Source organism: Pseudopipra pipra, chromosome 15 (assembly GCF_036250125.1).
Source record: "Pseudopipra pipra isolate bDixPip1 chromosome 15, bDixPip1.hap1, whole genome shotgun sequence".
Lineage (NCBI taxonomy): Eukaryota > Metazoa > Chordata > Aves > Passeriformes > Pipridae > Pseudopipra > Pseudopipra pipra.
Window position 1 is genome coordinate 18,765,795 of NC_087563.1, and position 51,399 is coordinate 18,817,193.

General features: G+C 40.4%; 1 protein-coding gene and 1 long non-coding RNA gene across 4 annotated transcripts; one reads left to right on the forward strand and one right to left on the reverse strand.

The window, feature by feature from the left end:
• Nucleotides 1-5,499: 5,499 nt before the first annotated feature.
• On the forward strand, nt 5,500-26,185 carry GABRA6 (gamma-aminobutyric acid type A receptor subunit alpha6). 3 transcript variants are annotated; one of them, XM_064672308.1, is made up of 10 exons: nt 5,500-5,662; nt 5,781-5,899; nt 6,236-6,303; nt 7,505-7,725; nt 7,826-7,908; nt 8,484-8,627; nt 9,054-9,206; nt 12,972-13,231; nt 21,211-21,471; nt 24,812-26,185. In XM_064672308.1, exons 1-10 carry the CDS (start codon nt 5,610-5,612, stop codon nt 24,860-24,862), a joined length of 1,413 nt encoding a protein of 470 aa, XP_064528378.1. In that variant the 5' UTR covers nt 5,500-5,609; the 3' UTR covers nt 24,863-26,185. The 3 variants fall into 3 exon arrangements, with proteins under 3 accessions (XP_064528378.1, XP_064528377.1, XP_064528380.1); XM_064672307.1 differs by lacking the exon at nt 9,054-9,206 and adding an exon at nt 9,287-9,439; XM_064672310.1 differs by lacking the exon at nt 24,812-26,185 and having other exon boundaries at nt 21,211-21,483.
• Nucleotides 13,393-18,822, reverse strand: LOC135422798 (uncharacterized). The gene is made up of 2 exons (XR_010434594.1): nt 18,677-18,822; nt 13,393-13,729 (listed from the first exon to the last, which is right to left on the reverse strand). It is a non-coding gene; the product is annotated as an uncharacterized LOC135422798 (long non-coding RNA).
• Nucleotides 26,186-51,399: the final 25,214 nt, after the last annotated feature.

The window sequence follows — 51,399 nt, forward strand, 5'->3', positions numbered from 1 at the left end:
TGCTAGAAACACATCCAAACAATCACAGGACCAGCGTGTCCTGGGCTGACAGTCACACATGGAGAACTTGCTTCTGCTGGGTTAGGACTTGGACACTTGCCAGTGCAGTCAAGATAGCAAAGTTTATGTAAGATTCAGAAAAACAGAGAATATGCAGTAGAACCTGCTACTCCCCTACTATAACTGTCTGTCCTGAGATAAATATTATTCCTGATAAATTAACATCTTTAGTTGTGAATGGCTCTGTAAAGATTACTTAAATTGAAATAATAGTGGATGATTTACACCAAGTAGAGTTAACATAACCTAGTGAATTAGATTTTTGTTGTCTGTATCTTAACTCCTGAGATATGAGAGAACATCCTCTTTTAGAACAGGTCTGTCTCTGAAACACATACTTCTGACACATCATAAGAAAATTGGGAACCTGACTACATAGGTGAGATCATCTGGAGAGCCAGCAAGGTTTCAAAAAGTAAGGCATTCCTTCTCTTATTCACTTACAGAATGACTTGCTGTTGGTGAAGGTGCTTATAAAAAGGTGACAAACATGTAGAAGGACATGATGACACAGCCTGTTAAATAGCATTACTGTCACTCCCTGATTCCTTCCCTCTGCAGTTCAGAAGAGGAAAACTGTTGCTTCCCTCTGTCAGTCACTATTGAAAGGTGGCTGGAATGGCAGGGGGCAAAAATGCCAGTAAAATAAAAGGTCTTTGCAGTGCTGGGGCAAGGGGCAGTTACACAGCTTACTCCTCTGTGGTTCCTACCAGCTTTGGTTGGTGCTGTTTCCCCCCTGCACAGCCAGGAAGGAGCCTTTTGGCTTCAGTTTGGTTTAGGTTATTTGTAGATGCCTCAACAAGCATCTAGAGAGAGCCCTCAGCTTTCACAGAAAGATTCACAGATGATTTCCCAGAAAGCTTTAATCCTTATGACACACATAGAAAGCACTGAGAAAAACAACAAACCACACAATACTTGTATCGATCCGTACACGTGAGCTCAGCCAGTTCCACTGTACTTGGAAATGGTATTTATATGCCTGCAGGTAGGTAGGAACAAGTACTAACAACTGAACAGCAGTCTGTCCCATATCCTTCAAAAATGTTTAATATAGAATGTTTCATTTTCTGCCCAGTAGAGCTGCCCAAATCAAGCTTCTGTCCATTACTGATGTGTTTATGCTAGACTGCACACTGAATAATGTGTAAGAATCAACCTGACATTTGAAATGTTATGCTTTCTGTCCGTTCGGACCTTTGGTTTTCTTGGACATAAAAGCAAACTTGGGCTCAATCTCCTGTGCATACAGGCTTAAATGGTTAGGCCTTTACTGTGAAAAATCAGAATGTATGTTTGGATATGTGTTTGCAGGTGCATAACTCCAACTTGTACGTATCCATTAGAAAACACTCCTTCCCTGTGCCCAGCTCTGGTCAGGAACGAATGAGCAGCACAAAAGCATCTTTGCAGAGTGTGTTCCCTCAGTCTGAGCTGCCCTGTGCCAGCTGCCTGTGCTGCCAGGTACCAACAGGACAATCTGGGAGCAGATGACTCATCCCCACTCGGAATTCTCAGTGGCAGGGGGGAGCAGCATAGGCAGCAATATGTGCATCCAGTCCCCTGAAGATTTTGGAAGGCAGAGGAAATACACTGAAAGGGTAAACAGGGTAACCACTGTCCTTTGACAGAAAGATGAGCATGAAGGAATAGCAATCTGGCATGCATTTCTTTTAGACAGAATTGTACAATGATCAAACTATTTTACTTATATCTTTGCCATATATCACCTACAAAATGAATTAATTCATTGGGAAATAAAGCAATTTAAAATAAAAAGCAAATAAAACCTTGAAATCCAATTTTTTTCCCACAAATTAAAGGCAGCTTTAAAAGTAAGTTTCTTTATGATCCTTCAATTAATTTAGTAATCACATCCACACTGTAAGGGCTTATTTCTTCTTTTCTAGTAGGTAGATGCTGAAGAAAAAGAAATGGGGGACACATTCTCTGTCAGGGGCTGAACAGATAGTAGGTATCAGATTAACTTCAAGTATTAGAGACTCAATTGCAGTCCTGTAGCCTTTGTACCAAATTTGTCATATTTCAACTGTAGCAAGTTGTCACAGAAACTTCAGACTATTTTAATTTCAAAATTCAAGAAGAAAACAAACACATTTTTCAAGATATTTTCAGCAGTTGCAAAACATCTAATTTTCAGCAATGGTATTCCTAAGTGAATGAGAAATATCATCTTTCATCCCAGTGCTAATGACATCCTACAAGGTGATGACATTAACAGCTGGAAAGTGTAATCTTGCCACCACACTTCTCAATTTGCCATTCACTTATTTCAAGCCTGTTGTCCAGTTCATGCCACTTTCTCAGCAAATTTCCAAACTGTTTGTTTGCTTAAATGCCCAAAGCATATGTTGCTGACAAGCCTTTTATAAGGTAAACATGTTCATTATTCTCATGAGAGCTTTGTCTCCCAAGAAACTTCTCTTCTTGTCTTGTGATCACTATCCCTTTTTAAAGTTTGCTCAGATCACTTATAAAATTATGTTTTCCAGCTAATTTTCTCAGCTGTGTTTATTTTCAAACTGTCTTGGTAACCACAGACTCATTAGAATTTGATGGTTTGATCTTGATAGAGAAATTTGTGTATTTGATAGTGTGAGCATTTCACTTCATAAATAGAAAACAAATACAAGAGTACACAACTCCTTGGTGCAAAGAATTTCAAAACTGCTGAGAAAGGGAGTATCTCTGTTTCACTCTTGAAGGTTTCAAATCCACAGAAAGAAAACATTTACTGAAATTTCAAGATAAATTAGATTTAACAATCTGTCCAAAGCCTATTTCAGCTCATGAAACCATCTAGCTCTGTGACAGACAGCGAAGCCCCTTCTTTACCATGCAAAGGCTACTTTGAGCATTTTGGAAGGCAGGCTCCATCATTTGAATGGCTTAGAGATTTATTTTTTTTACCTGTCTCTGACTCTTCCTGCAAATTCTTTAAAAAGAATTTGATCATGTCATTTTCCTGCAGGGAAATCCCAGGCTGAAATCATGGGACTTGTTCAAAGCCTGCAGTCCTGCCCAGGTTTCCTGCTCTGCCATCACAGGTCTGTGCTGCTGTGCCAGGATTGCTGGGCTGGACTCAGGTGAGATCATAAGGGACAGCCAAGGGGGTGCAGAGATCATCCCAGAACAGCTGCTGCTCTTCACATCCAACAGGCTCCAAAAGCAAATGTATTCATCTCCCCCAATTTCCAAAGGAGGGGGGGAGGCAAATTCTATTTCTCTGCCTCATCCCAGTCTCTTAGTTGAACAAGACAGATTGTCTTGTTCATCTTTTTACACAACAGGAGTCTATCTTGGAACAGGGTGCTGTTGGACAAAAGGCAGTTGTCAATTATATGATCAACAACAAAAAATGTGACTTCTCTAATTCACAACAAAGAGAAGTGAAGTAAAAGAAATGACTGGGTGGCTCCCTGTAGCACTGGCCTTTTAATACTCAGGAGATGCTTACTAAAAGAAGCTGCTAAAATAAACCTTTTAAAAGAAGACAAATTGGATGTGTGCTATTCAGCTGGGGGATGCTGATGGGACACAGAATATGCTTAATATTATAAAATTAGCTCCTCTTGCACATTTTATGAAGGAAATTCAAATAGTCTTCCTAATATTTTGCCAAGACTTCTTTTTCCTTTCATTCAAAAAGGAAAAGGACATTATTCCAGGAGGGCATATAAAGTAAGACACAGAACACAGAACCCAATAATTAGTGATCCAGTGGGAAAAAAATCCCTAAACTTTGAAATGCACTTACATATTTAACAATAATGGAAGCATATTTACAAAAATGGGTCTGACTGGTGTTTACACAGTAAGTACAGTTTTAATATTCTGAGAAGAGTGATGCATAGAAAAGACTCGAACATGTCAGTAAGATCAAACATATTTGAAAATTGGGGTAAAGTTTCAAACTGGTAGATTTTAATCAGTACCAGAGCAGCAACATAACCCTCAGAAGGTTCTGATTTGTTGAATTCCCTTTTCTTCTTTTCCCCGTTCCACCTAGTAGTTCATACAAGCCTTTGATTTTTCACAGATGCAGTAGTATTGTCTGTGAATAAATGAATGCAGATAAATGGTTCTGAGAAGCAGCAAAAAGCCTGAGCTACACTAGCCCTGATGGATTCACAGAGACCTGTGGTGCATTCACACAGCATTTCCAGGGCTTCTCAGGAATTCAGGTTCTCAACGTGCAAAGGCAGAGCCGGAGCTCTGGCGTGTGCAGCCAGCCATAAGTGGATTATATGACACTACTGCCCAGGACAACGGGGAAAGGGACTCAATCACAGAGGGGATCTTGTACTTTTAATTACATTCTTGTATTCTCTTGCTTTTGTAGCATCACAGTCTCTCTTAAACACAAAACTTGAGCACCAAACCCTAGTGTTGCTCTTAATCTAGTCTTACTGCTGAATAAATACATGGTTCTCTCAGTTTCATGCAAATCCTTGCATTGCATTTCCTGAAAATTAAATATATTTGCTTAGAAGCTGCTAATGCAAATGCAGTTTATGCAACAAAATTTTATGAAAACAGTTAATTTTTTTTGGTGTGTTTATTTGTTCATCTGTATTACCATGAGGAAAGAAAACCGACCCAATTTGTTTAGAGTGTATCTAGATGACCCAGGTGCTATGTCAGTCACTGGCTCTGTGAGAAGTAATAAGGCCCCAGAAAAAGCTGGAGCTGACTGAACTTTTTTTCCTTTAGGGCTGACTATGTTAACACACTTACTGAAGGAGGGGACAGTAATGATCCAGTCACTACTTATCAGGACAAAATTAGTAATGATATATAATCCCAGTGGTTTAAAAGTAAGGAGCTCCAGTTCCAACAAAAGTCCTAGTAATGCCTTGGTTTAAAGTCTGAGTGAAATCTGCGTCTATAACCCTTCAAAACAGCTTAGTATTAAAAAAAAAAAATCTAAAACCAATCCAGAAATCTGAACCAGGACCAACTTTTACTGTTCAGTCTTCAATGATTAATGTTTAGATACTCAAGACCTTTGTACAGTTCTGAAGAACTGATGAAGAGGAAAAGTGTTGAGAAAGGTTAAAAACCCCAGTATATTGTAGGCCTTCCCCCCCCCAAGTTTTAATGATGCAGAAGCTGCATAATAATCTCCCTGCGAACCATAAACATAATAAAAGCTGAGGCCATTTCTAACATAATCTCTATCAGCAAGATGCCAGCGCTTTTCCAGATTTCCTAACGGGTCCCTGCTAATTCCATGCCAAAACTAGCAGTGGATTTCTTCCTTTTAATCTCCCCTAATGCCTTATTCGATTATTGTCACTGCTCTCCGACCGCGCACCGTCCCTCCAAACCCTAATTCCCGCCCCGGAGCAGTGAGCGGAGCCCGCCCGGCGGGAAGGCACGGACAGCCCAGCCCAGCCCAGCCCGCACACAGCCGGGCACAGCCGGGCCGGCCCGGGGCTGAGCCACAGCCCGCCCGCTCCCGCAGGGACCATGAGCTCCAGCTGACGGGTCTGGGGCACCGGGGCGGCCCCGCACAGCCCTGCGGGATGGCTCGGCATGGCACGGCTCTGCTCATCGCCTGGGCTTGTGTCGCCGTCAGGTGAGTGACGCCGGCCCCGACGGCTCCCTCCGGCCGCGGGGAGCGGGACGGGCCGAGCCCCTGCCCTGCCCCGGGGCCCCACAGCGGGAGGGTGATGGGGACTCACCTCTTCCCGCAGCCTGGGGAAGGCGCTGGGGGACCAGGGCGACGGGGCGGACCTGTACTCGGAAAACATCACCCGGATCCTCGACAAGTTGTTGGACGGCTACGACAACAGGCTCCGGCCGGGATTCGGAGGTAGCAGGGCGCTGCCGTGCCCTGGGGGGCGGCTGCGGGGAAGGGCGGGCGGGAGCTCTGGGGCCCTCAGGAGGGGTTGGGAGGGGGGCGCTGGAACCCACAGAGCGGGCGGCGAAGGGCCCGTGCCCGGCCCCGGCTCTCGCGGGGCGGCTCCGGTGCTGCCCTCGCACCAAGGGGGCCCCGCCGGACCCGCACCCGTCGCCCCCGGCCCTGCTCCGTGTCCCAGCCCCGCTCCGTGTCCCAGCCCCGCTCCGTGTCCCAGCCCCGCTCCGTGTCCCAGCCCCGCTCCGTGTCCCAGCCCCGCTCCGTGTCCCAGCCCTGCTCTGTGTCCCACAGGCGCCGTGACCGAAGTGAAAACGGACATCTACGTGACCAGCTTCGGGCCCGTGTCCGACGTGGAGATGGTAAGGGGCCCCTCGCCGCCCCTGCTCTCTTTTCTCGGGATTCATTAGGGTGGCATCTGAGTTGACCGTCATTAAAGCAGATTACGAGGCTTAATCTCCTTGACAATCTCTAGGGCCCAGCACAGCAGTTTGGCTGGAGCCGCATCCAGCTATTTCCCGGCAGCGACAGCCTGGGCTGGGCACGGGGGGCACAGCCTCGGGTGAGGGCACGGGCCAGGGGTTAAAGACGCCTCGTTAACCCCGCTAAGAAGATTGTGAGCACCTGTGGCCCGGTACAGTTTTGCAGGAATGCTGCCTGGAAGGAGACGACCTTACGAGCAGCTGCAGGGGAGTGGTGCCACTTCATAGACAGCTGCCCCTTGCCATGCTGGGTGCCCCCAAATTCAGGGAGCTGCAGACTCCTGAGGATGGCATTGCTGTTCTCATTCTGGACTTGGGTTGCTGTTTTGCCCTTGTATACCCCCTCCAACAGCTGCTCGCCTAAGCCTGCAGTCCAGTTTGCAGGCAAGGAGTGTGGGCTCCAAGTACAACCAAAAGTTGTCCCGCAGCTCTTCATCCGTCAATCCAAGAGAAGGCACAACCTTGCATTCTCACAAAACTTGACCCCAGCAAAGGTTTAGCTCCATTTCCTAAGCAACTTCTGCAGGAACCTCCTTTCTGAAGGCTTGTGAAAATATTACTAAGAATTCTGGAAAAAAAATAACAGACTAATATTAACTTGACACCATAATCCTACTGTGAAGTGATTCGGTCAGATCAGTCTTTTCTGTGTGAATATCCAAAGGAAGCTGCAGAAGATTGACTGAGCAAGTCTTTTTGTTTCTGGCAATTAAACGTTGATAGTTTGGTTTTGCACTTTGAAAGGATACTAAATTAGACATTTGTATTTCCTTAGACCTCAGTCACTTTAAATTAAATCATTATCTCTGAGAGGACAATGAGGTCTTTTTCCTTACTCATATCGAATTACCTGCTCACTGATTCACTTCTACCTATCCTTCAAATAATAAGAAAATAGGATATGTTTTCATGGATGACTTTTTTTTAGTAACTACTTAATGGTAATAGGATTGGGTGTTTAAGCAGTAAATGAAGTGCCATTGGCATGTGTGTTAGGTTGTGTTATGGAGTTCCTGTTCATACAGGCACTCAGGACTGCTGACCCCCACACAGGAGTCAGCCACCTCTTTATTCTCCACAGGAATACACAATGGATGTCTTCTTTCGGCAGACATGGACTGATGAGAGGTTGAAGTTTAGTGGGCCAACTGAAATTTTGAGATTGAACAATTTAATGGTCAGTAAAATTTGGACACCAGACACATTTTTTAGAAATGGAAAAAAATCAATTGCTCATAATATGACAACTCCTAACAAACTTTTTAGAATTATGCAGAATGGAACTATTCTTTACACAATGAGGTGAGAGCCTATTTTTCTGATTTTGGTTGACCTTTATGTTTGATTCTATCAGCAGTTCCTGCACACCATTTTTTTCATTGTCACCTACTCTGTGTTCCAGACTAACCATTAATGCTGATTGTCCCATGCGGTTGGTGAACTTCCCTATGGATGGACATGCTTGTCCACTGAAGTTTGGGAGCTGTAAGTTTGTCTGCATCTCTCAGTTCATTATAGTAACACATTGGTCTACATGTATGTGAGAAGATCAGAAGTAAGATCCTAAGACATTACTTAATGACATAGCTGAAATTTTTTATATTTTTATACTGGAATTCTACTTTTTCCTCTGAGAATCAGACCATTCATAAGGACATGGGCTTATTCACCGAAGGGTGACTGTTGAAGTATATTTTATTGTTGATTATTTTAGACATCTAGTAGTCAAAGTTGGTCCCTCAAGAAGGAATTATATTACTTACAGTTTTGAAAATATGTAGTAGATCTGTGTTAATCAATTCTGAAAATATTTAGTTGAGCTGTGGTACTCAGTGTATGTGTTTTAGAGCAAATTAAGAAACCAAAGCTAGTGCATATCAGGTCCCACCTCAGCCATTCTCTTATTGTTGAGGGGTTTTCATTTTGTCATTAATAATGGTAGGAGCAGCATCCATGTTTTTTACAGTCATTTGGGCCACAAAAGGGATTATTCTACTTATTTTTTCAATTGCTTAGAAAATACATAATTAGTAATGGTAATTTTTCCCTCTGTAACTCAGATGCTTATCCAAAAAGTGAAATAATTTATACTTGGAAAAAAGGACCCCTGCATTCTGTAGAAGTACCACAGGAGTCTTCCAGTCTTCTCCAGTATGACCTCATAGGACAAACTGTATCTAGTGAAACAATTAAATCTAACACAGGTAAGATGGAGCCATGTGGGAACTACTGACATTATAAAACACATCTTGAAAATAAATTACAGGGTTTTTCTCATATTGAGCCAAATTAGTTTAACTATCTTTTGTTATTCTAAAAACTAAAGTCTTTGGATAGACTAACCATTGTCTCTTAAAAGATAGCTTTTCAATATGGCCTCTTTAAACTCTGGAAGAATTCCAAAGATTTGGAAGAATTCCACCTGCCTCCCTGCCCCAGTGAAAAAAAAAAATGAATGTTATTCTCCTTTGTTTCCATAAGGTCACTTTACCTTTTTTTAAGCAGCTTATTTTTATTATCCACTAGGAGGCCTGTAAGTGATTTCCTCGGAACATATTACGTTGGGTTTAAGCCAATAATGTTTACTCATATGTTGCCAAAATAATGCTGACATATTTGTCTCTTAACAGGTGAATATGTAATCATGACAGTTTATTTCCACTTGCAAAGGAAGATGGGCTACTTCATGATACAGATTTACACTCCATGCATTATGACAGTCATTCTTTCTCAGGTGTCTTTCTGGATTAACAAGGAGTCTGTTCCAGCCAGAACAGTTTTTGGTATGCTGCACTGAGGTCTTTGAACAGCTCAGCATCACATGTATCATTCATTCATTCCTTTCACTGCTTGTTTGTTTTAGGCGAATATTCCCTTCAACTGCTCTATTTCCATCTTCAAAGGAAAATAGGCTACTATCTCATTCAGACATACATTCCATGCATCATGACTGTAGTCCTGTCTCAAGTTGTGTTTTGGATCAACAAAGAATCTGTTCCAGCAAGAACCGTGGCTGGTATTTGTGTTTTGTTCCTTTATCATTCATTTCATTCACTGTATTGAATCCTTTGTGTCAGATACTGTAATCCAGTGAGGATTGGGAAACGCAGCTGGGAGGTTTCAGTGAACAAAAGTAAATACTAAAATTAAACTAAATAATATTCAATCTGTCCATGAGGGTCAAAATTCTTTAGTCAAAATGTTTGATCAGCCAGACTTGTTTGTGATACTTTTCAATATATTTTTTTATGCAGGAAGGGACAATTTCAGAGTAAACATCAACCTCTCCATTTTTTAAAAGGGAATTTTTGTCCTGTGGATCTGTCATTTTGTGAAACCAGTATGTGTTAAAACTTTAAAAGTAAAATCCCATGGAATGGAATGGTTCTCTCTGCCATAAGGTACCTCCTGGAGCAGACATTCTGGAGTGCTCTCTGCCCTTGGCTGCTCAGGTATCTGAGCAGCTGGAAGGGCTTTCCATGGGCACAGTTCAGTGGCACCAACAGCGGGCTTGTAAAGAGTCCATGGCAGAGCTCGAGTCTTTCCAGTGCTTTGAATTAAAGCTGGGAGTCTCCTTAATTTTTAGTGTGGGGCCTGCTATTAAATTTGACAGCCTCCCCCCCTTCAATACTGAGCTGCTCTGAAACTACAATTGTTGATAAGGGGCAGACTTTCACTCACAGCTGTTATTTCTATAAAAACAAAAATAAAAATACTAAGCAAAAATAATAAAACTTGTCAGAAACTTCATGAATCCACTACCCACATGTACATATTTTGCTATATACTATTAACCCAGTATTTCTATGCAAAAAGTCTCTTTGTGAGACTTGTCTTCAGTGACAAAAAGCATCAATAAGTTCTCTAAGCATAAATGATGCAAGTCTCATAATTCATAATGAGCCTATAATTGTACTTAGCAGGTTACAGGATTTGTATCAATTGATTTCAGTCAATTGGTGTTTCCTACCTGCATGAAATGATATCATAAAAGCATTGCAAACTGTTTGGAAAGCTAAGTGAACACAACTTCTTCAGGTGCCTCTGAAGGAAGATCAACACTTTTGTTCCTGAATTTCCCGTTGGGCATTGGGATGGAGTTTGGCATCATTAGGCACTTACAAGTATTATTTTCTGCCAATTGGGGATTTTTTTAAGTGCTTACAATGATAAAATATCGGGCAATAGATTTTCAAGGATATTTATTGCAACTGAAGCATAAAATACATATATAGGAGGTTTATGCACTGAACATGGTGCTACCTGATTTGGCTTTGTGTTGGCTTTGTTGTGCATCTCTGGACTCTACAGTTGCATTCTCTACATTTTGAGTAAAATATATTTGCCAGGTGCTGGGCAGTGGAAGTCAGTTCTATATGCTTGAACTAATGTGCAAATAAGTCTGTAGCTGATTTGGTAATTATTCCATAAAGACTCCAAACCCTGGAATAACAGTTTTTACATTTCATACTGAAGAGTAAATAAGTAAATATGGACTTAGAAAATATTTTATGAAAATAGTAAAATAGATACTTTCTCAGTATTGTGGAAAATAGTCATGTTGGCATTTTAAAAGAATAGTTGAATCCTTATTCCATTTGCAGTTCTCCCAGGCACACTGTGAATTTATAGTCCTTACTCATTCAGAATCCCATAGATTCTGAATACATTCATCTAAGGAAAAGAGGGCAAATTCCTTTTGACAAAAAAGACTTTCAGTCTTTTTCGGGGAAAAAAGGAAAAGTTTAAAATAGAGAAGGTTTAAAATGCATCATATTGCAGACAGTTGAATTACAAATTTTCATTTTTACTTGTAAGTTCCAAAACTGAGAGAAATTAATAGTAGAATAACAGTGATGTGCCCAAACCAGTTTCTCAGAACAAAATAATTTAGTGACTCTATTTACCTCTAAAATGGATGGCAGTTATCAGGTTTCAGTGTTTGCATTATGTAACAGATTCTTCAAAACTTACCAAGAAGTGTTCAGAGTGTGAAGACAAGGGTAAACAATCATCAGCTGCAGAGTTTACCAACAGTAATTTGGTATTCAGTTTGATAAAGTAGTTTTCCACAGTGCAGAGCCTGTCATCAATATTCAGTCCACAGCGAGCGAATTCTTATCTAGATCTGTAATAGAATAGGAGACCTATTCCTAAGTTAAATTCCTGCTGCAGTAAGTTTTATTCAGACACAGAGTATATAAATTTTATTGCTAACTAGCACATGGACAGATTCTAATCTAATCACACATCATATTGAAAAGTTCCCTCTGGACTTCTGAAATTGAAATACAGCTCAACACGCCTGTATTGATATTATAGAATGAGTCTGGCAGATTTGGGAGAAGTAGAAATCCTACTTGTTTTTATATCTCCTCTTGGTGTTTCATTAAAACATATTAAGTAATGGCATTGGGACATAGCTCACCTCAGACAGCTGACAAGCTGGATCATGTGAAAGAGTTGCAGAAAAACTCTGAAAATAGTAAGTAGGGATGCTGCAATATGCTATGACACTGCACCCTTCCACTGAGCATCATCCATAGCATATTGATTCATCAGCACAACATGACATTGTAGCATCTTTTACTTTCCCACCTACCCTTTCCCAACTGCAGAAAAGAGCAGAAGGGGATATTCTCCACCTTACAGTCTTTAAATACCCACTGTTTTCACATCCTAGCAGGCATAATTATGAGTAAATATGAGTCACAGAGGCTTGTATGTTAATGAATGAGTTTGTTGCATTTTTGCCTGTATCAGGCAGCAGTGGGAAGTAAGTATATTTCCTACATTATTAATGCTGTACACTCCAAAGCAGAAGGAATAAATTCATAAATTCCTGTGAAGAACTCCATGGGGCCCATGAGCTACATGACCAGATTTGTTGTGTGAAAATAGATAAGCAGCTCTAGAGAAGTAGCTTTTCTGTCCTTCCATATCTGTAACAACAGGGATTTCAAATCCTGATACTGTTAGTGAATCTTAAAAAACATATCCAATGATTAAAGCCAACAGCTCGGGGGACCAAACTCCTATTACTTGAAATATTTGGATCAGAGGCTCCAACTGTTTTTAATGCAGAATTTGATTGAGTCAGTGAGGGTTCTGTAAGCCATGATCTGTCTTGTACAACAACAGGAGAAGAGAGGATCGCTGCTGGGGAATGGTGGTGTGTGAATCTGCATTTCTGTGAAACATTCACTTACCCACCCCTCAAGGACAGCATCCTCCCTATTTTGAGCCTGAATTTTGTTATAACCACGTTTATCACAGTTCCAAGAAGCTGCACAGTGTAGAATGTCATTATCTTAACTTTCAGTCTGCTTGATGTATTAAGGAAGTTTGTCCAGAGCTTTCAGATACTGAAGCCAGTATGGATGAGTTATTTAGGAATACAAAATACTAACACTTGTTAGTTTGTTAGTACGTAGGATGACAGCTAAAACAAAAAAGGTATGGGGTTTTTTTTGCATATATATGAATTTAAGAGTAGCAGGGCTGAAGCAAAGTTCTAATGCCCCCAATTTTTTTCTCTTGTTTTCAAGGAATCACTACAGTTCTAACAATGACCACTCTCAGCATCAGCGCACGCCATTCTTTGCCCAAGGTGTCCTATGCCACCGCCATGGATTGGTTCATAGCCGTGTGTTTTGCCTTTGTTTTCTCTGCACTTATTGAGTTTGCAGCTGTCAACTACTTTACCAACCTTCAGGCTCAGAGAGCACTGAGGAAGGCAGCCAGGGCAGCAGCACTGGCAGCAGCACTATCGGCAGCGACTGTACCGGCAGAGGACGAGATTGTCTCGGTAATTGCTTGCTTTTCTGATAATAAGCATCATATAGGAAGAGGCAGCTGAAGTAGTGAATGCAAAACAATATTAAAGTGATCTTAACCTGAAACAGATTATGTAACCAGATCGTGTCTGATTATCACAGACATTGTTCTTATTCAAGAAAATGAAAAGTCTTAAGTTATTCATACTGTTTATTTCAATCTGCGATATGATTTACTAGAGATGTTTATTTGGTAAGATACTTAAGGAAAGTCATTAGACTGTTATCCATAATACTTCTCTTGAGCAATGCTGTAGGCAGTGTGTGTGGTCAGGCAAGTGTGGTTCTCAGAAAGTCTGCAGAATTTGTAGGAGAGTGTACAATGGAAGGAGCATGTGCCTTGGCCAGATGATTATGGGATCACTGTCAGACACAGTACATACCATAAGTGGGTCATCTGGAAGATGGGTAATTAGCTTTTACATAAACTTGGCATCTGTTACTTCTCTAAAAATCTGTGTTGGTGGAAGCTTGGGGAAAAAAAGCATAAATTAAGGATAGATTTTAGAACATGCGAAAGACAGGAAGTCTTTCTAGTATCAAAAAAAAGTATGTCAGAATTGCCTGTAAATATTATTCCTTACATCTCAGGCTAAGTAATGAATGCTGCTTCTCAACATATGTTAATATATTTATCACTATAGCCCTCCTGTTTCAAAATCAGTTTTACTACCACAACAATTTCCATTTTTAGAGGAATAACAGAATTGGAATGACCTTTTGCAAAACCTCTGAGTCTGTAACGAATAAGGAAGTCAATCTAAGAGGTGCCCATATCAGGACACCACCTTACCATATAGTCATGTTTCCACATTTTCTTATAAACAGCAGTTAAAGTACATTTAGGTACATTCAGACCATTAAACTCATAATTGATAAGTTCCATATAATAGCAAAACCAAAGCTCCACAGCATCTTGCTGCTGGTGCTCATTAGAACAAATGCTCTTCACTTCAACTGGGAAGCATTATGCTTGTAAGCCATGTTGTATTTTGCTTATAATGGTATTAATATTGAAAAGAAATTAAGACATTATAAGCCATAAGAAAGAAATTAATTTTATTTTCATTAAATATATAAATGCAAAAAGGAAAAAAGAAAATCTTTATATATTTTAATCAAAAATATTTCAAAATACTATGAAGCACCCTCCTTCCCCCTTCAGTCTAGTTAATTTTATTTAAAATATTGCTTTATTTGAACATACAGAATTTTTCACACAGTAGTCAAAAAGTCTGTACACTCAGGAAAGAAAGATGTCAGAAGCCCAAATTCTGCTCTCCTGTACTAATGGAAGCAGGAGCAGCTCTGGTGCACTGGCTGACCTGTGCTGGTTTGGAGGAGGGACAGTGGTCTGGCTGAGATCATCCAAGTGCTCCCAGCCCAGCAGGCCTGGGCTGGCTCCAGGAAAGCCTCCCTGTTGACCTCAGTTAATGAGCCAGGCTTTGGCTTGCTCTGCCCATCAGCTGCAGGCAAGGCATGTGTGAAACACAAACCTAGGGGTGTTCCACTGCACAACCCGATGGCAACAAGCTGAGGAGTCATCTGGCCCCTGACACAAGCCTGTGTTTATTCGGGTGGTGGCCAAGCTTGTTTCAGCATGTCAAACCCAAAGGTGTTATATATACACAGGTATAAAAACCACAGTTAGCTTTTTAATCCATTTCAAATGTAAATTTTCTGTATCAATCTTATTGTTTCATCACTATGGCTTTCTTTATGCGGGAAGATCCCAATACTGGAAGTTGCAGGAGAAGGGAATTGGTGACACTTTCTGGAGTGCACCATTTGGAGTAATGCTTTGTGAGGTGGTCAGGGAATACACCCCATGGATCAAAAGACATCCTTTCCATGTGAGAGACTACATTTAAAAGACAAAAGATTACCACCCTGTAACAGCTTGATTCCCAGTTATTTTCTGAAAGACCTCTTGTTTTAACAGAAAACAGCACAGAGCAGGGAAATCCCTCTGGGAGAGCTTCCTTCTCCCCACAGCCTTGTCCCTGTGCTTCAAAATAACATGGCTTGGGCAGAAAAGGATTCTCATTTTCTTTGAGAACCCTGGCCAACTGCAGAGCAGCCATATGTCACTGGTGTAGAGGATTTAGAATTCCTTAATTACATCAGAATATATTGAATATGTTTAATGAGTGTTCTAGTATAACTAAGGGAGAGAGCTTCTCTTTGGATTATCAAGCACCCTTTATGAGATCATCCTAGAAACAGCTACATGCATTAAAGTCTTGACTGAGAACATGGCATTTTCCATCAAATTAGGGAGACCTTCCTGCTCCTTCACAATTATCAGATCATCAGGTAGACTGTTAAAAACAAACAGCAACTTTCAATTATATTGACTTTTTGTCATCCCAACAAAAAAAGTAGATGCTGATTATTTGGTTCTGCCTGAGATAAATATTTGTCTGATTGACAAAGCCAGTGCAGAGCAGTAAGGAAGATTTAGAAGTAGCTGATATCACACTCCAAAACAGGAAAAAGAAAAGATTAACTTGATTTCAACATTTTTTTGTTCAACACTGAAGTCTAATCCCAGTACTTTTTTCCAGGGAAGCAGTGAGAGCACAATTAAGTAAGTTAAATTATGGAAAAAACCTCAAACAAACCTCTCTAGTGCTGTTTGTGTAATTCTGTCTCATTTAGACACTTGAAGCAGTTTCTCTATGCTGCAGAAATTTTGCAAAGTAAAGGTAGAGACAGGGATTGTTTTGGACAGACACTGATAGATTTAAGAGCCAAATGTGACTCTGAACATTTAAATCTGTTTCACAGAAAAATATATTGTGACAGCAGAGGGGCTCTGTAGCAGTGACATGATTTTTCCAGTATGCTACAAACGAATGTTAGGAAGAGACTCTGCCACAGCACATCCCACTGCAAAGAGGGGGACGATGGCTCCAGTCTCTGCTGTCCTTCCTGTGCACCTGCTTTACGGGGCAGCAATTTTAGTCCAATGGACAGGGGATATTTTTCAAAGTCATGTTTTCTGCCTCTGCTTTGCATGGAAAACCCCTAGATTTTCCATGCAAAGTAAAATAGCTTTGAAATAATAAAGTAACAGCCTCTCCCCCTAATCACCTTTACCTGGTGGTTAGGTTAGATTTTGAGAAAGATGAATTTCAGGCCCTGAAGGTTAAGAAAGAATTTGAACATGGTTTTCCCATGCTCCAAGAGAGTTATTTAACCTAAGTAATTTAACCCTTTAACTAAGGTAAAATATGATGAAAACCAATCTGCATGTTATTCCTCATAATATTTCTAGCAAAGGGAACCTAAATTTCCTAAAGAGATGCCTAAAGCTAGGGCTGTTAATGACTTCTAAACTATAGTCAGCTTTTAATTGTGCAGGACACTGTTTATAGATGTTTGCAATAGACATCTTTTGAATCAGATCCCACAGATGGGATATGCAAAGGAATGTCTAAATTAGGGGTTATAATGATTGTCAGGAGATGGATGCTGGACCTGCACAGGACTGTAAAGAATGAGGTACCTTCGGGCATGGCCAAAAGAAGATGTTACATAATGTGATGGACTTTCCTGCTGCAAGATGCTGCATGTGGATTGTTCAATAGCTGAGCAGTTTTTACAGATCCCACTGTTGGATGGAGGGGCTAATCCATGTTATCTCCCTCTTTGGGATCTGAGTCATTAGCATGTGCTGTCATGTGTGTCATACAAATGTTTGAAACTGCTCAAACTGTATCTACTGATGAGCAGAGACAAAGGATGTTATGTGTTTAATTTAGCATTCTGCCCTTTACAGGCATTGAGTTTTGGTTCTAGGTTGGGTTTTTTGTGTGTATGTTTTGTGACATTAGCAAAGTTCAATATCTTTAATCCAATAAATTATAAAGAAAAGGAAAATAAGCTATTATTTTTATCTAAATGTTTAGAGTATATTTTACTGCATTGCTGCCAGGAAAAAGAGATGTGAGTGAGTAAAAGAGAGACAAGTAAAGACATAGAGATATTAATTTGTTTAAAGTTAGCCAGTATCTGAATTGCATACTTAAGATACTGTTAGATCATAAACTAAACTGATAGTGAGAATATGTATTTGCAGTACAAAGCAACAGAGAAGAGCCGAGAATTCTACGAATATGAATTATAGAAATCTCTTGAGGGAAAGAAACATAAGAACAAAGTGCATTCATGAATCACAGTTACCATCCACATCAAAATCAGAGAAGGCAGACAAAGAATTCTGTTTACTCCTTGTTATATATGCTGTATTTTTTGAAATCTGGAAGCCAAGAAATTTGCTGAAAGCCTCCTGAGATATTCTGAGAGTAAGCAAGTTCTAATGGTATTGAGGAGAGTTGTGAGGGAGCAGCATCTTTATGGACAAGATGAGACTGCTTTGTGGGCTTTCCAGGGGATGGGATTGCTTGGCTGCAAAAGCTGAATAGAAGGCAGACTGTGCCTTACAGCCCACAGATATGCCAGGTTTGTCTAGCCCAGTGCTCTGGGGTCACACTAAACAAGGACCTGGCAATGTGTTCTGTGTCACTGGGTGGGCACAGACACTGGCAGGTTTCATTGCCCGATGGGACCAACGTTCCACAGGAGTGCCAAAGCACTGCTCTGCCTCGGGGTTCAGGGACTTCAGCAAAGCCAATATTTCATTATGACACTGTGCCACTCTTCAGGCTCCCTGGAACACACTCCTTACTTTCTGAGGGATTGGCTCTGGGAACTATGCAAAATAAGCTGTTCACTGCCATTTTCTCTGTGTTCTGTTAATGTTTCATGATGTTATTGTGGGTAATCTTTGTCAAAAGGAGAAGTTAAATCTAAATATAGTAGAAAAATTACTGTAGCTGGTGTTCAGAACTCAACTGTAGTGAATTCCAATGAAATATATGAGTTGTGGTCCTGGGGCAGCAAGTCTGCTCTACAGTCAGCTACCATACTGAGAAACATCTTCATTACATGTGGGAGAGAAATTTGGACTTAGAATTCCATATCCTTCATAGTGGTACACAAGAAAATACACTTGACCCTGAGTTGCTGTATGGGAACACAAGAGTGTTAAAGACAGTGTAAAGAACTACTTAGGGTTTTTCTTGGGATGGAATCACATTCAGATAATCCTCCTTTTATAGCAATCCTCCTTCTATAAGAATGGGATTTAATAAATATAAATAAAATACCAACCAGGATTACACTTTTTCAAGTGCCTGTTCAAATGATCACAAAGATTTTACTACCTCCACATTCTAAATATGCTCAGTACTGAACATCATCCACAGACCATATGCTACATCTGTTCTACTTACTATTAACTCCATCACTGATTCATGCTTGAATGACCCAGAGCAGAATTTGACCCTTTGACCCACCTTATACCACAATATTGTAGGACTAGAAGGGCTAAAATTCACCTTAACACTTACATTTTTTGGAACCACTTATTCTCCACAAAGGTGAAGTTATTCCCCAGTACAGTGAAAGCCAAGATACCTTCCAGCTTGTCCAGTTCAGCTCAAAGCAGGGCAGGCAGACAGGGCAGCAACTGGACTGGGAGCAGCCGGGCAGCTCAGTGTGTCTGTGTGAGAGAGGGATTATTGTTCTGATTAGTGCAAGTGGACATGGATAACCCTCTTTCTGTTCCTGTGACACATCTGGAGATCATCCCCCATTTAAATCGCTCTGTTTCTTGCTGTGTTACTGCAAAATACAACCCCAAACATCTGTGTTCCAGATAGGCACAGCCCCAGAGCAGGAATGCTGTTTAACACCATTCCAAACACAGCAACAACCATATCATGTTGGAAGTGGTGATGGGTTGTAGGGGAAGAAGAAGGGCAATAGGTAAGAGAGAGAAATACAGAAAAAGTACTTTTTTTTTTTTTTTCAAATAAAATGTTGTTCTCTTTTTATTCAGACTAAAATCATCTCTCCCTAATTTTAGTTGGATACCAGTCCATTCATCCATGAGCAGAGCTCATGTTGTAGCAACATCCCTTGTTCTGATTCTCTGACAGTAACACTGACTGCTGAAAGGATAATTCCTGTTATAACTATATTTTAAATCATCCAGGGGATACCAGGTGTGTTAGGCTAGTCTGTTATCTAGAAATTGTGGCCCAAGTACAAGGGTAGGCAATGTATTTCAGAAAATGCTGCTTTTCCCTTTAGTGACTCAGTCATTTATCTGATTGCCCAAAATCTGTTCCCATGCTTAGAAATCCTGCAAGATAAATCCCAGAAATGCTGACAGTGGAGTACATTTAAGTGAATGGTTGTCATTAAATCACTCCCAAAGAATGCCTTTGGACATTGCATATCTAACAGCACTTTTCTACCTTAAAACCATTCAAATGTTACCCTTCCATTTTACTATAGATGTCTGTGCTGTTACATTGCCAGTTATTTACATTGTCTAAGACTTCCCTCACCTGCTTCAGTCATCAAGTTCTGCTGACCAAAAAAGCTACTTATCTAACCCAAGAATATCTGTATGTTGTGCGATTTTTCATCAATAATCCAGGAAGTGATTTTTTTCAGTTCTTTATTAACAAAGATTTAGGCTCAAGCTCAACTAAACTGTTGTATGTTAGCTTTGCGTTTGAGAGCCTGAGCCATTTCTGTCGCTCTGGGTTAGAACCCCACAGCACCCCATCAAACAATACCTGTTAGAACCCCACAGCACCCCATCAAACAATACCTGTTAGAACAGCACAGCACCCCATCAAACAATACCTGTTAGAACAGCACAGCACCCCATCAAACAATACCTGTTAGAACCCCACAGCACCCCATCCAAACAAGAACTGTTAGAACAGCACAGCACCTCATTGAAACAATAAAAACCAACTCAACACTCTTGGCATTCATCTGTATTTTCTCAACCATCAGATGAATCTTTTGGCTACTTCCACACATCCACTAATGGCAGTCCTGGGATATGGCAGTAGGAGCAAGGTTTTTGAAATTTTTCTCCTATTTGACACTTCTGTGAAAGTGGGCAACTGATATCCATTAGGCTTGGAGCCTGTGGCAGACCCTGTTCCTAAACCATTTCTGCAAGGAAGAAACCTATTACTTCTACTCTTGTGAAAGTAAAATAATGGCAACTGGGCCACAAATAAAACAGATGTACATAATGAATATACTTGTGAGCCTAGTAACTAAAAGGTAAGCTCTAAACGTTCCTGAGTTCTGGCTGGATTTTCATAGGAGTTTTCTTACAGCTTTCTGAGAATAATTGGACCTGGCTATGAATATTGCACAAAATATGGGAGTCATTTGGTTTCATTTTACCATAAATGAAAATAAAAATTGCCCCATTACAGTTAAGTACATTTGTCTTCAGTCAAATGCATGGAAACGCTGTGGGAATCATGAGATATATTTGAAAAGGAAATTTCGTCCTAGAAAAAACAACACAACAATTTAACATTCATGTCTTCAGCACCTGTAAAGTTACTCCATTGCCTTTTGTGCAGCAATTTTGTAGCTCTTGTGTGACAGCTCGACTTCATTCAGAGAGTGTTTACTGAGCTTATCCCTGGGTTCACACAGGGAAGACTGTGCTTGAGCCAGCCATGTGTGTTATCTTGTTTAAACTTCACCCATATCTGCATAAACTTCAGTCATATTGCAACTTAGATGCATCATTACCTTCCTCTCCATTTAGCTCCATCTTTTCTTTTTCTCTCTTGTAGCTTCCATGTATTACTACATTAAAAATACGAAAAGCACATATTCTGTCCTGGTTTTCCAGCAAAGCCTTAGGCCACAAACATACATCTGTATATCTGCAGTATTTTTGTGATTTCCTTAGGTTGCACTATAGCAGAGAAGCAATGATAAAATCAGAAAGTTGAGTAAAAAGATGGAAAGAAGCCTAATGATCACAAAACCTAAGACTCTGTATCCAAAAATAACCCTTTTTTTTCCTCTCCCCTCTTCTTTTTTTCCACAGCATTCTGACTCCAACTCTAACCTGAAGAAGCGAGTAAACTCTGTAACCTCTCAGGCAGAGCAGTCTCCTGAACCCAGCATAATATCAAATACTGCATCCCAGTGTCAGGCAGTGCCTGTGCCTCCACCTGCCCCACCACAACCACCAGCTATTGGAGGTGCCAGTAAAATAGACCAGTATTCCAGGATTCTCTTTCCAGTGGCATTTGCAGGATTCAACCTGGTGTACTGGGTGGTTTATCTTTCAAAAGACACCATGGAAGTGAGTAGTTAATTTTCTGAGTACTTGTTTATAATATATGTTTACTTGGCCAATATGATTTCAGCTGTTCATGTACTCGTGTGACTGCAGGCAATGATTCCTTTCTGAGGAATCCCAGAAGGTTTGCTCTGACAGCCCAGCCTGGCCTGCAGTGCCCTGCAGCAGCTGTGGCCCTCAGCACAGCACAGGGGCTGCTTGAGGAGGGCAAATGCAAACCCTCAGCTCTCAGCCACGTTGCACTGAGCACAACATGCTGTGTAAGACAATCTGTGATGTCATTCTTGGCAAACAAATCCATCTTAACTCTTCTATTTCTGTACCTGTGTGCAGTAAGGAATGGTAGAACTATCTTTTGAAGCAATGCACTGAAGGAGATAAGAACTTTAATATCCTAAAGTTTTCTCAGTAAGGTAGTACAGTAAGTCTCCCCAAAAAAGTTTCTTATGCATGGTATGAAAGATTAATAACTGCAGTATAAAGTTTGTGAGTCGAGAATCCCTGGTTTTATACATTTTAATGTTGATTTTCCCTATTTTTTTCATATAACTGCACTGTTTTATGCAGACAAAGCTGTTAAATTCTTTGCTTAAGTTTGTTTGAATCAGGTAGAGAGAGATATCCATGAGGTCCAGAAGAGATGTGTGCCCTGCAAATTGGGCATGTCTAGAATAATCAGTCAGTGATTAGCCATTAAGTCTTTAACGCTTTAAATCTCTAATTTTTCCCTTTTTGCCTAAACACAGTTAATGGTTTCCCATTTCCTTGGTAAAAAATACATTCATTTGCCTCGTTGCCATAGAGTTTTTGGATCTCCCTGTACATTGCAGTCAATATGATTGGTACATTTAGCTTTATTTAGGACAGCTAGAGAGATAATGAGGGTATTTAGATAGCACTGAATGCACAAAGTCCCCACATCAATCCAAACGGGCTGGAGAGCTGTGGGTGAGTGCTGGTGGGGCTGGACCTTCATCTCCTGGCTCAGAGGGAAAGCTGAGGGCAATGTCTGAGACAGCCCAGAGGTGCCGCAGGTCAAGGGGACCAGGACGGTGCCGAGCAGGTGCCTGGGGCACGCTGGCTCTGCCTGAGGCAGAGGCTCCCAGCCCCTAATTTGGCTGATTGTTGCCCCAGTGTGCCGTGGGAAATGCTGTCTCAGAGCTGGAGGTGCTGCCAAGCAGCTCTGTGGAAGCGGGAGGGCAGGAAGGTGGGAGGCACTGCCTCTGCCAAGCCTTCCTGCAGATGTCTCTCTCAAGAGGCCACAGCTGCCAACTCCTGGCCACTCCAAACGTGGCCAGTGATAAATTCAGCATCTGTGCCAGAGTTACTGATCCTGCTGCTAAAATCCTGACTGTGTGTGCAAAGTCCTGCCCTCGGGCAGAGCAGGGGAGGAGCGAGCAGCTCCTGAACACCGTGCAGCTCCTGGGGAGGGGTTGGTTCCTCAGCTTGCCCAGCTGCTCTCCGGGATTCCAGTCAGCCTTCACACTTTGCAGCTAGAAATATTTGGAACACAGTTGCCATTTCCCCTGGTAGTGAGGAAATATTTACACTAAACCTTGTATATTAATAGTTACATGAGAACTAGCCTTTTAAAATGCTTGAAAAGTCTATGGCAAAGTGCTGACTATAAATATTTTTAAATGCTACTTTGCAAGCTCACAAATATGCTCAGAAGCTCAGAAATTATGTTCTGTAGTAGCATCATAGAAAGACAGAAATCCAACAGCAACATTTAGAAAAGAGAGAAGTATTGACAGCTGGGGTGTTTGGAATTATGAAGAATGTAAACAATTATGTAAAATGTTGATCAAGCTCTTCTTCATAAATTATATTTTCCTGTTTATGTACTCATTTGTAACTAATAATGATTGTCATATACACTGCTAGGTTTCTAAATCAATATGTTGTATCACTTTACCAGTTGTTACTTTCAAGGAAAACTAGGATTTTTTTTGCTTTAAAAACACATTAAAAATAAGTAAGCCTTTCTAGTCAAGCAGAGGAGATACAAAAGTTAGGTGAGCAAAGCATGGCATGTTCAAGGGCAGTTCAACTTAATTTCTGGCTCCCTCAAGCCCAACAGATTAAATATTGTTACAGTATTATTCAGCTTATTCAATTTAAAAAGCACATTTTGTGCGGTATTTCAAGTAAATTGAATATATATCTGTATATCTATATAGATCTATATATCTTCACTTTTTTCACTGAGCTCCTGTGACTTTTGTTTAAAACAAAATGGGGAAAAATTCATTGAAATAACCAGTTCTTGTAATGCAGCTTTCCAGGATTTTGATTAGTTTAGTTTGGAGAGCAGAACATTATTCACCAAAGTCTGTCATTGTGGAGATTCCCAAACCCAACAGCTATACAGTAGCAAACAAGACACATTTGTCTAAATTAGCCAAATGAAAAGTTCTTGAAAGGAGAACAAACCTTTCTGAGAAATAAGAAGTTGTTCTAGATTTTTATTTTGTCATACAGTATATTTTGGCTTTGCTTTTTTGTTTTAAATCTTGCTAAATCCTTCAGCTGAATACTAATTTATGATGGTGACCTTGGTAGGTGAATTGCACACTTAGTTTATTTTAAAATTTGCTTGATTTAGGATGCAGAGTCCCCTTTTAAAGAGAAGACTACAAGTACTTCTCTGCCATGTAATTCACAATGCATATGATGTTTTCACACCATCTTACACATCTTATTTCTAAATCTATCTATCTTAATTTTTACATGTAACATTATATTACACTTTTTCATGTAATAAAACTTGGAATGATGGAGTGAATGACACTAAAGAGGGAGATGATCTTAAACTTTTGATGATAAAGCACAGAGAAACAAGCAGAGGCCACCTGTTTGTTTGGGAGCAGAGGAGGACACAAACTCACTAACTGGGCTAAATGTGCTGAGTCCTGGGTATCATTTGGGCACAGAGAACTCAGTACGATGGCAGGAGGAGAGTTAGGTGAGCAGCTGAGGAAGATGAGATGCTGCTGATGGCAAGTGGGGAGAAAAAAACAGAGAAAGAAACGAGAACTGGAACAGTATTTGACTGGTATGTTGTTATCCACAAAGCTGGCAGGATGTGTTGTTATATCATGTTTCAATTTAAACAGTTGCAAAATAAAGTTCAGGGAAACAGCCATTTCCATACACACTTAACTGAGCTTTGACGATCCAGGCAACGAGCATCAGCTTCTCAGAGGATTCTCCCCTGTCATGCAGTTCTCTTTAAAGTCTGCTGCGAGTCAGAAATCACATGGGTTTGTTGGTTTGCCCAGTTTTTGTTAACAGTTGGTAACAACCCATAATTAACCTTCTCTCTAAACTTGTCTTGCAGTTTTTTGAACCTTCTGCAATGCATTTCCGAAATGACCCTCAGTCCAACTGAGGAACAACTCCAGATTTCAAGGAAATCGCTCGAGGTCTCAGAGGGTTGAAGAGATTTCAAAAGATTTGTCTGTCTGTCCACAGGTGCTCTCCATTTTCAAACAGGGAATATTTATATTGGACATCACCTGGATGCAAACTCTGGACAAATCAAGAGCTGCAAACGTCTTGGGGTTCTAACGATACTTTCTTAAGATTTCTTACAGTGATTCTACTACAGAAGTTCTTCTTAAATTGTTTTGTCTGATTGTCAAAGGAAAGAACGTGCATTTGTTCTAAAACTGTTGCAAACAGTTGAACATTTACATCGATATAAAATATCAGTAAAAGGACTTGTTGGGTTGGGTTTTTTTATATAGAATAAGGATTGCTAAAAGGAGCCTGATTCTGAAAGGGTTGGGAGTTGCACTGATTTCCATCACTTGACATTGACCCAAAATACTGTTGGAAAGAAATCCTGTGAAAAGGAGCTGCAGTTCCATAATGTTTTAATCCTTTTATGTAAAAGATTAATGATTATTTATTTTTATTTCATTTTAATCTTTAATTTGGGATCATATTTATAAAGAATGAGATCTAAGAAAAAAAGGAAACAAGCTATTTTTTGTGTGCTTCACCATGGGGTGACTGTTCCTGTCGGGAGTGACCACGGCAGCACAACCAGACTGAGAACAAGCAATTGCTCAGCAGGATCTGGAAATGCAGGACTGAGATGTCAGGGAGCTTTCAAGGTCTAAAGCTGAATAGACAGGAAGATGCAGCTCCCCATCAAGCTGCATGCAAGGCTCCAGCTCCAGGGAACTGCCTGGAAGCAGCTCTGGATAGCTGGTTAAGGAACAAGCTGCATTTATCAGCTGATTCTACTGAATTGCCTGTAGCAAGCTCCCTAGAAATTTTTTCCAGAGCCAAAGTAGTGTCAGCATATTCAGAGTTTGAAGGTAATAATATTTTGTCATTCTCAACACAAACAGCCACAGAATTTCTTCGTTCACCCTTCATCTCCATAATCCCTCTTTAAATGTGATCAGGAAACATATGCCTAATCCAATCAATCCCAAACCTGTTTTATTGCAGGTGTAATGGTCATTGGTAGGAGTCAGAAGCACACAAAGAAGTTTTAGATGCAGCCAAATAAAAATTAAGGATTCTGTTCTATTTTGAAATTAATTTTAGTAAAATAAAATAATAAAATGACACATGGATTCAGGATATTCAGGGTCTTTTGCTTTGTCTAAAAAAGCATCTTAATCCCTGTGAAAAAATATTTACAGGATGACCAATGAAGTGCAGTAAGTCATGGACTGCTATTGGCACTGTCCCAGTGGTAGCTCCTTTATATACTATTTTAAGAAAAAAATGAACTTATGGATATTGGACAAGTATTTTATAATTTGTAAATACATCTTATTTGAAAAAAAAAGCAAATTGTGCTGTATGGACCCAGAAGTAATTTTTTGGGGTAACTATACTCATTCTTGCTTCACAGATTAACTTTTATTTTGAGTACATTAATTTCTGTAAGAGTTTTCTGAGTATTTTAAAACTGGTTTATGCACAAAATGAAAATGTTTAAAAGCTGTAGTAAAACAAGTGACACTAAGGAGCTAAATTTTGTATCTGCTCTTTGCCTAAAAGAAAATTAAATATGAATTTTACAGGAGATGCAGAGAGTTACTAAATAGTCACTATTTCCTTGGAGTGTAGTATTTCAATGTGTAAAATGTTGTAATGTCCTGATTAGGAAGCTGTATCAGCACCTTAAAAATGTCCTGGTAGCACTTGGTTTTTAACAACATATTTCAACATGAGCACAAAGGCTACTTATCCTTTTTTTCTAAAGAGCTTCTCACGTGGATAAGACAGACCAGGGTTGGTTCTCCACAGCTGTTTGAATGGGAGGAAGGGAATGTATATTTTTCTGTTCCATGCTTTGTAGAGACAGGGGTGTGAACAATACTGTTAATAATGTTAAGTTCTATCTTTCAATAAATGTAATTACTTACAATTAATAATGTCAGTTCTTCAAAATCCTGGTTATGGTGAAACAGCAACCAAGCAAGCACAACTGTAAAAGAGCAGATAAATAGAAAAAGGTCGTATGTATAGGTTTATATATATATGTGTGTATATATTTTATGTATGCATATATACATATGTATTTCTGTAGAAAATATAAATAAATAATAATAATTATATTTCTTTATTTAGTACAAATTTAAAGGGGATATGGGTTTTTTCCAATACTTTTGACTGCACTGAAATCTCTGTTTATCAGAGATTTGAATTTCTCTGAATGAAATGTTTGCCATAGATTCAGATGCCTTAAGAAGACCAGCTCAAGAAAATCGGTGTCTACAACTTTCAGTATTACATGAGTTAAGGCAAATGTATCCTTAAATGCTATTCTTAGGAATGTCTATTATAGTACTTCTTTTAAAGAGTGGAAACAAAAGAAACAAGCCATTGTTTATGTGGCCTGTGGAGGCAACATGAGGAGAGTATAACAGTGAATAAAGGATAAAACCCTTACAGATGCAGGAACTTAGAAACACCACAGAGGTCTTTATAAGAAGCTCTATATGGTGTAACTCTCTTCTGCAGGCACACAAAAATTCTGTATCAGAAATTCACTTTGTGTTTGAAATCTGTTTATTAACAGCTCATTACAAAGCAGTCACAGGAGTATCATTGTGTGCTTGAAATAAATTCAAACCACTGGGTAAATGTGCTCTATTCAGGACCAATAAGCAGCAAACAAAGCTAAGTGAGTTTAAAACTAATTCCAGCTGTACTTAAAGTTGAGATGTACATGACTCCAACGTTCTACCTTTATTTTAAGACTGGAAAGTAATTTATTCACTTGCAATTTGAAGACTGGTCAAGGAATCATGACTCTCATATGTGAATACCTTAATGTTCTGAAATAATCAGGAAACTATCCAGGTCACTGATGTGTAAACTAATACTTTTCCTCCCTACAAGTTCCATTTAAAGGTGCAGCAATTTTCTTTGCAAGGAAAAAATAATTTCTGGAGCTGGTAACAGTCTTTGGAAACTGTTGTGACTTTAGTACTAAAAGGAGAAGGCAAAACTGGATTTTGTTACTTTGCTACTTCAGCAAAGGAAAGTTTTGTCATTAAGATTATTCAAATAAATGTCATTTGTGATAGTCTCCAAAAAGGCAGGCTGACAATTACAGACAAATTAAAACTTACATTTACCCAGTGAGCCACAGTCCTTATTGGGCACACCAGCACTGCCTCAAAGGCTGAGGAGATGCTAAAGGGGTTGGCACCATTACAGGGAAAATATGGAACAAAGAGCCGGTTTTTTGTGGTGTGGAAGGACAGTGAGCCTTCTAATTCCTTCACATCAATGGAACTGCAGAAATGGAATAATATTGGAGTGCAATCCAAACACATGCTGCTAAAAGTACTTTCACTGACATGTCACTGCTCATGAAAGCCAAAATGTCACATGAAAATTAGCACCAACAAGGTCGGTGAGCAGACAGCACCAAGTCAGCACAACTCTGCTTGACATTGTTTTCAAGGAAAAAACATTTCATTCTAGAGACAGTAAAAAGTTTTCTCAGAAATTGTCAGGAAACAGTTTTCCTCTGTCAGTTCTCATATTATTCTGCATACATTTCTGGGCAGTTTAATGAAAACTTGATAGGTTAGGTCAATCTGTGGCCAGCAGGAGTGACAGCACAGATGTGTCACTCCCACTCAGGCTATTATTAATACAAATGCCTTCCTTAGATGGAATGCAGGTCCTTCTGTCTAGGAGGAATTCCGAGTAAGTTTTTACTCCTGTGAAGTGCAGCCTGTCCCATGCCAAGGCTCAGTTTCTGTCTGTATGAAAGGACTGCTCAAAGGCTACTGGATGGATTCTCCAGTAGGGAAAAGGAAAAAAAAAAAAAAAAAGGAGAGGGCTGTGGATCAGAGACAGCAAAAGTGGTTCTTGTGCTAGAAATTTTAAATGTAGAACTGGACAACAGTTCCTGCTGGAAATTTGAAGATGAAACAAAGCAAATCGACAGCATTTGACATCCAACCCCATCCCTGCCTTCCAGAGCCAGTGACCAACTGCCAGGCAAAAATGCTCGTGGGCTCCAGAGGGCCACCCCAGACACTGCCCAGGTGCAGGTACAACACACAGCCAAGGCTGGCAAGAGACTTTTGAAAAGGGCACAAACTGAGCAGACCAAGTGCTGGGAACGTGCCAGCAGTGTAGTCTGGTCAATCCGTGGGTAAAAGGAGGCTGTGCAGATGATCAGGCACAACAGTAGGGAATTAGGAACTAATTTCAGAGAATGGTTATAGCCTGACTTAAACAGCCAAAGGTCTTCTGTTCCAGACTCCTGGAAGGGAGTAAATGCCTCCTTGTTGGTGAGGAGCTGCTGCCTGGGACCAGCTCTGACTGCAGCCTCTCAGAACTGAAGTCCAGCAGCCTCAGCTATTCCAGCCATCAAATTACCTCAAGAGTCTGCCTAAAAGTTTCTTTTTGTCTTAGAAGGTGTCCAGGAATGTTCCAGTCCTGTGAAACCACCTGGTTCACAAATTCTTTGGTTACTGAAGTTCACAGCACTTGGTTTTGGTTCGTTTTCTAATTCATTTCAATAAAAGTGATGAAAAGAACAGCAAACCCCACTGGTGAGTCCTGGAGGTGTGTGGGACACATTGCTGGGGCTCTGTGACAAGGCTGAGCCATCACCTGCTCTCTCCACCCCAGGCCATGGCAGTGAGTCTCAGCATTCCTGCCATTTCTCTTTGCTCTGGTTCCCACAATCTCATTCTCCTCACTTCAAACAGCACTCAAGAATTTTCTTCCAAAATATGAAGATATTTTCTTTCCTAATGCCAACCCCCCAAACTTGTTCTTACAATCACTTCATCTATTTTTTCACATTATAAAGTCTTTCTCCACATCGCTGAGTAATACAAATCACTGCTTTCTGACATTTTTGTCAACTGCTGAATACATTATTCATGAATACTTATTTATCACTGCTGAACCAGCTCTAGAAATAGTGAAACAATGTGCACTAAGTAGTTTTAGTGTGCCTTTTATTTTTATAAACCAAAATAATTGGGGAGTGTATTACTTTTTCACTCCAATATGCTCTGTTCATTTTAGGGACACTGTACTCTTGTTAGATTTTCATAAATGCATTCTCACAGGGAGGCTGGAAGACTGGCACATCTCCTGATGGCTCTTTGAAAGATAGAAAGAAAGTGTTCCAGAATATGATGCCCTATAGCTAAGGGCAGGCAAATGATCCCCCTGTGCCTAAATCCCATGGTCCTTTTTGGGCACACAGAGCAGGCAAACCATTATTTTACTCTAAGTGCTGTAGACACACAGTTTTGCAAAACCATGATAGTACATAATACCAGGATAAGCCAAGTTAACAGCAATTACTGTGAGATCTTAAACAGGCCCTTCATTACCTTACTACTAATTTAATACCAACTCATCAGAGGTTATTAACGTGGTTTAAATAGTATATATTTGTCACATAAACAGTGCTTTATGCCCACCTTAGAATGCAAGGTTTAAGAAAAGACAGCTTATCTCTTTGGTATTATTTAAATATAGCACTATTTTTCTTGGGCAAAGTGACTTGAGCCCTTAACTTTTTATGGCACATAGAACATGGAAAATATTAGCATCATCAGTTTAATCTCTATCACAATCTCAACTGCTAACACATGCATTATCTGCTCTACAAACTGTATAATACAGCACCTCTGGTACTGCCAAGGAGCTTTTCTTCCTTAGCACCATCCATCCTCAGTTTTCATATTCTTACAGTCCTTACCTTTCCCTCATAGCAAATTCTAAACAGGAGAGGGGCTACTTAAAAGAGGATAATAAGTAGAGATATTTCAAGTTTTCATAAAATAGGATGAGGCCATTATGGATCCCAAAATTCTAAACAGGTGCCAACCCAATGCATGTCTATTCACAGGAAAAAAGGTCTGTGAAAGTCACTTCATGACCAGGTCCAAATACAGACATTTATAGTAAATCAATATTAATTCACTATTACATAACCTTGTACAAGTCTCTGATCAAGTTGGTGTCACTTTGTCTACAAATATTGTACAAATGGCTCAAAGGTACTTCTCCATAACAGTTTCTTCAAGAGTTCCTTTCTACCTTTTCACTTTTAAATGTTTTGATTAAAATGCTTATGATGTTGAACCTTTATTTCCCTCACAGACACAGGTATGTTCAGCTGGTGTTTCAGTGGATGCAGTGAAGCCCCTGGAATATGTGGTTTATTGACTGCAATGCCAGTTGTTTGCTGGAACCCAGAGTCTTTCTGCAACAAGAGTTGCTGCACTTAAATAATAGCCTGATGCCAGAGCTGTTTGCTGTACTGGATGTGCCAGGTGAATGCACAGATTAATTAATCTGTGACAAAGTAATTATGCAGAAAATGTGGTATTTAAAGGAGATGCTTCCAGTCAGAACAGTAGCACAGGCAAATATGCTGAGAAGCCTCTAAAACATCTCATCACACAACAGATGGATTAACAATTGCAATTAAACTCTCCAGTACTACTTATCTAAATATTATCTATGTGACAAGTGTAGACTAATCTGTGGTAAGCAGGTAGAGGGAAGAGAGCTGGGAGGTGCTTTTCAAAAAAGAGCAAACATTTGGATGTCAAATCTTTTACTGAAAAAAACAGCTACCCAATTGCTTACAAGATTGTCAGAAACATAGTTGTAAATTTTGAATATACCAAGGCTATCCAGTTTTATTCCTGTGATGGTAATTTATATAATGCAGGACATGAAAGCATATTCAAGTGCATCATGGAGCACTGAGGAGTCAAAAGTTCAGCACTAAGGTACCATCTGATCTTCAGTCTAGTTCAGCTCCCAGTCTGTCATCAAATCAATTGAGATAAACTGGGTCTAAATAACACCCATTAACTTCACTTGGTCTCTTTATGGGCAGTATTTTCTCAGTGGAAATATTTAGAGAAACTTCAAACTGGAGCTGTCATTTTGTATTGCTCAGAGCAAAGTGTCTCTGCAGAAAGAGCCTTGGGTAACTGTCTGGCTGCAAATGTCACTTTGAGGAAGGTCTGAGGAAACATTTCTTTAAACATCTCTTTTATATCTTGTTTTGATCTACATGACATCCATTTTCCACATTTGTTAACCCAACTGCTTGATATTTATGTGTATTTTTTATCAACAGTTGATCAGCACTTTTTAAGTTGGACAACTTAACCCAGTTACAGTATCAGCAGCATGACAACTTAGACCTGTAGTTCATCACAAGCAAAAACAGTTCTAGCAAGGAAACCTGCCTAATTTAACAATAAGGAAGTTTCTTTTCCTTCTAAACTTGTTAAATTGCTATAAAGTCTTTGTGATGGGACCCTTTTTAAATGTAAGTCTAATTATAGTCAAGTCACTTGAATTGCAAAACCTATCATAAACACATTTGTTTTTCCTGCTTCTGTTTAGGTGCACCTAAAACATCTCTCCAGTGCTAACAAACTGGCAGCAAATCCATTTTCTGCAGCCATCAGAAGTAGCTTCTACTTCTATACCTTTAAGCACAAGAGACATTTCATTCCCAGTTTGGGAACACGAGGGCAGTGAAAATAGTATTTTCACATTAATTCATGAAGTCACACTTGAGCATAACGGGGGAGAGAGAAGGGGAGGAGGAGGAGGATACACAAAAAATCAAAACAAAACCAAACCAACAAAACCCCCAAACCCAGCAAAACCAAACAGGCCAAGTTCCTATAAGTCTGATCAACAGCACTGAAGAATAACCTCTTATTTTAGCATCTCCCATAATGTTCTGGGTGCTGACATTCCCACCACGGCAGACGAGGAACAGGCTGTGGTAATCCCACACTAATGTGGAGATCCCCTTGGCAGGATTGTTCTGCTACTTGGAATGAGACACAAAAAGAGGGTACAAAATCCAGTATTTCTATACAATCAGCCTGTATTCAAAATTTCCAAGCCAAACTAACACCATTTGGGAAAATAATTCTCAAGGAATTCCCAAGCATTTCAAGGAATTCCGGTTACTAAACTTTCCACTGAGTTTGGTGAACAGTGTTCCTGCTTTAGGCTTGTTGCTCTTTCATTTCCATCTCATTACTTCCTTGCAAGTTATGCCAAATCTGCAGTTGCTACTAGCAGCTAAAAGCTGGTATCAAAGGCCTGCTTTAATTAACAGAACTCTGTACTCAGAGCTCGGGGGGCCTCACTCATTTTGCTAAATAGACAAATTGTCAGAGGTACTTGTTGATATGAGAAGATAATTATGGAAACTCATATATAAACATACCTTTCAGACAAATTTCCACTTTGGGGCCTGGTTGAAAGAGTGTTAGGTACTGCTGCTGAGAGAGGAGCAGAGACTGAGGCTGGGTGGAGAGCACCCTCTCCTACTTCCATGCAGCAGCTCTGCCAAATCCTTCAAGGGTTAGAAGAAGTAAATTTATTTTGCATCTTGACCAATAAATTCTAATGAAACATAGTCCACTTTCACTGTATCCTTAAACCAGGGGATTTTCGAAAGGCTTCAGCAATGTCAAGTCTCATTCCCCATTTCCATAGAGGATGAGAACTCCATGTGGAGCTGGAATGCATCAGATGTATAATTCACCATCTTGTTTCCAAAAGCACAAGAGAGAATTGTGAAAGTTTTCAAACCTGATGTCTGCATGCTGTTGAATTGCTCTTAATTAATTATAATCTCTCTCATAATTGGCTCCAATCTTTCTGTTTCTTCCTTCCTCTGACATAGCTTTTGCTGTCATTCTAAAACCTTGCATTTCTATTAAACCTTTCTTAAGATGATACTATTAATGAGAATTCAATGTTCCATGCAAGATTATACATGTATGAAATATAATTGTAATGTGAACATATTGTAATGACAGGTAGCACCAGATGGTGCAGTTACAGGTAATATGAATTCCTCATTTTCAGTTATGAATGATCTATTTACTTTAACAAAACAAAATGGAATTATTTGTTTTGCAGTCCAGATTCTCCTGGCTGCTCATTTCAAAGGAAAATGGAAGTGTTCTCTGATTTTTGGCCTCTACCTTTTTATTTGGCGTAGTCTTGGTACAGATTTACACACCCCCTGCTTCCTCCCAAGCCAATAAACTAGTGTTTGTTCTATACTTCTTGATTAAAATAAGAAAAAAGCTATGCCTGCATTCTGTTGATGAACATCTGTTCCAGATAGTTAAATGCAAATTCATGTTTATTGTTTAATTTGCTGGGTGGGCTCAACATCACTGAATTCTCTCCCCATGGGAATTCTGTACCTATTTATATTCAAATAGGCCTGCATTGTTCACCCCTCACCCAGTCAGCACATCCAAATATTGACAACTTTCTTCCACCACTGCCACACCTGTAGCTGCAAAGAATGAGAATAAGCAACATCCTTTGGAAAAAAGGCATTGATTATGTCTATAAATAAGATGCAGAAATGCAAATTAGTATCCATTTTGGAAAAAAGGGGTGTTACAAACATAAAACTTGAAAGATTTGTGTTCAAAGTGCCTGACACTTTCCACTATATATATATCTTTAAAGAATGCTTAAAATTAGAGCAATCACTTTAAACCATTCAAATTTTTTGGTCTTGTCCCCTTTTACAACAGTAATTATTTTTAGTAAAGATTCTTTCAGAAGACTTTTCAAGATAAACTACTTAATTTTACATAATTCCTGCGAGGTGAATGCAGATGTGGTGGGGAGTTTGTTTGAGTTTTTTGTTTATTTGTTTGTTTAGTGTTTTTAACTAATGAGAAAACTGAGATGGCAGGGTCACCAGCTCAGAGTGACACTCAGTGCCCAATGCACTGGGGAATTCTAACTCTTACTAATTGCAGTTAAGGTTGTATTGACAACTCAGCTAAGACATTCAAAATTACAGATCTCAATGCAATATTCCAAGGTCAGATGAGTCAAGACAGGAAAAAAAAAAAAAAAGAATTCATGAGGTCCCTGCTCTGTGGCATCTCACAATTACCCACAGACTCACAGAACCATCCAAGGAACTCCAAGTGCTGTGCCATTGCAAAATAAAAGTCTGCAGAAAAGCAAAGTCCACCTGCTCTTCTTTTAGCTGGAATTTTCCAGCCCACTTTTGTGCATTCAGCAGGAGCTGAATTCCTGTTTTAAAGAGGCAAAGGGTAGCACTCCTCTGCCTCCCAGGTGGGTTTGCTCCAACAGGCAAGGTAGTGATGAACACAGTTTTCTCAGCCACAACCTGGACACAGGTACAGCAACGTGGACCCAATTTTCTGTTACCAAAAGCACACCAGTTAGAGACAGGAGTGTCAAGTAAATGCACTAAACAGGTATTCAGGGCATTTATATTTCTTTCCTGATGCAGTCAAAAGACTCCCATATGACCTTGAGAAGTTCACAATGTCTCTGGATTTTACATCTGGGAACTCCACAAAACAATGATTTCTGTCTTTTCTACATATATTGTAAACTCTTCAAATTGGGCTCTGCCTTATTACATGTTTATTTCACTAGAAACCCCCAATTAAGTACCAAAGCCATCATTGCTCTCTGAGTTTCCACGATACACTAAGAATAATTTGAGTATTCTAAATCATGCAAGTCTATGTCAGAAGACATTTTATCTTGTTAAAGAGAATGTCAGCAGCCTCTTCATCCCACTTATTCTGCAACTGGTGAACATTCATCCACCTCACTGTGGGTAGAAACACCTCTCACTTTCAGAAGATATGATATTTTTATGCACACACTTATATGCAGCTGTTATTAAGAATGCAGTCACATCATTTTTTATTCTAATAGTGGGAGTACATAATCAGTTCAAGTGCTACACTAGTAAGGAGAATTCAAGACAAATTATAAGTCATAGATAATTACTATTAATAGAAAATATGCCTCAAGGAGAATGGAGTTATTAGATAAACATCATTGCAGTGCTTAGTAGCTCAGGAGTGGATAAAAGAAAGGAGAATGAGTTGCTCTGGGATTCCTCCACCCTGTAGTAGTTGAAAGGTGTTTTTTTTTTACAATCATTTCTGTTCCTAGGCTCATAAATGAAGATTTCATTTAAGAAGAAGCATGAGAAACTCCAGAGCAGTTCCACCTTGAAGCATTGGTGGTGTTCAGGTGTCCCAGCCCCTCGGCCAAAGGCTCCCTCACACCTTTGTGCCTCAGCTGAGCACAGCTGAGCTGCTGAGCAGAACTCAGTGAAGGCTGGAATTGGCTCTCAGGAGCAGGATTTTGTGTACCTGACCTGGCTGCTTTAGGGGAGATCTGACTGACCCACTCTGCCTGCAAAGGCTCGGGGCTGGTTCCCTGCTGCAGCACTCTGGGAAGGACTGTGTTTAAAGTCCCAAAAAGCAAAGTTATACCAAGCCAGCTCTGACATGGTTGGCTACTGTAGGACTGGGAGCTTGCCTAAGGTAGGAGAGGAGGCCAGAATGGCAATGCCCCAGACAACTTGAAAAGAATAAATCAACAGTTTTCTAACACACAGCCCAAAGTGCTCAGTGCTAGCAAGGAACAGATTATTAACCTGACACATCAAAAGATTTAAAAATTATTGTCTATTATATTGTCCAAACTACTGAAAAAATTGTTTGTTTAAAACTGCTTTTACAGACAGAAAGAGGAAAGAGATCACTGCAATATTTTTTTTTTCTGCATTGAACATATCTGGCTTTATCATGAGTCTGTTCCCCTTCAGCAACGGAAAGAAACCCAAACTTTCCTCAGCTATTTTTAAAAATGATCTGCAGTTCTTTCAGACTAATCCCTTTCGATTTGAAATCAGCACATTTGCTGGAAACAAGAAAGGTTTTCTTCATCGTGGCCTCTGCACAAGCAGTGGACAAAGGCCAGGCAGAAAGGCCTGAAGGAGCCAGGTTGGACCTCCCTGGCAGACACAGAGGGGCTGCAGGACGGGCAGCAAGAAGGTGTCTGTAGTAACCAACACTCCTCCTGAACTGCTCTTTGCTTGGGCACTTGGAGTAAACAGTGCAGTTTAATATATAAAACTTCTGTTCTTAAAAAGAGTTCTTCTCAAGTTCTGTTCTTAACTTACAGCATTTCTGGCAATCAATAACCTCATGCTTTATGATAATCCTTGACAAATTAGTGTTCACAGTACTTTACAGGCAAGGACTGCAGAAGAGAAATATTGTCTGGCATTTTCTAGTCCATATGCCCATAGGCAAGGTAAGCATATAGAATATTTTCCATGGAAAATTTCCTTGGCTGACAACTGTTCACCATTTCACAGAAGGCTGATGGGTTATCAATTAACAAACCCCAGTCAGTGTGATTTTTGTAAAAACAGGAGACTAGGTAACTATAGGAAGCTGAGTATTCTATAGGGCATTTAGGAAAAGTAGCATTACAGATGTTCATGCTTGGAAAACTGAAAGCATTGCTGCTTACAACACTGCTGATCTGCAGCTTAGAGTGATGCAACAAATGGCTGAGAACAGCCACTCCACTTCCAAATATTGGTTCTTCTGAAAAAATGCACAGTGCACAGCCTTCTTGAATCACAAGTACATACAAATTGTCTTTTTTACCCCTGAAATGTCTCATAAATCTTTTGTGCACCTCAAGAGCTGGCCAGAGCAGCTGAGGGGGTTTGATGGCAGGAGCACATCCCTGTGGGACCTTGGCCTGCAGGAGGCTGCTGGGAGCCAAGGAGGAGCACTCAGGCTGCAGAGAGCTGGCATTAACACTGCCTTCTCTGTGTTTTGTGAGGGGAAAACCACTCTCCATGGCAGTTACACCACAAATCACAGTTCATGTAGCTGTCTGTTGGAGCTCTGTCACATGGTACGGGACTGCCCAGACACAGTTCCGTGGCCATTGGATCAGCACAAGCTCAGAGTGTGACTCCCCCTCGCACTGAGCAGCAGGGCCAAGTCTGGCACAGTTTGCTCCCCCTCTGTGTAAAGACATGTCTTGGAAGGGACATCTGTGGGCTCAAGTGGGAGGCAGTGATGGCCCTCTCCTGCCAGCTGGCTGAGGGGCACATGGCTGGAGCTGTGAAACATCTGCTTTCCCACCTGCGAGAGTCAAACGGTGGCAAACTGCTTCCAGAGCAGAGGGGGGAGTTACAAATGTGTATTTTCTAATTATGCAATTGCACTCCCCTGCTTATTTTCCATTTGGGAAAACAGAGCAAACTGGCACAACTAGAAGTTTTGCTTACTAATGCACAGATGGATCAAACTGAAGTCAGCATTACAGACCAGAAACAATAGTCAAAACAATTCTCAACCTCTACTCAAAGTAATGACAAGAGTCATGATGCCTAGTAATTTGATGCAAACAAACTCAATAGTGCTGTAATAGAAAAGAAATGACATGAGAAAACATGTGAAGCCGAAGGCTAGATTCCATTATACATATAAATTTTTCCCTTATAAGTCACAGCAATCAGAAGTGACATGATCTGTCTTTGAGACACTTCCCAGAAGAGCTAGTTCATGAACTCAGGAACCTACGGTAGCTTTATTTATTCACTGGAGGTATGCCAGAGCAGCCCTGGGATGAACACCCCTGTTTGTTGCCATCACTGGCCACGAACACACCTGGATGGATGTTTCAAAGTGTTCTGCACAGTTCCACTCAAATCCTTGCCAGCTTGACTCGTGCCTGATGACATTGCTCGGTACCCAAACATGTACTCCAAGCAGAACCTTTAACAGCTGGTTTTGCTCTGCACAACATGGGCATTCTCCATGAAAATACAGAACACTGAGAACCCCTTATTTCAGTTTTGGACTCTGAAATACTTCTCCATGCAAATATAAAGTAGAAAGGTGCGACAACAGAGACAGAGGCAACTTCCACAAGCCTTCTGTGTTGTAACGCTGCACTCAGACTCACTGTCTGAACAGCAGCCTGAAACTCTTAGTTGCTCATTCCTAAAAAGCCTTCATATGAAATAAAATGCTGTATCACACAGTAATAAGTTACCTAAATTTATCCTTTTAAAATAAATATTAAAAAAAACCCAAAACAGGTTCTCAAGGAAAGCAAAACCTTTGAGTTGGAAACTCGGGCAAATAAAGCACAAAAGGAAAGCACATAACTCTTTCTGCCAGTGTCCTGGTCACAGGAGCAGGTCAGAAACCTGAACAACGTGCAACTGTGAAGAAAGTGGAAGGATCCACGTTAAAACAAGTGAGGTGGAAACCATTAGATAAGGACTTAGTATTTCAGAATGACCCCTCCTTTGAATAAGGAGGGATTTACAGGCAAATCCATCTTCAGAGCTGTGCTTGACAAAAGCTCTCAGGAGCAGATTTTCAGGCTCTCACGGTTGATATTTGGAGCTGTGTTGATATTTGACATGTGTTGCCAAGGGGGGAGAGCTGACAATGAAGTGTTGTCATTAAGACCATACAACTAAACTCTTCTTCCAGAAAAGAAGTAGCAATATAACATATAAAAATAGTCACAGATATTCAGGATTGTTTTGTGGTTGCTTTATGTATATTTTGTTGACTGTCTTAAAGATGGGAATATCTCTTCCAAATCTGATGTTTGAAAAGAACCCTCACAAGGCTGGCTAAAATTAGAATGAATAGAACTAGAATAAACACAATTTCATATTAGTTTTCATCTGTCACTATTTTCAGCTCTCCATTTAACTGTGAATGATCATGAACAAAATTGGTTTCTCTCACTAATGATACAGTCCTTTTCCTCTTTCATGTGGCATCACTCAGATCCAAACACACTCGTGAGGCTTTCAGGGCAGAGCTCCCATTTCTCACTTTCTCTGAGCACGGCTCAGAAAGCAGATTTGCTGTTCGTGGAAGCACAGAAGAAGAAGAAGCTTTAGAAATGAACCCAGGCTGGGTCCTCAGGATATGCTGCTGCCTTGTAAAGCAAGGACACTGGAGTGGGGTGAGGGAGGCAGCAGTTTGAGCTCCATACAACGTTCCAGCAGTCCCTCATGTTTAGTGTCCCAAAGGTGGACAGCACTCCTGAGTGGATGCAGAATCAGGGAGCTGATGAGCAACACAGGTCTGTGCTACACCTGAATAATTCAGCTGTGAAGCAGCACTTCCAACAGGCTGACAAGCACAGACACACGAGGAATGGCCAGGGAAGAGTCTACAGGACTTCATTTGTACACGATAATAACAAAACACTCTTGCTCAAACACAAAATAAACCCCAAACCCGGAATGCTCAGGCAGACATGTTATTACTCCATAATTGGTTTTGGTCAAGAAAAAATGAAAGGTAGAAATATGCCATCGTGTTTCAGCAGTGTCTTAAGACAGCAAGAGTAGATGCATTAATAACAAGAGGCTAATCAAGCTATAACTGAATGTTTTAAGCTGGGAAGCTTTTTCTAACCCTATTTATATACTGGAAATATATTTAAAAATCTAGAATAGAGTGGTTAGAAACCAAGAAGCCTACAGGAACAGAAAAAAATTAAGAGAAAATCAGAAACACAGAAAAAAAATTAGAAGAGTGCAGTTCTAAAAAAAGGACAAAAATAAAAACCTGCAAATATTAACAGGAAGGCAGGAAGAAAAAAATGAATACCAAACATCATTCCAAACCCTTGAGAAGGTGATTTCAAAGGAAACACAGAGATAAATGGATGACAACATGCATATTAATGAGCCCAAAGCAATTCTCAATTACAGTTCATTATCATTAACCATTTGAAAAGTAAAAAGCAGATAAACAACTCGGTCTGCTCTAGCAGGAGTTGAAAATTGCCTAGCAAGAGATGCTTCTCTGTCAGGAATTCTAAGTAAAGGCAAAGAGCCACTGAATGTAACACTTAGGATTCAATTCAGATAATAAAAACAGACTTGGGGGAAGGGGACTCGAGTTGCATTATCCACAAGACAACACAGTATTGCCAGTATCCCGAGCCCTCTGTGTCACAGACACCCTCCCCTGCATCCAGAATCCAGGCTGAGCAGCAGGCTGCAGTGCAGCTCCCCTGAGCTCTCCAGCCTCAGTGAACCTTCTCTCTCCCCCAGCCCTGCTCATGCTGAAGCAATGCCCTGTCAGCAGGTTCCAGGGGCTGCTGATTGTTTTCCTGGTGCTCTCTGCTGTGCCCTCCTGCCCTGGAGACTGCTGGCTAAATACTGCCCATGTCCCTGCATGTGTGCTGGGGATCTGCTCACTGCACACCCACTACAGCTCCAATGGCAAGAACTTCTTGCCTTGTAAGTATAAAATGAGTCACCAGATCCTGAATTAAGTTTTGGAAGGAACAAGGATATCAGAACAGGACAGGGTTTAGAAACTAAAAGAGCACTGGTAAAGGAACTTTGGGAGGCAGAGGCTCAGCATACAGCTGCCAGGAGCACAGTGTGCTCTGTTTGTCCCACTGAAGGAGTTTCAGAAACTCCTCCTCTTCTGAGAGCCTGTGGGTGGCTGTGGTAAACCTAAGGCATCACTCAGCCTCCCTGGGATGAGTGTCCAGAATTTTCATTCAGTAGTGGAACACTATGGGATACTTTCCCATAAGAATAATTACTTTCCAAAGCAATTGAAATGTAGGCAGTCACTACAGAGTTTGGGAAAACAGAGCAGAAATAATTAATCTGGATGAAGAACTCCAAACTAAGGCTTGTTCATTTGTGCAGACATCCTTCAAACACCCAAACCAGAGTTAACCCGTCATAAGCTCTTCGATGAGAGGGGCTCTAATGACATTTCTTTTAGCAATTAATGGTATCCCTCTTCTGAATTCAAATGTGTTTCAGCAGACAGAGCTGGGGCAGAAATCAGAGAACAGAGAAGCACAGTTATGAGACCCAGTCAAACAACATATCTTTCAAAGTACCTCCCTACACGCCAAGTCCACAATGCTCACATAAGAGCTCGGAAGAATGTTCAAAAATTACTTTCTGAAGCAGAAATTTCTACATAGAACTATCACCATTTTGTATTTGTTCATTAAGCAATTTTCCCTTCCCTTAGAGGACACCTACACAGATTCACACAACTCACTGGCATCTCACATGTTTAGGCAGTTTTACTCTTCATAACAAGTGTGATTTGTTTGACTTCTGGCAAACAGGTGATACAGAGAAGTCACAAAACTCTTTACCAAAGCCTCTGAAGGACCCTCACCAACAGCTGCTATTCTATTCCTGAAGTTACTGTTCATACACAGCATTAGGAAAATAAAAAAGGTGAAAAAAACCCACTCATAATTGTTCTGGTATTCAATTGTTTTCCCTGCAGCTTTGATTAGCAAACTTCATTATTAAAGAAATTTTCTGCTTTATTGTTCAACATTACAACAATACTGCATTGTTTCATTTCAATGTAACATCTACTATTGAAAATGTCTTACAGACTATCAAGCCAATGAAAGTCTCACCATTAATGTCAATAAAATAAGCCTTCAAATTCATATTAAGAAACATATTTTGGTGATGTGGCACTAAGCAATGTGATTAGGGGGGTGTATTACCCATCCATCATTTCACTGCAGTGCTATTGCAAGAAACTCTGGCTTTAACTAAATGCTTTTGATGGCATCAGCATCCATGAAAATGGGGAATAACGAATGTGTGAATGGGAGACCTCTACAATCTGGAAGTTAATTTGCATGACATTATGACCTTGTTTGCATTGCAGAATATTAAAATATTTCTTTTAGCAAACACTGGTATTTTGAACATCCAGGAAATGCCGTGCTGAGATCTTAATAGGTTATTAGTTATATTTCATCTTCCCCAAATTTTTCCAGATGGGTGTAATAAAAGAAATTCTTATTATGGGAGAAAGGGCAGGATTTTTTCCTTTAAATATCCAGAACAATGTTAACATGTATTAAGATACTGCCAGTCCTCCCTGTTAATATTGCACTGTATTTTAGAGTAATACACGCACTATCATTTTGTCTAAGAATGTATATTGTTCCAGATAAAATTATTACCTTTAGAGAAAGCTGAATATTGTTGTTATTATTATGTTCATTAACGAATGAACACAAGGAGATAACTCAGGAATACACTTCATCCATCAGCACAAAATCTTCAGGACTTACAGCTTTAAGCAAGCAATAATGGCTTAATACCCTCAAAAGTTAAAAATAAAACAGGAGCAAAGCTCCAGCCCTTAGTTACGACTTGCTTTGGCTTGGGGTCAGAGCAGAGCCCGCTCTGTCCTGCTCCCTCCCCTTCCCAGCTCCAGAGTGAAGGTGCTGCCCTGAGAGCAGGGCCAGGGAGCCCATGGCCAGGAAGGGTTGAGCTGCTCCTCAGCATGGCAGAGCTGCCAACACTCCAAGGGCTCAGTCCAGCACGTGCCCCATCTGGCACCAGGTGCTGATGAACTTGACTGGTCTGCCAGCAAAGCAGAGACAGAGACAGCAGATGTACACTTACATTTAGTGCTTAGGGTAAATGGTGCTTTCATGCACTAAAGTCTTTGTTACTGATGGAAACTAAGCTCCAGGAGCATTTTCAGAAAGTACCATAAATCCTGCAGCCCTATACATCATGTCATCCCACATGCATATGTAACTTGCATTTGGGAATTCATCAGGAGGTTCAGGATGCAGCACATTTGCCCTAAATGCCCAGCTTCCAGCCCAGCTCTTTGGAAAACATTCATTCACTACACACTGAGAAAAAAAAATTATACTTTTGCACTTAGGTTAAGCATTCAAAACTCTACTTCAAAAAGGGACATAAATATCCTTAAGGCAGGAAAAAGATCGTCTAACAGCAGTCCACAGCTAGACTCCTATTTTCATACAGAGCTCCTGCAAAACGAACCCAGGAGCAGGTCTTGTTTGCTGGAAAATGGTACTTAAATAAGAATCTGATCTTTTCAAGAACTTAGAGGTGCAGAATCTTCCAATTGATGCTCATAATATTCTTCTTTTTCTACTTATTCTTTTTCTTGTATTCTCTCCAATGTGTTACCGTGCTGCTTTTAATGAAAATATTACAAACCACTGTATGATCCTGTTGTTACCAGAAGTACAAGTGTGAGATCAGAGACAAGTGGAGTAAAAAACCAGAGGTGTCACTCCTAGTCCTTGGGTTGGAGGGGAATGCAGGCCCTGGCAGCCCCAGGAGCACACCCAGCCCAGGCCCAGGGACAGGTTTAGCTCTACTCCTTTCGAAGAGGATTCACACATGGCTAAAGACGTGCAAGGCACCAAGGGAGTCTTGAATCTCTGATGTCAGACTTAGTTCTGTATCCAACTTATAGCCCAGGATTCTCCAGATGCACGGTCATTTCATCTGTAAAACAAATATTAGCTGTCTTCAGGAAAGGGCATGAGCCTTTCATTCAGAAATGCAGAAGACAGAAACCTAAAGCTCTTCTCAGAAAGCAGCACTTCTGACAGTGGGGGGACAGGGGTCCTACCCACAGCAAGACTGCTGACAGACACACAGGACAATGCAGAGATGCACCAGTCTCTGTTTCCTTTGTAGGGATTTTCCCTTTTCTTCTCTGCTATATTGTTCCTTCTCTGTGCTTCTTGCATTTGCTGCTTTCTGGACCGTTTGGACCCGTGTCCATTCTGGCCCTGAGCTGGGGACATCAGCTAATGTTGTCCTGCTGACCAAGGCCACTTGATCCACCCAAGCAAGTGTCACTCAACTGCTGCTGTATTTAAAGCGGTACTGAAAAGGGGACTTGTAACACACATGGTGTTTCTGACTTTTGCAGCAACATCTGAAAGATAAGAGTCAGTGAGACCTTTTTTGTAATTTTTAATGGTGGAAAACAGTTCAGCTTGAAAAGTGGCAACTGGAGAGAAGTTAGCCAAGACAATTTGTCCAGGGACTGCAGAATTTGAAGATAATCTACAGAAAGGTCACTGAGTAAATTTTCAAGATTTGGATACTTCATAAAGCCTCTGAGGTCTTGTAAACTATTGACCTGGCTTCTTTCAGAGAAAAATATATTCTGACTGAATACATGTTGAAGATACCTTGAGCAGAGCACAGTGTTGTACTTCTATGAGTGATGTGAAATGGAGTCTTGGCTGCTGCTGCTGCCCTCAGTGCTGCTGGAAACACTGTGCCCCCTTCCCAGGGAACGGGCTGGGAGGGCAGAGCAGACCTGCCCAGGCTGGGGTTGGTGAGCAGGTGTGGCCACAAGGCTTGGCCTGGCAGTGTTCCAGATGGAGCCCAGGAACTTCAGAAATAAAACAGGTGGTTCTTTTCCATTATAAGAAAATACATGAAACCACAACTTCCAAAGAACTACAAAAATATTAGAAAATTTTCAGCCACCTGACCGTTACTGGCACGTCACTTGGAGTTCAGTCACACATACATACATATATGTAGATTTAGTTTTGTGCTAAAATATAATTTCATGCATTTAGAAGGAGAGTCTTTTAGAAAAATACCTTTTTTTTCTATTCTACCTGTTTTCTGCAAAGAGCACAGTTGAGTCTGATAGCAACAAAAAGAGCATGCCTTTCCTTTAGCAGCAGATGAAGGAGTCCGCTTGACAGTTTTAGAGAACAAAATATGAGCATCCTTATTTTTACTTTATTTAATTCCTTCTGCTGGGCAATGCAGTCACTGACACCTAGTCCTCTCTACAGGTAATCCTATTTGTTACAGCAAAAGGCCAACACTTGAAGAAGGTTTTTGCTGAAACAGATGATAATTTCAGATTTATTTAGTTTGTACTCATTCAATAGAGTTGTTGACAGGTTACAACACTCCAGTGTTTTCTTTGAGTCAACACATATGATTGTATCAATGGATTGCATGCTATATTAATTTATGGGTCAGTTTTTTTTCCCTTTTCCTAAGGGAAATAGTCCACATATTTTTCTTTAACCTTTCATTATTTAATTTCAGATGGTGCAAAGGTGCATTTTCCCAGAAACTTTCTGCCAGAGGAATCTTTGGGGAGACCACACAACTGTTCCAAGGAGTTGGGAACAAAACTCAGCGAGAAGTGGTGTGTGAGGACCAAAGTCCCTGCTCCTTATGGGAGGGGAGCACGAGGTTCTCCACTGCCTCCCACTGTGACTCAAGATCACTTCTTAATGAGGGGAGCTCTATAAATTTGTGATCATTTATGTTTGGATTCAGAGACAGGAATTTTGCCCACGGTCAGATAACACATCTGAAACCTGGAGGCTCTGTTGCCTTTATAAGGCTATTCCCCCCTCCCCCCAAGCTTATACATAGCAAGAGTATTTGTGTTCTGAATCATTATTTTTCTTTGAAACATCTAAAAATACCACTGCTGGAGGAAGCCAGCCATTTGAACTATGTATATTTAGTCTTCTCCAGCTGCTGGAACTGCTGATAGGATTTGAATTTATCAGAAATTTGGTTTAGGCTGCAGGTTTTTTTCTTAGCAACAGTTGCTATGCAAATTATTCAGAGAATTTCTGCTGCAATTGATGCTGGATAGAGATTTGGAATATCAGATTCTTAAAAATCTTTGCTATAAGACACCAAGTTCTTAACCTTTTAATGTGCTGGATTTCGACACCTCTATCAACAGGATCACTGGCCCTTCCCTACTGCTCTTCAGCTGTAAATCTTAATACTTTCTTAATAATACAGAGGAAAATGAGAGTTTTTAATCTTCCCAGTATTACACAAGAGAGCAACCAAGCAGAGATGAAATTGTCCTTTTCTCTACTCTTTCATTGCCACAGAGGGCTCAGTCCTTTGTAAAGGGGAAAACACTGTTCCTGTCTGGTGGCAGTGCCAGACTCTTGAGGGGAAAAACAGGGAAAAACCAGAACTCCCATCCAGCATTGTCTATTAACATCTTTGTGAAGTTTGTACAATGAATGCAAAATTGAACCAGAGACATAAATCAAGTCATGGTTAGGCTAAATCAACTGTGTTAGAACTGCACTGTAGAACTAGGAATAAAATAATCCCAAACTCCCAAATTTCCAACACTCAATGCAAGTCTGTAATAAAGAAATACATTGTACTGATCATCTCTCTCAGGTCACCACTTGAAGGTGTTGAATTTCCATTATTTGCTACTATGCATTTATGCAAAAGCATCTTATATAACCCACTTTGTTCTGCCAAGAGTGTCAGTGGGGGAGCCAACCTAATGCTAGCGCTGCCATTTTGAGGTAGATATTAGATATGGGCTGAGTTCTAATCACATTTCAGTCTTGTTTAAGCAAGAATTCAGTGTCTGAGCTTCTCAGTGAGTTAGAGCTGTAGTTCAATACTCAGTCAGGACTTGTCTTCCAAAAACTCCATGAAGTTAATACAAGTGCATTAATTAATTACTGTACTGAGAGATTTTGTGTTTAGTGCAGACTGAGAAAATAGGCCACTAATAGTTTGAGTTCATATCCATAAGTATGTTTTTAGAGCTACAAATGTGGACAACCTTCCTTTAACCCTGGAAAAGGATGATTTAGAGCCAAAATTTCAGCTCCCTGAGAAGCTTTGTATGACAAACATACGTGAATTTATCCATTTGCTCATTTTACTTTAGTGGCAGGGCAGGGCAGATCATCACCACCAACCAACTGGTAATTCCTGAGCTGTGCAACACGTGAGAATATGTCAGAATAGGTCTGTGGTTCCAGGTTGCACGTTGCTACAGCACTGAGCAGCTCAGGGGGAACCTTTAGCATTCAGTTGGACTCAGTGGCAAGTCCAAGCTGCATCCAGAGGAATGACTAAAATGACTAAGGGAAAAAAGCTAATCCTGCCAAAATCCAACTGTGAAGTGAAGAGGCACAGGTTTACAGAGACCTTCAACTTAAGAGACCTTCAAATGTAAGAGAAGCTAAACTACTTGGAAAATTTCCCTGTGAGTTCTAGTTCTAGACTTCTGCTGGGTTGATATTGTAAAACAACTGAGAAGTTTGAGCTCAATCTCTACATGCCCTTCTGTAATCAGTGATTACTTTTGCAAATGTCACACTGATTAGTCAGATTCTTATTGTCAGAGACTTGTGCATTCCTGTTTTGTGTAAACAATCAATGAACAGGGAGTCCTCTTCCAAGGGCATCACAGGCAAATGCATTATGTAATATCTTACATTAAAGAAGTGGAAAGCATAACAGTTGGGACCTTCTAAACTCTCCAGCTAAAAATGGTGTATCAGCAAAAAAAACCCCTCACATGTTCTTTTGAAGAGAATAATCTAATTTCAATTATGTTAAGCAGCATGCAGTAGAAACAAATTCACAGTTTAGATACTCCTGTCCCCAACTGCACTAAGCCACTACAGCCCAGCAGATGTACCAGGCACTCAGCCTCCTGTGCCAGGGGGGAAGGTGGGCCTTCTGAAGGCCTGACAGTGAGCATCACAGAGACCTTTTGTACAGGCAGCCTGGGGAGAGGGGAGGGGGTAACAGGCGTTGCAGTAACTTCTCTGTGAACCCTTAGCAATGAATTTACTCACTGAACTGAACTGAGGGACAAAATGCTAATAAAAGCTTGCCTTGGGCAACAACTTTTTTTTTTTTATTTAAGAAATTCTATTTCTACTTCCATCATCTCTGAGCATTACAAAAATCTTCATCTGACTTTATTCACAGGAACATTTGTTCCTATGGCAGAAGAGCTGCAGTACCACACGTGGGGTGAACACCCCTCCTGGGCACACCTGCTCTTCTGTGCACAGCTCATCTCACCTCGTGTCAGACAAGCTGCAGCTCCAGTTCCCCAGGGGCTCTGGACTCCTTTAAAGGCAGGGGGAAGCAGGTTTGTTCCAGGTACAACTGCTCTCACAGTGGGCAGTGTCTGAAAGAGCAGACAGAACTCATCCTAGAGCTGAGTGTGAGGAGTGGAGCTGAGCAGGGCAGATGCAGGCCCCTGTTCGGTTGGGAGTTAAAGGAGGAAAACATCCCAACTGCTCCAGTCTTAGTCTGGTGCATATCTGAGGCCATAGCCTATACAAGGAGTTATCAGAGAGGTCAAGGATGACTTTTGTAATAACTACTTTTGAACACTGAGTATTACTGGACAGCTTCCTTCATTCTGCTAATTCCTCATATCAGGAAGAAGGCTTCCTCCTCTGCCAAGAAACATCACTTCCATTATAGCTTTAGCCATTAATATATTTCTGATAATTTGTTTCTCCCAGGAATAAGCACGGTTGTCTGAAGCCTTTTTGTGCATTTTAGGTACATCATGCTTCAGAGTCAACCACAAAATAGAGCCTTTCACTGATGGGTCCATTGGATGGGTCACCAAGCAAAAAAAAAAAAGGAAGGAGAAATATCCAGTTCTATTATGTCCTCTTACACTTTAGGGATTAATAGTTTTCTGAGTGAAGAGTAAAGAAAATTGCTCTCTGTTTCTTGTCTGGGCAACACTGTGCTCATTTAGGGCAGGTAGAAAGAACTACATTAAATGGAAAGTACTGGCCTCAGGTACAATATTGTGTATTGTACACTATGGGAACCCAATTTTATCTTCAGCATCATTTCTAGAAACACAATGTAAAAATAATGGAAAACCTACAAGTCTATGCTTAAAGTTACAAGGGGGTTCCCTGCAACAGTAAGGAAAGGTAACCCTATCTTCACATAAAAGGTTCAGCATGGTAGGCTATATTTAAATTTTTATTCCTTTTTCATTTCTTGTAGCAATTGAACTATTATCATAAGTTAGGTAAAATACTACACAGATCATTATGATGACATGGCAAATTTAGTATTATTTTTATGACTTTGCTACTAAACTATAGGTTGCTAAGATTCATTGAGAGATTTTAAAACTAAAGTTGATTTTCCATCCTCCTCCCAACCCATTGCTTAGATATGTCTCCTATTTTTTCTTTTTACATAGCCTCAGCAACCCTAGCCTAAGAAAACTAATTGCTTTGCTGTTTTTGAAATTGCTGTGAGCATTCCACTGTAGAGAAGCTGCTTTTCTAAAGCAAACATATATGAGTTTCTGAGATAGAAAGGCTTCAATTGACATCAGAGGGCTTTAGAATTGCTTCTTACTGTTTACATACTTTTTAACAAGGTTGAACTCCCTTTGTAGAAATCATTAGTGCAAAATTCTCTAACAGAGAACTGACTTCAGTCATTTCAGTTGCTGTTTATTCTGAAATGATTTAACATTCAGAGCAAATGAAGGCCTGCTGCAGTAAAAAGACAACTTGCTGTGCCACTCTGTGCCACTGGATGCAATAAAAACAGAGCAGACAGCAAAGCAGAATTATGGTGAGTGATTTGGACCATAGGCATTTGTCTAATATGTTTATTACTGACCACTACTGCTTCTTAGGCTGATACAATTAACAGAGCTGTGGTATTTTTAATGTCTAATTTCCTACCTGTTTTTGCAGAAGTCAGAGCAATTTATCTGACCTTAGTTTCTTAGCTCAATAAAATGCCAAAATCCTACATCCCACAGGTAAAGAGATAAGTACATTCCCCAGCTAAAAGTTATTCTTTTCTATTAATCTGTCTCTAGTGAGAATCCTTTCCTTATGATTTCCAGCTCCATGAGGTAGGTTTGGGACAGTGTAATGTCAGACCTTACTCCTGCTTCCACAGTGTATTGGGGTAGCCCTGACTGATATGGTGCTGAGAGCTGCTAAAAACCAAGTACCAACCAAGTCACCAAACCTCTGAACAGAGACCCTGTCTGACAATGGCAGGGCCAGCCAGCTGACCCTGAAAATCACAGTGGAAACCCCAATAATGCTACCAGAGAATGTCACAAACTCGAGGCACAGGTGATGGAGGGGGATCACTCCCAATCTCACCTCTTTTCCCTTGGTATGAGCACACTCCCTTGGCAGCCATCAGCTACTGAATTAACAACAGACCTGAGGAAATCCCACCTCTCATACTAGGATAAAATCATATTATATGTGAAAATTTGGAAAGACATAGAAATAAAATCATGTAGGTCTTCTGTCATATTAGCTCCTACTGAAAAATTCTAAGAGACCAGTCAAGCACAAGCCCACAGATCAGCACACCAAATATTTTCAGTATTTGACAACCTACTGCTTAAATTATGAGCCAGATTTGGGGCACAAACCAGAGAAGTTTGATGTACAAAGCAAAGAGAGAGCAGCATTCTCTGGCACAGCTTTAGTTACCTGGAGACAGCTGGTCATGCCCAGCCCAGTGTGGTGCTTAGTGCAGCTCTGACAAAATCAGGGGCAGTTTGGGCTGGGAGGGAGGGGGTTGCCTGATGGGCAGGACAATACTATCAAATAGAAAAATAAGAGACCCTCAAACAACATGGTATGGAATGTAAAAAATTCTTATCTTTATCTTCAGTTTCTTCAAACAAAACAAGGGGAGCTGAAAACAAAGAATCTAACTCTACCTGGAAATTTTCAGTCTTCAGTAAAGCTGCATGTGAGAGACCAAGAAAAATTTCCTCTGAACTATGTTTAAACATCTTTAAATGCAACAGTTCCTGTTACTTCTCTGCTCTTTAAACTGCTTTGTCACAAGAGGCTGTCCTACACTTGATAAATTCCACTTTAATCAGCAGGTGCCTCAATTTATGACTCAGAAGAATTTAAAAAAAATTGGTTAATCAGTCAAAAATG

What these genes read in the sequence shown, in the direction of transcription:
- GABRA6 (XM_064672308.1), top strand. Translation starts at nt 5,610, where the DNA reads ATGGCTCGGCATGGCACGGCTCTGCTCATCGCCTGGGCTTGTGTCGCC. An exon ending in GCTCCGGCCGGGATTCGGAG is followed by an intron (nt 5,900 to 6,235) that starts GTAGCAGGGCGC and finishes TGTGTCCCACAG; the next exon opens with GCGCCGTGACCGAAGTGAAA. An exon ending in ACTATTCTTTACACAATGAG is followed by an intron (nt 7,726 to 7,825) that starts GTGAGAGCCTAT and finishes TCTGTGTTCCAG; the next exon opens with ACTAACCATTAATGCTGATT.